We start from the raw sequence: 72,089 nt of genomic DNA on the forward strand, positions 1-72,089 counted from the left end.
AGAGCACTCACTCGGGAAGAAGACTAAAGTAGACCACGAAAGCTCGAACAAGCAAGGAACCTGGGACGCGAGCTGAAGAGCCTGGACCCGAACTGAAACTTAAGCGCGAGCTCAAGAGGTACAGTAGCAAGGACGCCCCCCCCCCCGCTATTTATATCCACAGCGGCCGGAAAGCGACGGCCCAGATCGAAGCCAACCCAATGGCCCACAGCCGCGCTAAACCACACGTCTTCCGAAGCCGACCAGCGCACGTCTTTTCGAAACTGACGAGGCGTCGCGCACGTCCTGTCAGAGAACGGGGCGTCAGCACGCATCTTCTCGAAACTGATAGGGTGTCAGCGCATGTCTCCTCGCAATAAAAGCATCTGCAGCACGACTCTCGAATGGCTACCATCACGTCTCCCAAACGCGCGCCCTTTTTTGAAAATCAAATTAAAGCGAGCGCCCTCAGTACGGACCAAAACCCTCCTGCTACCTTACGAACTCCCCGCACCAAGACAGGACCCTTGTCGCAGGGAGTGGGGGGCAATTGATGAAGGGAAATTTGGCCCGACCTTGCAATCACCCGACACGTGGCAAAAGCAAGCAACTCGGGGCAGTAGAGCGCCCAAAACGAGCACCGAAAGTAACGAAGTCCAAGCTCACTACTGAGCCCGAACTCCACCAGACCGGATTCTCTACTAGGAGCCCAAGCTCCCTACCAAGAGTCTGAGCTCCCTATTAAGAACCCGAGCTCCCTACTGAGAACCCGAGCTCCCTACAAGGAGCCCGAACTATCTCAGGTCCTAAGCCTCACAAAGCTGTGACCCGAGCTGGCCCATGGCAGCTCGGAACACTCCCCAAACCGAACTCAAGACATCTCGCTCGCCAATCTAGCACTTCACTTCCGAAACACCAGACTGACCAAACGTACCTGACACCAAGGACATCCGTATCCAAGGGTGGCGCACCTGACTGATTTGGGATCTGACGCCTGACAGCCGCACTTCAAACGGCCTCCTGCTACCGCCACCTGCCACCATCGTTACCAGCTGCAGAGACGGCTCCAACAAAAGGAGCAGTGGCAGTTCTGTCCGGCCAGAGGAAATGACATCCGAACTGGCAGGAGCTCAGAAATAATCATGCCCGATCTAACAGAAGCCTGGAAGTGAGTGCGCGAGGTGGTTATAAAAGGCTCCTACCCCCCAAGAACAAGGTATGCTAACTTTTGCGCTATCTGGCTTATCTTGCCTTTGAAAGACTCTAACTTGAGCTTCGGAGCCCTTACGACGGGTCCTCCCCGGAGCTTCTTCACTCCTTCCGTTTCAGGTCCCCTGCCACTCAGTTCAGAGGCAAGATCGTTGACAGCTAAGATCGGTCGGATTGTGCATCACCATCCACCACCCATACAACAATACTATTAGGGGTAGCCATGAGCCAAGCTCTTTATGAGTTATTTGAGCTTGGCTCGTGAAAAGATCGGCTTAGCTTGGTTTCAATCGAGCTTTGAGCAGAGTTCGAGCCCAATTTATAGACTTGTTTATTAATCAAGTCGAGCTCGAGCCTAATAGAGCTCGACTCGTGAGGCTCGCGAGCCGACTCGAATAGCTACACATAATAACAATAATAATAATAATAATAATAATAATAATAATAATAATAATAATAATAATAATATTATTATTATTATTATTATTATTATTATTATTATTATTATAGAAAATAATATATAACAAAAATATTATACATAATATTTTTATTTTTATATATAATAATAACTAATTATTATAATTCTTAATTTTTTTAAATATTAAATAAAAATATTTTTTATATATAATTTTTTATTTTTATAAAACATTTTTCTCAAGTTGAGCTCGAACCGAGCCGAGCTAGAGCTTACGAGCGTTTGACTCGAGCTGAGCTTAAGTTCAAGGTTCTAGCTTGAACCAAGCTTGAGCTAGAGCTCGAGACTTGTACTACCTTGGCGAGTATTCGACTCGGCTCAACTCGAATCCACCCCTAACCACCATCAAAAACACATCTAGAACCGCCACTCTCTGTTGATATTTTTCTTGATCTTCATGAGAGCTTTAATGGCATGTTCTTGAAAGACTAAGCAACCATTCTGAGAGGAAAAGGGTGTGATGGCATTACCCTTCTCTATGTCAAAAATAACTCATCATCGATGCTGATGAAGTCAGGAGCGGGTCTCACCAAAACTAGAAAGAATGGTTGTTCTTCTTGGATGATACGACCTTCGATGACACTAGAGTTTCATTGCTTTTTGAGAAAGGAGAAATGATGTCGAGGGAGGAGAAAACATTCTTCTCCGTCAAGGATTTTCACTGACGAGTGAAGCTCCTTGAGCACCTACTCTTGGCCACCACAAGTCTGGATTTGAAGCTTGAGATTTTTTTTATCATTTAGGTTGATGAATATATAATCATAGAACCTAGATTTAAAAGCTTGAATGGTGATGTTCTATTTGTTTCTTCTCTATGTTACTCTTCTTCCTTGCCCTTCTATATTTGGCATCAGCTAGATGAACTTCTCAATCTAAAAAAAAATGAAATAAGAAATTATGGTATGGAGTTCATGGTTCTCTGCTTTTTTATTTCCTAAATAAATCTTTTTTTCTCTTTCTCTTGGAGTCTAAATCCACTGCATGAAATTCCCATAAATAAATTTTAGGTCTAAATTATTTTTCACAGGTTATATTCCACTGGATGGTTTTTTCTTGAAGCTCAAGATCTCCACCCGGTCACCTCTTCAAGTTGCTTCCTTCCATAATATTTTCACAGGTTTGGTGTTGTGTAATGTGTAGGGATGGGTGAGAGGGAGGAGAAGAGAAAGATAGGGAACGAGAAAAGAGAAAGGAGCGGGAAGGTTAATTAATTGAATTCATATTTTTTTGGAGTACAATGCTGTTAGGTCTAGACTCGTCCATTGGTAATGTAAGAGGGAAGGAAAGTGATGTGTTCGGTTTTAATTGGATGGGACAGAAAACTGTCCTAGGGGACAAACGATGTGAACTCTACACATTCAATTAGGGGGCTGCCCTAATATACGTACAAGGCTCCATTTGGAAGGAGTAGAAATATAAATATGTAGAGTGTAAAACTTATATTTTGTATAGATTTGTATTGTACATATTTGTATTTGTACTCCTCCCAAACTGAGCCCAAGTTTCAAAAATCACCTTTAATTAGCTTAAATACTTTATGCTTTGCTCACCAGCTCATTGCTTCATTGCACGAGTTTTTGATTCGCTACCTGGGAACTCACTCAAACCATTTCCAGCTCTACAGGAAAAACCCTCTCTCATCTTAATTGTTTCTAATAAAATTCATTTAGGTCTTAATTGTTTCTAATAAAATTCATTATAGCTCTCGCCAATAAGACTATTCTCTCTCTCTCCACTAGTCAATGTTTGTAAAATCTTCCTTTGTTCCATTAAATGTAATAAGATTGTTCAAGCAGAGTTTTTTTTTTCTGTTTTTATTTTTTTCTACCCCTTACTAATATACTCTTTTGGCATAAATTCCATTAAAAAAAGTTTTTAATGTTCAATAAGGTAGGCAGAACGGATGGTCCATTATAAATTGAATGATTAATTTATGGTACAGAACAATATAAGTATTTTTTTCTTATTATAATTATTAATTATGATAATCAAATAATAACTATTAAAATTAATAATTTATATTTTATTTTGCCTATTGATTTTACTTCCTATTATGATGTTATGACTCCATGCTAAACATCACAAAAATGGTTTGACTTTTGGCATAACAGTGATTTAGACACATCACAGGTGATTTAATTTGTTATGGCAATACCACAAATGATTTAATTTGATATGGTCACATCACATCTTACATCTTCTATTATGTGCATGGGGTATTGATGCAAACATGAAAGAAGACTTTATTATTGGGTTAGGGCTTCAAATGGATGATAATAGACCCCGATTTGAATGGTTGATATTCAAGATTTAGGATTTTATTTATACGTAAGTGGCATCATATTTTTTAATAAAAAGTATTAAAAGAGTGGTTATTTCTGCCATGTCTTGACTCCGCCCTGATTCATTGACAACCCTACTTGTAGATGCATTGATGTTTGATGAAAATAAATGAAAGAATTGAATTCAGGTCCGGTCCCAATGGCCATTGCAACCATTACACACAGTTGTTGCAGCCAGATGTTCTTGATGTACAATTGTAATGGTTATTGGGACAATGTGTTTGGGACCAAATTTGAACTCAATAGAGACTAGACTTGTTGCTAGCAAAAAACTGAGCTGGGTTATCCTCCCAACAAAACCCATTCCAACACATTCTAATATAAGAGCATCTCCCTTGCTCTCCATTGCAAGATGTTCCCGATGTATGGCTGCAATGACTATTGCACTATATCTTGGAAACATCTCACATACTTATAAGTTATTATTCGCAGGAGATATTTCCAATGCACTGTGCATGTGAGGCGCCCCTGTATTACGAGCAGGTCCCATTCCCTCCGATAGTCGGATTCAGTCCCACAACTACTCACAGCTACAATTGGCTGTGAGTACGGTGTGATCACCTGCCAACAAAATAAGTTCCAACAACCTACCAATCACATCTGACACCGCACATCTTGCTATAAACATATCCGCTTTACCGACCACGTAACCTACCATCAACGTTCCTCGGTTCCCTGATTCCCTCCCCCGACCTCTCCCCTGTATGCGTGTGTTAGTGCGCGGTACGTAGTTAATTATGGATCATCACTCAGGCCGTCGCTTTGCCGTGCCCCACAAGAAGCTCTCCCTAGATATCAAGGTAATCGTTCTTTTCCCACGTTATTTTCTTTTGTGAAGTCAAATATGCGTTACGGCAGAAACTTGTTCATGGGTGATCGTAATTGAGTTTGTGTGATAACTAAGGTGGTGCGTGAAAATTATCAAACACACTTGTGTCCACAACCTGTTTGTTATAATGCTCAGGCTCGTTTCCTTTTGGTTGGACACCTTGTAAAGCTGGATTTGCTTCCTCTGAGTTGCTGAAGAGATTTGCTATTTTTAACCAAAAAAAAAGTTTTAACTTATTACTTAGCCGTCAACAAACTTCAGTTATGATATTTCTCAAATGAAGTATAGATGGTCCTGCATCAAACTGTTGACTGTGCGCCAAAGGATTCTATGCTTTTTCTGTATTTGGAGATTAGATGGGTGAAAATGTTCTTTGTTAGTTGAAGGCGACTCGCTTACCAAAAAAAAAAGATACAATATGGGTTGGACATAATAATACTGGCGGGGCTCGACTTAATAAATAGTGGTGCTAGGTACCACCGATTTGGATATTCTAGGCCAAATAGGAGAAGTGTGGCGAGTTCTTGGTCTATGTGATTTGAAAGTGTCGGACTCCAATGGCCAATCGGAATATTGAATATCTTCCTTTTACAGTTCCCAGTATTTTTTCCCAAAATGACAATGATTACTAAATCCTTTGTGCAGTTTCGGGGAGTAAGTCGTTCCAGCTACCAGATCACAGAATTCATCTCTATGTGTAACATTACCATGTTCCATGTGTCAAACCGCGCAATTCTTATTGTGCTTGTTTAATCTGGTTCCAGTTTTCTAGGGGACAATAGGGCAGGCTGGTTTTGATTAAAATTTTAGCGCCACTGAGCCACCTTTTTGGTACTAATAGAGGCTTTATGCCTTTATCCATGCTGAAAACCCCAACCAAAATCCAGGAAAACCATTGCAGCTAGTCCACAGGACTATTTATTACCATTTGTGAAGGGGTCAACTTAACCTTGGTGTCATTAAAGTCGACACTAGCTAAGCTAAATTATATCAGAGAGTCAGAAACATCTGGACATGGCAATATCTTTTTGCAGGCCCATGCTCGTAAAAGTGGCCCTGGTAGGTTAAGTACTTCTTTAATGTCATATCTGCAGCAAAAATGTTGCTTTTGGAAAGGGACCTTTATCATCTGATTTAAGCATTTCTTTTCCTATGCTTCTAAACCAATTATAGTCCATTGCCCAAATTGTTCTTGACTTTTTTGAAAAATTAAAACATCTCTTTTGAGCAGATTGCCATGCCCCTAGACTCCTCTAGGTCGTGTTTAGTACTTGTGTAGCACTTCTCTACTCCACAAGTCAACCTTTTTCACTTAGAGCGCACTCCTCGCTCTAGGACCAAGTCGCTCACCAACTTAGTCGAACAGACTTAAGCACTTAGATACAAAGCACACACAAGCAAGATGTTAGAAAAGCTCAAAGGAACTCTTTGTATTACTCAAGTGAGGGAATACAACACTTGGTTGTTTGGTGAATGCAAATGAGGGATGGGGTCCCCTTTTATAGGCACTTTCACCTCCTTATAAGAATTCTATAGACTATGAATGTTCTAGACATGCTAGTCCATCTTCTAGACTTATCTTGGTACCCTTATGTACAAGAATGCTCTAGAGCAAGTCTAGAATAATGTACAAGTACCTACAAGCTTCAATGATATTCTTGGGTCTTTTAGAATGCTCACTGGAATCTCCTTGAACTCTCTTGAAGTTTCTTGGGGCTTCTAAAAGATTTTAGAGTATTTCATAGACCTTTTCTGTCAGCCCTCATCATTGTGGGGGTTGGGTCTCATAGATCCGGCCTTGTCACCTTGTGACAAGATGCTCTGCATGTTGCATAGCTTATAGGATGCACCATAAATGTATAGTTTTTGAACTGCCTATTCAAGGTTGCCCAAATTCCAAGAATGTAGAATGTTTAGATTAATTATCAAGTACACTGTGGATTCATATCATTGTATTATATTCTTGTGCATCATGTATGTAATGCCTATTTCTGAACTAAAGCCTATTTGAGGACTTGGTGTGCATGTGCCCTGTTTTGGTTTTTTTCTTCATTTATCCATTAGAAGTTGTCTTTGCCGCATCCTGGCTTCTAGGCATTTCTTTCTTTCTTTTTTAATTTTTATTTCAAAATTTCAATAAAAGGAAGGGTTACTTGATTTGGTAACCTTCAAATATTGTAAAAAAAAATTCTAGTCAGGATTTCTGTTTCTGTGCAGGGAACCAAAACAGATTTGATAATATGCAGCTACGATGATTACTTTCTTGTGAGTTCTAAGTGCCCATTCATCTTGACAGGAGATACCTTTATAGACATTTCTAATATTTTAGAACACTTTCTCAGGTTATGGTGACTCAGATAGGAAGTATGGGAACGATACTGCATGCCAAGTATGCACATTTTTCTTTTATAGTTTGTATTGATGCCCCTTTTATGCTTTATGGATTTAGTTTGGACTTTCAAGACTTATTTCTGGAATTTGGTTTGGTTATGTTTTCTATTTTTCTGATAGGAGGATTTTAGTTGCGGTAACAATCTTAAAGAATCTTTCCATTGTAGAACTTTACCTACCAAATATGTTGCTTATACCAAGCCCATTAGTCATCGGATTTGGAGATTTAGGAGAAGGGTGTTCTTCTTTTGGAAGTGAATGCCCTAGCCTCTTTGACAAAGCAAGCAAGTCTTCATGGCTCATTAAGGAGCTTTCCATCCATTCAATGTTAATCCGAGAATCCCCTTATACCAACCTGCCAAGGCCCAGATTTCCCATCTTTCTAATCTACTTATTATTGTTATTTGTTTTGTATCTTTTTTTCTTTTGGCAAATTATTTATTTTCTATGTGAGAGGCAGACCTTATGTACTCTCATTCTTCTCAAAAAAAAATGTACTCTCATACTTACAAGGGAAAGAAACAACAGCAACCAAAAGGAGATTTCTATTTTCTATATTTTGGAAATGGTACTGATAAAGTGTGGAAAGACATTCTTTTTTTTAGTAAGGAAGTGTGGGAAGACACTGGTGCTGAAGCAGAATGTGCATGCGGAGAAACACTTGACCTTGACATTGTTATCTTGAATATGGATTGAGCTGAGATTGTAGAACATGTAGTTTTTATGCTTTAGGGACATATGCCATTGCTATATAGATAGAGAAAAAAACTATTAAGGAGTTCTTTAGTCCTCTTTAGTCCTGCAAAGGTAGTGGCTAATTTGGAACTGTCTTGTATAACTAAATTACATCAGATAATCTCTATTGTCTGCACTTTCTATTGGTTCAATGAGGTTTCGCATGATGATTTGAAGGGCTTTTGTCATACTAGATGATAAGTTTAAAGCATGCAGAGTCTGCTAATCACAGTCCTTGTATTATTTAACTTATCAGTTAAATTGTTTCTTGTCTCAAACATTCTAGCATGTAAGACACCAAATTTGAAGTTTATGAGATACTTTGTCACATGCATTGTGTGAGCCTTCTATATGGTGGGTCAGCTGAGAAATCAAAGGTGAAAACAAGTTCAATAAGATTTGCATTACTTACCATCTTTGAACTTATAGATTACGAAAAAAAGGAATAAAAGTGGAAAGAAGGGAAAAAAAATAAACCAAATAAAGATAGGGAGCCAAGCCAAATGAAAAACATGAAGCCCCATGGCCAATAAAAAATAAAAATAAAAGAAGCCCCATGGTTGCATCTTACACAAAAAATACAGTGTTTCAACCAGTCCATGCTAGCACCACTTCCACCCAATCTAGCAGGAACCAAAGGAAACCCACCCCAAAAATCTGCTATGCAGACAGAACATACAAAAAAAACCAAAACGACCCAACGATCTCCTGGAATTAAAAACCAACTAGGCAACTCATGAACAGAGGTTTGAACAGCTCCTCTCCTCCCTGCCTTCCCTACTGCCTTGTGCCCCCTTACCTTTTTTCTTAAATACAGGAGCTTCTTGGTCAATCTCTCTTTTGTCTCTTTTATTATGATGCCTTGTAAACTCATTTGCTTGATTGTCACCTTCCATAAAAATTTATTATTAGTATTGTTACTTGTTTTTGTTTACTAGTATCAACTACCTTATTAATAGAAATTCAATCCTGCACTTTCATTTTGCCGAATATGCCTAATCTTATTCAATACTGAAACCCATTCCCTAGTTGGAAATGAGTGTGCTAGGAGAGAATGGTCATATTTTTGAAGCAAGAGCATCATAATTTGAATTCGTTATTAAGAATGTGCTCTTTCTCATTAATTCAGTGGCTTTGATACCGAAAAAATTAAACAAGCCTCTCTCACTGTTCTTTGTAGAAACCCTGTAGACATCCTACAGTGCCCCCTCCATCACTATTATCTGATTAGTGGCCCAGACATCATATTAGACTTGATGGCAGAAAACAAGCTAACCCAGGTCTGGCTGCAAATAGGAGTACTATTCTCTGATTAAGACAGATGCCATTTGTGCTTTCAGCAGTCCTATTGGATATGTGTACACTAGTAAAGCTGAGGTATCCCTCCTCATGGGTTAGGATAGCCAAAAGAATACAACTTCTACTATTGATAGTCCATTGTGATTTGGCTTATACTATAATGTGGGTCAATAGTGCTGGCATGGGCCCTTGAAATTGGAAGATGGCTTGAGTGAGATCAGAAACATCATCCATACTCTTCCATCATCCGTTTATTTAATTGGTAATCTATTGATGGTTACAAAAAGATGATGTGCAAGATGGACATCAAACAAAAAGGCAGGAACCCATTGCAAAGCTGTACAAGCATAGATGTTCAAATTTTCTATTATAATGAAATCTTGCTATACATTGTATCCTTGTTAACCCCTGATCTAGCTAAATCATACACCATGTGATTCAGCTCCCCAGGAATCCATCTCCAAATAGTGGAGACAGAAGATCAAAAGCAATGTGATCTCATTAAGTGAGACAATCTTCATGACTCTCCTGCAAAGCCTTTGCCTCATCAATGGTAACATCTACTTCTCCAATTGACTAATATTCTAATGCCAAAAAGTAACATGGGAACCTCTACTTCTCCTAATCCTAAGACCAAAAAGTGCTTTTGACTTTCTGTAACCTCATACATGGTTGTGTCTACTTCTCTAATTGGTCAACCATGTAACCATGCTGGCTGACCTTCCTTGTTGGTAACATGTCCAGCTATCCCGGTGACTTAAAAGGCGCACCTGAGGCATGCCTAGGCGCACAGGTGAGGAGCATTTTAGGGTAGGCGCCTCGCCCAGGTCCTAGATGCAGCACTTTCAAAAGGCGCACACCCGGTGCGCCTAGGCATGCGCCTGATGCGCCTTGCGCCTTGGCCCAGGCATGCACCTTTTGAAAATTGCCACGCCCCTCGAGGCAAACCCAAACAAATCCATGTTAGGGTCTTAAATTCTTAATTCTCACACAAAAATAATGATTTTATAATTTTATTTGCCTTTTAAGAAGATATTTTATTAAGATGAATGAATGAACAACATTAGCAAATAGGGGATTCTCAGACCCTAATATGGACTTGTTTGGGTTTGCCTCGAGGGGTGTGGCACAAAGACGACTCCTAGAATTAGGAATGTAATATGTTTTACACCACATTAGCTACTTGAAGTAATGCAATTGAAGAAAAAAAGAGATTGTGGGCTTTACATGCTTGAAAATGTTTTATATGTTTGATTTTATTTTTAAATTTTCATTTGAATATGCTTTACATGTTATGTTTATGTATTTTAATTTTAGTTAATAGGTTTTTTAAAACCATTAATTTTAAAAATTAAGTTTATATTTCTTATTAATATTATGTTTAATATTTTTGCATTTTTTTGAATTTTTTGGCTTTTTTTAGCTTTTTTTTTGTATTTTTGTGCCTTGCTTTAAAAAGGTGCATGCCTTGCCTTGCGCCTCTCGCCTCAGGCGCAAATTGGCCCTTGCACCTTGCGCTTTTAAAACACTGAGCTATCCCCTGTTGAACCATAGTTGCCCAAGGAGCTGCCACCGAACCTCAGTTTGGTTTCTTTACTGAATGGTGATCTTGGACTGTAATTTCCTCTTTCTTGCCAGCCAATCCTTATCCTTGATTCCTAAGAGCTGATGCATTAGCAGAAGTTAACAACGGTGTGAGAAGAACTTATTTGCATAGTGACAACTCTAACTAGAGTTTTTTCCCGAGTCTCAGGGATAAGGATTAGAAGTGTACCTGTAGGCACATATAGATTTATTCCTTTCAGCTGATACAATTTTTCGGTCACTTCAGCATAAAAGGAGATCATTACCAGAATGTGCTCCCTCCACCTCTTCACATATGGTCTGTTGATCCTCTTCCACCCTGCCCATCTCTTGTTTGAAGCCAATATAACCTTGGCACTCTGCCTCCTTCAATGACTGAAATCATCCCCATAGTGAAAACATTCCACACAAGAGGTAGGGGGGGCTAGATCCAGCATCACTTCTAGAATGTGGCTAAAAAAACCCATTGCCCAATGTTGGTCCCAGCCATCTGGGGTCTTGGGAGGGGTGGACTGGACAAGGACCTAACGTAGCTTATCCATTACAAGTAATGGTCCCTACCCCCACAATGTAGCTAGCTTATCCAGAGAATTTGCAGTAGCAACCAACATCTATGTTTTCTTTAGCTGCAATTATGCACTCACTGTCCTTGTAATTGTCTGACCTGAACCTCCATTGCGCCAAAACACTTCACTGTACCAATGAATCTTTGTTATTCATTTTGAGAGCAAAATGATTGCTACTAATACCTGATTTACTGATTTCTTTTTTTTTTTTTTTTTGATCCAATGATTTACCGATATCTTATGTGTTGAAATTCTGTTATTCTTTATGGTTGGACTTTTTAAAGTTATCTCCATTTCATTCATTTATTTATTTAAAGATTTTATTATCAGGAAGGAAGAGGGGGTTTCCATTCATCCAACCTTTGCTGTGTCTGTAATATTTGGTAAACGAGATGAGGTAAGCTAGCACCCCCTCCTTTTCTCATTCATTCATTTGGCAAAGATCATGATATCTTTTAAACTGCAATTCTCAGCCAATGCTAATGGCATGTGCACGTCAGCTGATTGAACATATAAGGTATGTTTTAGCTTTGGCTAAGTTGATATTTTTCTGTCTTGCTCAGCAGGAAGGCTCAACTTTAAGATATTTTAGTACTTGAAATTCTATAGAGTTCTAGAATGTTGAGGTGCATGTCCTCGTACACATAAATGCATATGTTGTTTTCTTACATCTTATAGTAGCAGAAAACAAGGAACAAAAAGATTTTTAAGTGTTCAATACAGCAAGTTTCCCTGAAACTATTTTCTTCTAATGAGTTTATCGTTGTGCCTCACGTGGCCTTTTACATTTGCAGCAACTCTGGTTCTTCAAAGCCATTGGTGCTTTCTCTTGGACTCAAAGACCACTCCCTGGTATTGTTGAAAAATACATGGATATTTGCCATCAAGTTTAAACAACAAAGAGAAGTTTTAAGCAAAATGAGCTTGCTTTTTATGCAGGAGACACTGAAGGGAGTTGCTTCTGCTTTGATTGAGAATCGTCTCTGGTGATTCAATGTTACCATTCTTTTCGTGTGACATGCAAATCAACCCACTGGGATATTCTCCTTCAAGCTTTGGTATACATTTTAATGTTCTGTGATCACCATTAGCAGCAGCAGTAGCATCTTATCATCTCTCTTATCATACTATGGATGTTTTTATTTGAGGCTATAAACCAATTCTACTACCAACATCAGGACTCAGCATCTCATTCATGATTGTCATTAAATCAATACTGGTTTTTGGACCAAATAGCTTGTACATCACATTAGCCTACCAGGAAGAAATGTGGGAGGCGGGGGTAGGGATGGGGGTAAAGAGGGAATATTATATTTTACTTTTAGTCTTGCGGAACAGGCAATTATTAGTTTTGTCTTGCCATACTCCAGGATATTGTATTGATTTACTTGTAGCTGAGGCAATGTCTGCATCCTCAGTTGTCAAATAGATTTGGATCATTATAAGTTTATAACCTGTCTAGTTGTAACGTTCTTTTGGATGGTCAAGGATGATTACAGCTTCCTTGATCAATCGGGAAATTCACTATTTTGTTAGATGTTGATTTTCTGCTCAGGGCGGTTTCTAAGTTCCGCCGCGTCAAATTGAATAATGAAAACTGGATCATGGTTTTGTGAAATTTAGATTTAGTGGTACCACATAAAGTCTGATGGTGGTTGATCCAGGAAAAGTTTACTCATTTCATTGGGTATTTTATTCCGCTGAAAGAAACCAGGAAAATAAATAAGTTTTTTACATCACGAGGTTTCCGGTTTGTTTTGGCTGCATTTGGAAGCGATATAAAACGTCATCAATGTAAAAGTTTATGCCGGTTCGGTGTCAGTGTTTGGATGGTGTAAATCAAGATTGATGTAAAACTCCATTCTGGTTTAGATTTGCCATTGTTTAGGTGGAGTGGAGTTTTATGTGGATGTAAAACCTAATCAAAAGTAAAGTTTTAAATTGATTATGGATGTATAAGCTCAACACTTTTTTTCACGCTTTTTGAAGCTCAACGGTAACTTTTTTTTACGATTCGGTGTAAAACCTCATCGATGCACTTTTAAAGTGATGATGTTTTACATCAGTTCCAAATGCAGCCTTTCTTATACTCCATTTGTTTGGAGGAAACGAATTAAAAAGATATATAGTGAACATAATTGTTAAAACATTTGCTTTTAGTCCACAAAATTGATCTCTGAAACCCCCATTTGTCAGAGGAAACTTTGCTCCAACCATAACTCTCACAACTCTGATTTGGATGAATGTGGAACATCTCTCTTCGGGTATTAGTTACAAGGTTCAAAATATCAGTATGATACGGCTAAAAAATGGTTTATTGTTTTGGATTTTTATGGGGTCAGCATGTGGCACAGTTGGAAGATTATAATGTGTAATTGCACCTGTGCCGGTCTATATTAGTTGATAGTATTGATGAGTATTGACAGATACCCTTTCCATATCAACTAGGAAAACTAAAAAAAAAAAGTAATGATTCAAATTATATTTATTAAATGTATTTAGATTCGTATTGGTTCCTAATTGTATGTATTTATCTGTGTATATCTTGATTTTTTCATTATTATCTCACATATTTATACCTTATTTATGGTCATTTAAGCATTAAATTTGGTCCCATCGAGGCATTTGTTGGACTTGTATAGGTTTTCCTAGTGCGTTCATGTATATTCTAATTATTCCATCATACCCAATTATTTCTTAAGTTTATCTTGAATCTTGATATGTGTCCTAAAATGGTCTTTCTAATATTCTTTGCAAAATTGATACTTTGAACTTTTGACTATTCATCCAAAAAATTTTGTGCAATTAAATTTTATGAATAAAAAGTATGATGAAGTATTGAACTAAATAAATTTGATACTGATTTACTAAAACAACAGAAGAATCTTGTACATGGCAATATGGTTGTGAATTGGGAACCCAGAATGATTTCACACGTTCTTACCACCATTAATTCACAGGGCAAATTTCAGCCCAAAATACTTCCTACCAGCTTATAATGAATGCCTCCTTGGGGTTACTTGCCACAGCCAAAATTTTAGTCTGTTTATAATCTCTCTCTCTCTCATACTTCAAAGTTTTTATTTTATTTTTATTATTTTTTTGGGTACAACTGTAGGTTGGGCTACGCAAAGCGAGATAAACTTAAGAAATAATTGGTAGATTGGTCGTTCACATTTGTTTTTTATTTTTATTATTTTTTTTCTCTCTCTCACCCATTCACCCAAGCACAATTGGTAGATTGGTCGTTCACATTTGTTTTCTAAAGCTACTACCCCTTTCAAAAATCATTCAGACTACAGTCGTCGATATGTTGAGAAGATAATCGCGGACCGGTTGTTATTGGTTTGGTTAATCCTAGCCAATACATCCCAACAAGCAAGTCCTCAGCCACGCCACTTATTAGCAGTTACCCCAACTGGACAAACACGGTCTTAAATTTGATGTTCTTATCCACGACAACACAACCACCACCATAGAACCTGTCACTGAATGGTCGAATCGAATACAGACACATTTAATGGCCTGTCTGTGCTTCTCTAGTTAAATAATATATTGGTAATTTTGGTCATCAGTCCTCAGAACGTGTCTGTCTGTTGAGTTGGTACTTGGTACCTTGGGCTGTTAATGGATCGGTCAGCCCGACAGACCGGAATCAATCCAATTATATGTATGTTCTGCTTCTGCATTACGTGTCCTTATTGTAATTGGGTTGGATCAGTTTTGGACCCAATTGAAATCAGTCCCCCACAAGATAGTTTCCCACAATGTCTCACAGCATATCCCTGGCTTGTATTAGGAATATCTCTCGATGATGCTTCATCATTTCTAGTATTACCACTGGGAGATGTTCCTAATATATAGCAGGAATATACTGTGGGACGTTGTGAGAAATTATCTTGTGGGGGGCTGATTTGAACTCTTGTGGATCTTTTGGTTTATTCTGAAATCTGAATTAATTAAGGCTCAATTTGGAAGGAATACAAATGCAAATATGTACAGTACAAATATATACAGAATAATATAAAATATAATGTTTTGCATTTTACATATTTATATTTATACTCTTTCCAAATTGAGCCTAAGCTCAGACCCTCAGTCTAATGTTTTCTTTGTTCTTTCACCATAGAAAGATACATACTTTTCTCATGATACGCTTGTAATTTGACAGCACCATTTGTACTTGGCACTTTGGCTCTGGTATGGGTGACCGGGTGAGCATTAGGTGCGAATGGTCCGGGTCTAGGGTACTGTTTGTCCTAAGGAGAGTTGCTTTGGATCTTTGTGGGCAAGTAATTGTCCAAGTTGATTTTGAGCTATAAAATATATATATATATATATATATATATATATATATATATATATATATATAATTGTCCAAGTTGTTTTGTGGATGAGTTTAGATCTGCCAATAACACATATTTCAACATCTTATCAACATGATCTAACACTGCAGATTTTATTATGATCCATCATAAAAATGAGGCCCACTATGTATGAAATGTGTGGTGTCAGATCATGTTCAGTAGAGTATTGGAATATATTAGGAGTTTGTGACTCTTGATTGATAAGTGGCATAGGCAAGAGGAAAAGTTGTGAGTTGCGAGAGTTAGGTGGCAGTTCACAAGAGTTCCAGTTGTTTGCTCTAGTATCTAGTTTTAGAGTCTAGATCTCCTGCCCACAAGAATTCTGTCCACGTCTGCCCACATAAAATTGCAGCCACAAGACGGGTAGGAGATCTGGAGTCTTAGTTTTTTCCTCTTTTAATTGGATCTGGATGTATAGGAGTACCAAATGCCCCAAAATCGGATTTGATCCACACAAGACCGTGCTTTTACCGTTCATACAGTCCTTTGTCGGTCTTACATTGAGAATCTCTCTCCACATGAAAAAAAAAAAAAAACATACAAATATGGAGATATTCTCTGTAAAAGGCTGGAATGGTATGAGTAGGGGTGTCAATTGGATTGGATTTAGTCCAATCTGATCCAGTCTAATGTGAATCCATTATAGATGGACCAGGTCCAATCCAATCCAATGAATGTTTTGGACCAATTTGGATCGGTTCAATTCAACGTCTGAACCATCCAATCTGTTCAAATTCATTTTGATTTAAATTGGTTTCAACCCAAACCTGGTCCATTCATACATATATTCTTATCTTATATCAATGGACCAGATATTGGCTTAATCCAACCCAATCTGATATAAATTTGTTATGGACAGACCAGGGCCAATCCAATCTAATAAATATTTTGGACCGGATTAGTCCAATTCAATATGTCTTATTGGTCCGTCTAATCCATCCAAATTAATTTTGGACCGGATGGGGTCCAATCCAAAAGCGGTCCATTGACACCCTTAGGTGTGAGAATGGTCTTATTAACACTGAATCCAAATTCTCTTCCTTCCGTCCCAGAAAATTAGCGCTTCTAACTCAGTAACTCATGCTCAGCGCAGGCCAAAAAGACAGTTATAATAAGCAATACAGCATTGATGTTGACTGGCATTCTGTACATGCCAATATATTATAAACCAGAACTAGAAGGTGGGCTATCAGATCGATGATCTGGAGGCGGTGAACTATTATTGGACCATATTTCATTCTTTCTTAGATTTAAGAAAGAGTGGAATTCCATGATGTACATATGCTTTAAAATGAAGTTTCAAAAGAAAAACCACCTGTGTGTGTATTTTTTGAGTGAGGAAGGGGTGGATGTTTGATTTGAAGGAGGAGATCTATAGAGAGAGAGAGAGAGAGAGAGGGAGAGGTAGGTGATGATTTTAAGAAAATGATTTTTCATTTCATTTGTCTATTTGCAGCTATAATGACTATTCAAAAAAGTGTAATAGAAACAAGAAATTAAATATGGGGTAGGAGATTCAACATGATTTCAATGCGCATTTATGATCAGCATGTTTATTAAGAGCACAAAATATTAAATGTTATAGATCCCTCTTTGGAATTCAATTCAACGATTCAAAAAAAGGAAAAGGAAGAAAAGAAAAGTAAAGGAGGGAATGAAGACGTATCTGACTTAAGATAAAGCTCCTGGATGATTCTCTCTCATCAGATTTTGTTTTCAACGTCTTAAAAGTGCAGTCATATTTTGGGCAGTATGCAAACAATTAGTTATTGTGGAATTTCAGAAAACCATTTAGGGCCGGGGTGTCCTACAACATGAATATGAATTATTTTTCTTGTTTCTGGTTCTAAAAACAAATCAAAACGATCCTGTTTGAAATCTGATTATTTCTTAAAACAAAAATACAAGAAACATGTCCTTGGTTGTGTATATATTTTTTGTTTTCAAAACTGAAATTAAAAATATGTTCTTGAATCTAATTTTAAAAACATATTTCCATTTAATTATTTAACATTATGTTATATAAATCATATATAATTTCTATACTATAAAATTTGTTTTTGTTTTAAAAACCAATAATTTGTTGGATCAAAACAAAATTAATTTATTTTTCACTTTGAAAACAAAATTAAAACAGTTTAATAACGTGTTTTTGCTTTTTCGCTGATGTGAAAAATTCCAAAAACAAATGAAAACAGAAACATTCATGTTTTAGAATGCACCCTTAATTAAAGGCTTTTATTTTTGTGAAGGCTAAGGAATGATTTGGATGGAATGGATTATATTGGTTTTGGTTATGTGACTTTGTCCCAGTTAATAAATGGATCGGTTCTACATCTACTTGTTTAAATTGATTATTTTCTTAATGATATGTAAAGTTTCCCAGTTATTTTAAATTGATTATTTTCTTAATAATATATAATGTCTAATTGATATATTTGATAAATAATATCTGAGGTATTTTAGTTAAAAGCACTCCATTTATTAAAATATAAATAATTTACTATTTTGCTTTCATTTTTATTAAGAGTCAAAATTTTAAAGTATTATTTATATAAATAATTATAACTGTCATTATACCCCATTCAGGATGGTTCTAGGTATATGATTTTGTCCCAATTAATAAAAGTTCAGGTCTAGGACACCCTGACACAACTCATTAACAAATTGTGATCTGTTCCTTATACTGATCTCACAGTCACATCCACCCTATATTAAAAAATATCTCTCCACAAATAATAAATACAAGTATGAGAGATGTTCCCAATGTACAGCTAATACAGACTGTAAGGTCAGTGTGAGGCGCATTTGAGCAGATCCGAACTCCCCGTGAACAGCCGCCCTTCTTTCCGATTCCAAACTCAGGAATAACTAAAGAGAATGAGGTAAGGACAGGTTGGCCGAGCTAGCAGGAAGGATTCACAGGAGGCCCACTCCTGGAACATTTGAAGCAGTTGCACTCTATTATAGCTTTTGTATAACTTTATTGGTTCCATCACATCGTGGGAGAGGTGTCACTTCATCATTCAATATAATTAAGAGATCATTAGCTTTTTAATTATTTCCCAGAATCTAACGTTAATTCAATTGCCATTCATTCATGTTGACAATACCAATTACTTTTGAATTGTTCTTGCTTCTTTTGGCAAGACAATCAACAGCTCACCTGGAGTCTTCTTCTAACAGAATTTTATGCGCGCAGCTTCATTTGTGTTGCCAAAGTTAATTGTTTTCTATGGTAACAGTGAATTTGTAATTTGGTTCAGTTTTCAGGTGTTGATAAGAAATTAAGAATACATCTTTTATTAAAAAGTAGGGAAATTTATATTTTTTTTCCAATCATTTTTGCATATAATAAAAGCAGCAAAATTTCCTTCGAATAAAAAGTGACACTTAAAATTGATTTATATAAAATAGGCCGATTCCAGCCTTGAAATTTATGCTTGCATCCATCATGTACAACCAAACAAGGCACTGTAATTAAGTTTCTGAGTATAAACCCATCCATCATGCCAATTAATTAAAGCTGGTTTTAGATTCTAGCTTCTATTTAAACAAAATTTACATTCATTCAGTCGATATATTCACTTTTTGCACACTTTAGTCTCTTACCGAACTCTGGCCTAAAAGTTACTCACTAATATTAATTGTTCAAAATGTCAACACTCTTTTGTCATATCTTTTCAATGATGTCTGCCAACCATAGAATTGAATTTTGTTCGCAACTTCGCATGGCACTGTAATCCTAATCAGAAGGAATTTACTACTTTTTTCCGACCTTCCTGTAGATTTATCGAAACATTAGAGACCAAAGCTTAATTTCACTTCATATATGAATCAGGATCTCCTGTACACGAAAATTCTGTCTACATTTACTCACATAACATTATACACGGAGAGATATTTCATATATTGGCAGCAGATCCGAAGTGAATGAATACAATAGCAGCTTCACTACGGTTTCAGCCGTGGTGGAGTTCAGTTGATACTTGATTGTATTTGTATCCCAACACGAGCCATGCTGCAGTCAGACAGTCAGTCAGTTACGTAGCAATTTTGAGTTTTGCCGTGCGGCAATGGCAAAGCAATTTGTATACTCGTTTGTCTTTTCATATCGTTATTGTTAATTTTTGGTAGTAACACCACGTAATATTGGTGAGAGTAGACCTCCCGAATTTTTCGACTAATTTAACAAAGGCCCAATCTGGTTTTGCCATTTCATCTTTCCACGTGGCTAAACACCCCTTATTGCTACAATTCAGATAGAGGATAATTAAGTCATAAAGGACAAAATGAAGGAAAAGAAACAAAGTTGCTCCACGGACTGTGTTTGCTAAAGTCAACACGTCATCAAGAAGGTCTTTTGACTCTTTTCATATACTTCACGCGTTATCTATTATGCTATCTATATAAGCAAGCCTTCTTTTAAAATTATTATCAAAAGTTTTAGGTTATTATCAAAGCCCAAAAGCTTATGTGTGTGTGTGTAAACTGGTCATCTCTCCTAAAACTATATTAATTGGATGATTAAGACTCGGTCACATGTTATAGTATCAACCGCGCGGGCCAAAAATCAGCTTAAAATATCATCCAAAATGTGAGTTTTTTTTTTTTTACCTAAATGCTTAGATATATAATAATAGTAAAAAGAAACAGGAATCAAATGGTTGTCTGATCATGCTAATGATTTTTGATATAAGCTCTCTAATTTTGAACGGCGTGGAACCCCACATTATGGTGGTTGGTGGATGACCGGATCCCGATCGATCCTCCAAATCTTTGCTATACAGTAAGTCATCGGGGCCATACTGCAACTAATTGTCTTATCTCCTCATACCTCAGTCATATCCATGTCTTACCATACGGCGAGTTTGATTCCTATATATCGAAAAAAAAAAGAAACTATGAATGCAGTAAGGCATGTGAGCTAGATAATACGACAATTAAGATATTTTCCGTGGCACCAAATCAAATACATATTATAACCATAAACACTTGTTCAAATTCCTAAACATTTGTCTTAAGAATATATTAAAATAGCTGAAAAAATTAAGTCTAGTCTTAGCCTCCCTCAGAAGTATATTTCTTGCAATTATGGCTTTCCTGCCAGCAAATAATGTACTTTGCTTGAGAGATAATACTGTAAATTATATATAATAAGTTTATTTACGCCTTTCATTGACCCCATTCTTTGGGACAATAGGACTGCTATACCATGTGGCTTGACTTTGGGACAATAGGACTGCTAGCTGAATTGCTCTGCAACCGACCTTTAATACCCTCTTTCATTTCTTCTTCTTCTTTTCCAATCTCAAAATGAAAGAACAGGTGAGGTGAGATTGATAAGTGAAGAGATTCCAGCAATAAATTATGCAGAAAATTAAAAAATGGAACTTTGGCACATTTGTTAGATCCTCTCTAAAGATTTTTTACTGCATCAGCTCTAGACACTTACAAATTAAGTTTAAGAAATGTTCATCCTTCCAATCGCATTTATGGAGTCGGCCTTGCAAAATGATCATTCTTTAAAACTATTCTATTTTGATTATATCCTAGTTAGCTTTAACACAAACAAGGGCAATTTCTCTTGGTTTTTAGAATGACATGTACTAACTCCATTACCTTGAGAGGTAAGACACCGTGCGTTTCCACAAACAAATGTAATTGTCAACAAAGTCTAATCTCTATCTTGCGTCGCAAAACTTCTGTTGCATATTCGTCCAGTATGTCATCAGCTTCATAAGCCCCATCTCTCAAATTCATCAACCAATCCTTCACGTTCTCATTCTTCACTTGCATTGTCTCAGCCTCTTTAACTACAATTTGAATCTTCTCCAATATGTTTTGAAGCTTTCTTAGCTCTGCCTTGAAACCCCATGCTAGATTGATCTCATCGGCAACCAAGGAAAGCAACTTATCGATGATCCCCTCAGTGACAACAGTAGCCACAGCTTCGGCCATCTTAATTTCTAATTAATTATAATCTTCAAAAAATTAATTAATTGAAACCACCACTCCCCACCACTATAGTCTGTTTGCAACAAATGTAATGATCAATTAATCGCTTATTTGGTTGAATTGGGATCACCTGCCAACAACATCTGACACCGCACATCTTGCCATAAACCATGTATGAGATGTACGATGTCTGATGATGTTGGTAGGGTGTTGGAACTTATTCTTTTGGCTTTATTTGGTTGCCAGTTGAAATTAAGTAATATCGTTGTTGTTTTATTTCACATTTTACAACACACAACTTTCAACATTTCCGGTGGCTTTATACCATTTAGCTAATAGAATATTAGAATAAACGTCACTTTAAGGGGGTGTGATTTGGGCATAACACAATCCATTTTGACAAAAGAGGCTGATCCATTAGAGTTTTTTTTTTTCTTTTTTTGTAAGGGTCATTTATTAAAACTTGATGCAGTACGAGATTTAGACCAATTGAGTAAACATTTATAAAGTTGGTTTTGGAAGACCTATCTTAGCACATATAAGAGGAAAGTAATATTTGATATGGGAAACTATGTTTGGGCCATTTTAATAAAGCAACATCTACCAGTTGGACAATGTGAAAAGCTGACACAAAAAAATATTGGACTATACAAGATAGTTGAAGTCATCAATGAGAATGCTTATAGACAAAAGCTACCTAACCATATACGTATCCATGATGTTGTCAATGTCAAACACTTGGTACCATATGTTGGCAATCGATCAGATGATGATTTGAATCCAGTGACAGATTCTCCCCAACCTGGGGAGATGATGCAGTACAAGAGAAGGTTGATAAGTTCTATGAAAGTTTGGACCATTCCAATATACATAAGAAACAAATATTTATCGAGATAGCATCGTCATAGGATATCTATCTTAGTTCATTTTTACCAAGTTGGTGTCATCACAGAGTTTTTATCTTAGTTCATTTTTACCAAGTTAGCATTATTTCGAATTTATATTCAATTAGAACTTTCCCTTTGAAGGGTTTTAGTAGGATTCTATTTTGTAGTATTTTTTTAGATTAGCATTTTATTTTAATATGATTATATTATGGAGTGTTTTTAAATTAGGAATATGAGCCATAAGGGTGTATGCCAAAATAAAGAGTAGTTAAGGAAAGGGTGAGATAGTTTTTAATATTGAATTTTCTCTTAATTATTCAGTGAAGAATTATTTTTCTTGGTAGTTCGACTTCTGCTTTTTATTTTTTGAAGCTTTTCTCAACGTGTTTCATTTCTGTACTACGCCAAAAACCTACCTGTAGTTTGTTTTTAGATAAAAACACCCATATAATTTGCAACCTATTTACCTAATTGACCTTCCATTAAGAAAGGTTTGTGTTGCCATTTGAAAATGGTCAAATTGCCATCATGGTTTTGAAAACTGGATCAGATCGGATGGTCGAAGCAGTTGACTTGAGAAATTGGTCATGGCTTTGAGTCTAGCTTTGGACCAAAAAACTGTTTGATCAGGGCTTAGATCGGATGGTTGAACCGATTGGCCCAAGAATCGCTTCAGGTCCAATTTTGGACCCAAAAACCATTTGATTGGGGCTCAGATCAGATGGTTGATGGTTGGACCATTTGATCGATGAACCAATGGTCAAAGCGGTTCCATTTTCGTTCTGATTTTCAAAACCATGGTGGCCATCTAAACTAAGTGGAAAATGCTATGGTTGTTTATTCCAAAAATACTACTTCATATAAAAGACTTTTAGAAAGAAAACCCTAGCTTCCCCACAACAAAACTTGATTGGACAAAACTTTGAGTGTGTGATTGAAGAAGAGGTGTTAATCATGGTTATTTTTTACTTCATGTGATCCATGCTTGTAAGCTATAATTTAGCTTGCATCAGTTAGAATTGTAATTTCATAATGATGTATTTTCTTCATCTTTTTGTTATCTTATTGATGTGGTAAGAGCATTTGCATGTATTTTATTAGGGGCAAAAATGATGTTTTTATTTTTATTTTATTTTTATTAAATTTTATTGATATTATGAAATTGTTATTTTCAATTTATATTTAACATAAGGTTGATTAAGAAAATAAGTTGATAACAGTAAGGGAGTGTTTTACTAATAGATTTTAATAAATATGTGATACTATAGGGGTATATTAAAACTTTTAATAAATAGCCTGTTTTTAATAGAGTATGGATTCAGTCCTTAGTCCTTACAGAACAGAGCTGTTGTCACACTGTGTTCACAGCGTTTTAGAGTTATTCATTGAGAAAATCTCTGTATTTGTATATTTTTATTAATGAAGAGATATTCTCAATGCAGAACTACAAGTGGATGTAAATACAGTGTAAAGAAAGAGGACTGAATCCAAATTCTTCTTAACAACACTACCACATTAAAATAAGATATATATTTTTTAATCCACGGGGCTATAGTCATAGCCCCGCACATTAATTAATTAACAAGAAAATTGAAGGTATAATAATGTTCATGACGTTCGAATACGAGTCAAAGGATTATGTTATTGCAAGTTTGCAACCTACGAGTCCTTCCTTGCTTTGCTGGGTAATTTACATCCGTTTGGCTTTTGCCACGCTAGTAGCTGTCCCACTTTTTAGTTTGAACACGACAGCAACCAAGTTGTTTGTTTGGCAAAGACCAAAGATAAGAAGAAATTATTATCATCATTATAGAAAAATGCAAGAATCTTTGCTCCAAAAGGCGATAAAAGCCTTGGACCCTGTTGTTTGTTTGATAAAGTAGCGATTATTTGATCATAACGCTCTCATTTTAGTAACTACCAACTAGTGAGAGCCTTTAGCTCTATGCCTCTATCGATATTGTGGCTGTCCAAGTCCAACGTTAGCTCACTCTCTAACAGTAACAGCAAGCAAAGAGACTCGAAGATTTTCTATTTTTCAAGTCAAAGGAGTGACAAACACGTACAACATGATTAATCCAGGCTGTCCTAAACAGAAGAAGAGATTGTCTGATTCACCAGCTTCCAGCCCATTTTCTGAATTCCTAATCAGAGAGTGCCGGAATCTGCTCCTCACAGGGCGCCTTACAACGACCTCACAGGCACATACCCTGCATTGAGAATGTGCCTCCGAGGTCAGTGTGAGGCGCCATGTGTGAAGAGCAGATCCCGTCTCAATCAATCAGAAATCTCTCCCTGGGCTGTGGGTTTTCCAGATTTCTTTCAGGCTTCAAAGTTCGAAGTCGTGTATCTTTACGACGTTCACTCATAAATAATGCCATTTGTCCACTGTCAAGTAAAAAAATCTAGGTGGACCGTTTGGAAAACATTTCTCTAGGACGTCTGCCTACAAAAGTTTGCTTTTTCTCATTCTAATATATAAATCTTATTTCTAAAAGGAAAAAGCTTGGTTTTTTTTCAAATACTCCATAATGTTTTTCTTTTTTTAATTATTATTATTATTATTAGTGGATTTGATCCCGCGCCACCTTTGGAGGGACGCGGGACGCCGAGTGACGATTTCGACTACTGGGTCGTCTCGTCCCTCGTCGTCGCCACTCGGCTGTTTCCGAATTCGCAATGCGCGCCCCATTGACGCTTACAGCACATCCCAACCCTATGTTGTGAACATCTCCTCCATCTTCCAATGATAAATACGGGAGATATTCTCAATAATGTGTATGTGCTGCGCCTGTGGGCGCGCTCTGTAGAGCGCCAATGGAAACTTGCAGTTTTCATGTTTAAGATGGTAGCGTAGTAACGTACATTATCAGCGCCATAAAAAATAGTAATTTTGGTTTTGACACCAAAAACTATGGTAATTAGTTCAATTTTATATTTTTTCGGTCAGAAATCGGCATAATTGAATTGTATATGGAATTTTTTAGTAAATATATAGAAATTGGATAAATTCTGGAAAAATTGTTTCCTTATTTCGTATTTTTATTTTGGTAAATAGAAATTATTTTCCATTTTGCGCAATAAACTTTTAAGTCTCAAAATCTGAAATCAATCGGCGCCGGCGGGGCCCACTACCGTCTTCTCTCTGCATCTCTACGCTCTTTACATATCTCTCCCTATATTTTTGCGATTCCTGTTTTCTCTCTTCTTTCCTTTTCTTTCTGAATATTTTCCTCTGCAACTGAAACAGAGAGATTGAAAGTCGAAGAGGTTTCGGTTCCTTTTAGTGTTGAAAATTGAAATAGTCGATCCTACAGGACACTGTTAAAGCCTGCTCGTGAGGTGAGATTCTTGTGTCGTCGTCGCCCGTGACGGACTGGTCGAAGAAGATCAGAAGCACCGAAGGCATTCTTTTTCAAGAGTAATTTAGCTCTCTCGTCGCCAAACGTGCTGAATAAGGAATTAACTTCCCTCTGGTTGACAAACCCTAGGTTTGTATTGGCTTTGAAAACACCTTCTCATCAGGGACTTAATTGATCCATTTTCGTTTTTCTCTATATAATCAGGATCTTGAATCCGTGTGTTGAGTGTTTTCTATCCAGAACCTTCATTTATGGGAAAGTTTGGTCTTTTCATTCTTGTTAGCCGCATTGTCGTCTTGCCGGGAATAGTTTTATTCTTCAATTGTTTTAATAATTGAATATTTAAATTGATGTGCTATTCAAATTCTTATTATTCGGAAATGAATTGAAATGGAATGTTTATCGTTATATTGAAAGCTGAAGTTTTGAGCAATTTTGCAAGGAGTAGCCTTTTCGTTTTGACCGTTGCTAAAATCCATGCTATTTTAGAAGACTATACCCGCAAATTTTGGGGATCTTTCTTCTCTGTTGTCCCAATAATGATTTCGGTAGCTTGAGAGCTATGTTGGATACTATTTACATGTCTCTGCGATGTCTGTCCTGGTTTGAGTTTTGTGATTCAGCCTAGAATTCTTCAGAACAGGGTGGTAATTTATGCGAATTCCTTACATTGTTGAAGAATTATGCTTTCATGTTAAGAGCTGCCAAAGGTTTTTCCTTATACTTCTAGTGCATTCATGATACTATTTTAGGGAACACCTTGTTTGTTGATATTTTAGGTGATATTTATAAGTAGAACTTTGAATTTTAATTTCTCAGTCAGGATAAAATTTTAAGCCAGTTAAGAATGACTACCGTTCAAGTTTGGAGTGGTAGTTGAATGTTTTGATTTAGTTTTTTCATCTGAACTAGCCAAGTAGATATCATTATCAAGCGATCAAGGAAATTTACTGACGAGAAATAATAGATAAGATACACCCTATTTCTGCCCCATTTTTTCTGTGCATGCACTATACATTTTTCATTTCTAACAAGGTTAAATCTTGATTGAAGGACACCGGAATGATGGGAGGAGAGTTTATTTATTTTATGATTCCATTTTTTCGTGTGTGTGTGCTTTAACTTGCCTTTTCCTTTTGGAGGGCAGGGTTCTTCTCTTGTTTTATCTAGCTCACTCACCTGTTGGTGTTTTACATGGGACATGGCTAGGCTCCAGTTGGAGGCTAGTTGGAGCTAAATGTAGACAGCACCACAAATTACTAGGAGACTTTTTTCTGTAGGGATGCTTTGGAGATCCTGGTGCAATGCTAGAGTTCTCATCTAGGTGAAGTGGTCACTTGCACTAATTTGATTTCTATAATGCCTTTCTGCATTGTGACTGGTGAGATACTCATGGAGGTGTTTAATTCAAACCTGGTCAGTTCCAGATTTATTTATTTTTTATTTTTTTATGGGGGGCTGGTGGAATCTCTGAGTCTGCAACAAACAATATTAGATGGAGCAGATTGATTGTTAATTTGTAAGCTCACCTAGCCCACAAAGTTTTTTATCTAGAGAAAGAAAATTTTAGTCTCCTTTCAAGTATCAAATTAAGGAAAGTTCAAACTAGTAACACCAATGCAAGTGCTAATAATTGACCTCCTTAGATGGAGACCTTTTATTTAATTAATAATAAAGTAGTAACATCTTATATTTAGTATGGAAACCCAAGATTCCAGAAATATATTAGAAGTGCTATTCAATAAAACCCAGTCCATTATGCAAAAGCAAAACCATGGATCTTTTATCAGGGTTGCTAGATTGTACACCAAAGTGTCTGATCTAAGATAAGTTGAAGTGTCCTTTTTATGTTTGAGCAACAAGATAGTTGTTAAACACAAGATGACAAGAGTTAGATGTCCAGCTGACATACTCTATATTGCATCACATCATTCGACTATTTTTTTTTTTTGTATTGATCATGAAGTGCAGAAACCATAAAAAGAAGAGTTCCTATTTCTTGTGAGTGTATTGTTATGTCATCATTATCATCCATGCCTTATCCCAATTATATTATTAGTGCTTAAATAATTTCATATTACTTCTGCCTATGTCCTTCTTGTCTACCCCTAGCTCTTCTAGCCCCTTCCACTTGTAACAAATCACTTCTTCTAGCTGGAGCTGTTGGTGGTCTTCTATGCACATGACCAAACCATCTTAGCCTACTCTCTCTCATTTTATCACTTATTGGAGTTTCTTCTAGGCTTTTATGGATGGCTTCATTCCTGATCCTATCCTTTCTAATTTTCCACTCATCCATCTTAGCATTCACATTTCTGCCATACTCATTTCTTGAGTGTGTTTCTATGTATATTAAATATTTTCCTAAAATACTAGTACAACTTTAGTGATTTCTTATTATCCCATTGATTCAAAAATTTTAAATTACTTCACCACATTTCGTGACACTTATTTGATATATGTGGACTGAAATGCATATGAGTGTTGGGAGGTAGGACAACCCTGATAAAGTCAAAATTGGCTAACTTACCAGTGTATTTCCTATCTACCTTTAGGATACCAGTGAAAGTAGCAAACCAGCTAGAGAAGATCATGAGGGACTTCCTTTGGGAACCAGGAGACACCAAAAGAGACCACCTAGTGAAGTGGGAGGTGGTTTCTAGAAGTAGAGATGAAGGGGGACTAAGAATAGGAAATCTTAGGCTAAGAAATACAGCATTATTGGGGAAATGGTTGTGGAGATTGCCTTTGAAACAGGATAGACTTTGGCATAGAGTGATTATTAGCATTCATGGATTGGCAGACAATGGTTGGGATGCAGGAGTCGACCCAGGGGCTTCCTGGTGCTCTCCCTGGAAATCTATTCATGGTATTTTACCTTCATTCCTTCCTTATGTCAAATTTGATGCTTGTGCAGGAAATAAGGTCTTATTTTGGGAAGATGCTTGGGTTGGAGACACTCCCCTTAATGAAAGGTTCCCTTTTATTTATTCACTCTCTGAAAATAAAAGAAAAGTGATCTCTTCGGTCTTTACTGATAACTCTTGGGACTTGGATTTGAGGAGAGGCCTAAGGGAGTCGGAAATGACAATGGTGGATGAATTAATTAAACTTCTAGGGTCAACTTACCTAGATCAATCTTGTGTGGATAGTAGAATTTGGAAACCTTCCTCTTCTGATGTGTTCACTTGCTCTTCCTTTTTTGATATCCTCATTCAATCATCAAACCCTATAAGGAGCTCCTTCAAAGGAGATTTGGTGTCAGCCTGTACCCCCAAAAGTTCAGGCTTTTTGTTGGGAGGTGGTTATCCAAAAAATCAGTACTTAAGATTTGTTGCAAAGAAAAAGGCCAAATGTTTGCCAATCACCCCATGTTTGTAGCCTCTGCTTGGGATCTGGTGAGACGATCACACACCTATTGATTTCTTGTCCATTTGTATGCTTTATTTGGACTTGGTTCTCTTCTATCTTTGGTTGTAGGTGGACACCTCTCCCAGATGTGGCAAGCCTTTTTGACCCAAGCTTTTTCAGGCAACTGAAGGGGCGTGGAAGATTAATGTGGAGAGCCACAAGAGCAGCTATCTTATGGTCAATTTGGGAAGAAAGGAATAATAGAATCTTTAAAGGCGTGGAGAAGTCCAAGGAGGCAATTGTAGAAAGGATAATTATTATGACTATCCATTGATTGAAAACTTTGGATTTGTTTAAAGACTTCTCAGCTGAAGACATTTACAGAAATTGGGGAGTGGTGGCTTCTACAACTTCCATGAAACCTATTGTGCAGGAATTGTGGTCCCCACCAACACAACAAAGAGTGAAATTGAATTTTGATGGGAGTTCAAGAGGTAACCCGGGCTCTTCTGGAATAGGAGGAGTTTTCAGAGATGAAAATGGCAGAATTGTGGCTTTGTTTTCAGGTCCAATAGGAGTGGGGGACTCATTGAGAGCGGAGGTGATGGCCTTGCTTCAAGGTGTAAGATATGCAAAACAGTTGGGGTTACACCAAATTGAGATTGAGGGAGACTCTAAATTGTTGATCGAGTGGCTGCAATCTGGTAAGTTGGGATTCTGGATTTATAGACAGTCCACAAGGAAAATCCACAATACAACAAGGGAGATCGGTGCATGCTTCAAATGGACAAGGAGATCAGCTAATGGTTTAGCTGACACATTGGCTAAACAAGGGACTGTGAGGGAGAGTCTGTTCTGGGCAGTTTTGTAAGAAAGATAACTGGGGCTCAACACCTACTTAGGGGTTGACAGCTGTACTTAAATCTGGAAAGTTATTTTAAAGTTATTTAATGAAGTTACTGTTTCCAATAAGAAAAGCATATGCTTGTAGATAGGTGTTGCCTAGGCATTGATTGGATGGCCAACCAGGCTTTTTGGAGGCCTGCTGCCTAGGCAATCAACTAAGCGAGTGGTATGGATATAAACATTGTCAAGTATGTGCCTAATCCATTTTTGGGTTATATGTCCCCCTATGCTTTTTTCCCCTTTTTGCCACCACGTATGTTCCCTATGTTTTGGTAATTGATACAAGTGTGCCTCACCCATCTTGGGTCAATACAAGTGTATATACACCTAAAAAAGTTAGGGTTCTTAATCCTTTGGAGGTGTTCATTACTTTAAACTAGGGAGGTTATATCTTTATGCATTTGTTTTGAAAGTTAGGTGTACTATAGTTGTCATTTGGTAATTTAGTAATTTAGTTTACAGCTGAATAGCTTATAATTAAAATGCAATTACATAATAGTAATGTATAATTGTATAGAAGTCCGAAAGTGCATGGTTCAAAAACTTACCAGTTGCTCAGAAGGTCAATCTTTGGAATTAGAACTTATAACGGGGTCTCAAAAAACAAGTAATTTCTGCTGGGCCTTTATCCTTTTTTTAGGTTCACTAGGGTTCTTATTGGTTGGAACTTCTAGTTATCTTGGTAGGAATCTGATATCCTGATTTCCGTCTTTGCAAATCATTTTTTTCCACAGGGAATCGTGATGTCTTTCTATGGGATCGCAGGTCTGTTCATTAGCTCCTATTTGTGGTGCACAATTTTGTGGAGTGTAGGTAGTGGTTATGATCGATTTGATAGAAAAGAAGGAATAATGTGTATTTTTCGTCGGGGATTTCCTGGAAAAAATCGTCGTATCATCCTTCGATTCCTTATGAGAGATATCCAGTCGATCAGAATAGAAGTTAAAAGAGGGTATTTATCCTCATCATGTCCTTTATATGGAAACCAGAGGCCAGGGAGCCATTCCCTTAACTTGTACTGATGAAAATTTACCTTCGTTATAGATCTTACATTGAAAACCAGGGACCTTGGCTTTGTGGATGTTGGATATTTCTCAATGTAGCGATTTCGTCTGTGCAATGTAGTCTGTTAAAGGAATTGCATTATTGACTTGTTCAAACTTGGGAGAAATGGGACATTAAGTGCTAATCCCAGTAACATGCGTGTGAAGTGAAGTGCAAAGTGTATTTATTTATTCTTGGAAACTCCAATAAGGACTTCCTTCATGTCATTGTCCAAATAAGTTCATTTGAGAGCTTCCAGAAAATGGTGACCATGTCCTGATAGTTTATTATAGTACTTTAAAATTATTATCCAGGTTATCAGAAAAAATAAAATGTCCAGTAAGCATTTAACTTATTTGAAAAGAAGTCACTAGGAAAGAATTGAGATGTTTAAAAAGAAAAGATAGGACTTTTTAGGGCACCTCAAAACTGTTTTAAATGTCCTTCTCCAGATACAGGAACTTGTTTAGTTGATTGGGCATTGGTGCCTAGGGATATCCCACATTTAGGAGGAGAAATTTTGTTTATAATTTGATGCCTTTTTCTTGGTGGACTCTCTTGGTGTGTGTGTGTGTGTGTCATGTATGTATAAAATTTAAGTTGTTGATCAGAAAGAAGACTTTTATTTATTTATCTTTTTTGAGAAGAGGAAACTTGTATCATTCATTAAGATCAAGAAGAGGGTGAATGTACAGGCAGAGCACAAAACAAAAGACCACCCAAAAAAGTTTCTCTATATAAAAAAGCCTTATCCACCCCTGATTTAGCCAAGAAATCAGCTTTGGAATTCTGTTCCCTTGGTATCCATCTAAAATACAAGACAAGGAAGAAGATAAGTCCTGTATCTCATTAAGAAGATGAGCCAGCCTTCAAGGGCCCTTCTCATTGTGGACTTGCCCAACCAACAGCATTCCTAGAGTCCCCCTCAACAACAACAGATCTGACTTGGATCAATTTAGCAATTCTCAAGCCAGTCAGCAGAGCCCTGACATAGTAACATCAGCTTCGGATGCATCAGCAGAGACAGCTGGCCCACTATAAGCCCAAATAATGATGCCAACTGTCAGAAAAACTCAGTGCTTCAGATCTGTTTTAAGTATCAATCCTGACCAGTTATTGTTTTACTTTGACAAGTCAGACTGTTATCTTGTGCATTCACCTTACGTGTTTTTTTTTTTTTAAATTGTTGTCATCATCCAGATATGACCAATTTGCTCCGGTCTTCATCAGTTGAGAAAGCATTTCTACTTTTGGACAGATTTAGAAGTGAACCTTTTTCTTTAATAGATAATGCGATTACATTATTGAACATATGATGAAGATTAGAAAATGAAGTTATCTGAGTGGTTCAACGTGGTCTCTGATATCTATGTGGAAATTGCTTAATGGACCATTTTTGTAATAGTCATTTCCAATAATTTTTAATGAAGCCAAATTTGAACATTCTGTCTACATTTTTCTTATTAGTTAGTATTTATTACATGCTTGTTTCTGCTTATGGTGCTTTCCCTAAGCAAACATCTTTTTATGTATATTCATGTCAGTGTGCATGGTGGACACTGCTTTACTCAAAAAGATGGATGAAATGGATGAAAGTTAAAAAATGAAAAATCACTTGGAAAGAATACCAACTGAAATATGCTATTAGTCAACACTACTGATTGATGCCTAGGTGCGTAGGTAAGGCGCATTTCATGGCCTGTGTCCTGCCTAGCCCCAGGCACAGTCCCTTTAGTAAGGCCAGCGCAGGGTGTGCCTTGCACCTTAGCCCAGGCGCACACCTTTATTAATATTGTTCATTCCATTCTTCTTAATAAAAGGCATTTTTTAAAGGTAAGGAATTGAAACTAAATTATAAAATTGGTTTTTAAGTAGGAAATTCTTCTTAATAAAAGGCATTTTTTAAAGGTAAGGAATTGAAACTAAATTATAAAATTGGTTTTTAAGTAGGAATTAAGAATTTAAGACCCTAGCATGGACTTATTTGGGCTTGCCTGAAGGGGCTTGGTAAAATGTGGCTCCTAGAATTATAGTAACGCAATTGGGAAAGAAATAAAGAGATTGGAAATTTCACGTTCTTGAATTGTTCAATGGTTGAATATGTTTTATTTTATATGCATGTTTAATTTTATTTTTATGTTTTTACTTTGCATATGTTTTATATGTTAAGTTTATGTGTTCTAATTTGAGCTAATAAGCTTTTTAAACCATTTATTTTGAAATTAGGTATGCATTTTTTAAATTCTTAATACTTGTAATATTTTTCATTTTTTTTTTGCATTTTTGTACCTTTTTTGAATTTTTTTTTTAAACTTTGGCACATCATATCTAAAAGGCATGCACTTCGCCTTGCACCTTGCACCTCAGGTGCAAAAAGCCCCTTTTACTTGTGCTTTTAAAACACTGATCAGCACACAGTCAGCACATTAGAAAAATTAGAAAAAGAACAGAAAGAATAATCAAAGCTATAAAAGAGAACCAAGAAAACATTATTACCACTATGCAACAAATGTATGTTTTAGTTGGTGTTTGATGTGGATGTGTATACGTAAATATGTATGCCATCCTTTGGTTTGAATTTGGAAATTCATCCATAATTGGATTCTTTAACGTCCCCATTTGGAAATTGGTTGGATAATTGGATTTATGTTTATGCAAATTTTGCAGTTGCTAGGGTTTTGGTCATTGCCACCTAGATGGGGAAAATATAAAGCCTATTGAAAATGATATAAAACTGTAGCTCAGAATCAAGCTTTCTTCTACTTTAACTAATTCATCCGGGTCAATTGATATTTTGCATTTGCTTTGGTAGATTAATGTTAGACATGAACTGTTATATATGATGTGTGTTTCTTAAAAGGTCATTTGCTTGTGCCTCCCTTTCCTGTTGGTACCTTTGATTATGGAATCAGCAGAACATGCTTTACTTAATTTTGTTCTGGACTCAAGCTACTATTTCTTTGATGTCTTATATGTTCTCTGTGTCATCCTGAGGTACCTTTCTTCGTTTTTTTTGTGCCTCTTTAGCTAGGTTATCAAAGTTTATTTATTTATTTTTTATTTGAAGTTGTATAATCTTGGTGCATGATTTTGCAGATGACACTGGAGAAGGCTATATTTCTCCCCTTACACACATATCCTCACTATCTATACAGAACTCTATTTTGACATTACTTAGGAGGGATTATGTTTCTTCTGGCGCTTGCCTGGGATCTTGGTAATCTAACTGAAAATTTTCTTTTCTTTTTCAGATAGCATGATGGAAAGATGCTGAGTTTTTTCATCTGCTAGAAATATTATGGTTTTCTAAAATTATGTAAGCTATTGCTTTCAAATGGTTTTGTACAAGAGGAGAATATTTGGATAGCATGAAATTATTAGATTTGCATATAAATTTGATTTTGAATAAAGGGGATTGTTAGCAGTTTGGAAGAAACCCCATATTAATTTTGTTGTTACTTAGTTATGTTATTTTTGTTTTCTTAAACTTCCAGGAGTACAAAGGGTTTAAATGATGTGCTATGAGAAAGAACCATGGAACATATACCGGAGAAGAGATTTCCAGTCAATTCAAATGATTACAAGTTGTATGAGGAAGTTGGTGAAGGAGTCAGTGCCACAGTTTACCGTGCTTTATGCATTCCCTTTAATGAGATAGTTGCTATCAAGGTTCTTGACCTTGAAAAGTGCAATAGTGATTTGGTATGTGTCCTTTGTCTCCTTATTAATTTGAGGTCATATTTAATTATATTTTTGTGGAGTTTTCTTAATATTATATGTAACAGTACATGTAGTTGTGTTGTGTCACTAGCCAATTAACTTTTTTCCCATCCTGGGCAAGGTTCAAAGTATCGGTACTAAAAACTCACTGCTCAATGTTTTATTAGTTTTTTTTTTTTTTTCAGAATTTGATTTTTGGAGATGTTTTTTAAGTGCTTTTTTATTGAAATAAATGGGGGTCCTGAACCACCTGTAAATAGGTGTATCGAGACCAAAAGATACGATACGATATGCCCGATACGGGGTGTATCGTATCGATACTTTGAACCTTGATCCTGGGTGCCTGTTCTTCAAATAATTATCTGTTGATTTATTTCAATGCTGCCATGATCCAAACAGTCTCTTCCCTTAATAAATGTTGCACCAATACAGACATGGACATTGGAACCCAATAATGTCTTGAGTATGTGACCAAATGAGATAAAAAACTGGTACACTCCTAGATATGTCCATAAAATAGACCATTAAAAAGTCTCTCTCTCTCTCTTGCTATATATATATATATACTCAATTGCTGTGAGTATCCAGTTCCCCGCACTGAAATAGCCAATAGGCTTCTACCGGGTTCATGTTTCCTAGTGGGAGATGAATTATGTCTCCATGATATTGACAGGCCGAGCATTACCAGGTCAGGCTTGCCAGATGCCTTTCCACAATCATTGACAGCCGTCTTGTGCTTGGAGTACATTTTCCTTCTATCCTTTCGACAGACCATGTGCATTCCTACTCCACTCAGAATGGGTACTGGAGAAGAGTTGGGTTGGCACCCCTAGCTCTATTCTAGCTTCCTTTTAGTACAAGAGTGGGATTGTAACATCGTATACCCATAGGAAAAGTCATATGTATAAAAAGTTCTCCGTGTTATCTCCAAAAATTCTATAGGACGAGATTCTATTGCTTATTCATAGAAATTTATTTATGTCGAAGCAAGGAGAAAAGGAAAATGATATGTAGAAATATCCCTCAAAATTCATGGTGTTGGAATCCATTATGTTTCTGGCACGAACACTTCGTATATATTGGAGTCTTAGAGAGGCCCTCAATAAACTGAATGTGTAGTTTATCCAGAACGAGATTTATTTTTAGAATATTTCATGACTTTTCTTGACCAAATGAGAAAGGTCAAAATATTTCCTCAAGTCTTGTAGAAGAGAATGCATTTTAGGCATGTTAAAGCTTGGGTGTTTGACCTAACAACTGAGTCTTTGTTGACAGGTTGAATATAAAATCTTTCTTTACCATCACTATAAATGCATGAGAGTTGGCTAACCTGTTACTTATGGCCTCTTTTGTATTCTTTTGTGATCTATACAGGACAGTATTCGCCGGGAGGTGCAGACAATGAGCTTGATTGACCACCCTAATGTATTAAGGGCATATTGCTCTTTCACAGCTGACCGCAGTCTCTGGGTTGTAATGCCTTACATGTCTGGGGGATCTTGCCTTCACATCATGAAGTCTGCTTTTCCAGAGGGTTTTGAAGAGCCAGTTATTGCTACGTTATTGCGTGAGGTTCTAAAAGCTCTTGTTTATCTCCATGCCCATGGGCTCATCCATAGAGATGTTAAGGCAAGTCTTATTATTTTGTGGTCCTGTAGGTTGCTACAGTTCATCCACTCAAGAATAAAACTATTTAATTGCATGCTTGTTTTTGCTAGAATTTCAATTTTCTATGAGCAGAAACCATGAGATATGTATCCCCATAGCTTTGAACTCTGATTGGAAGCATTTTCAAGTATTTTAGTCATCTTATCCATATTAGAAATGATGAAATATATATATATATATTTTCATTTTGGGGATTTCAACTCTTTATTAATCCCATATATGTCCTGAATGGTATTGAAAAGGTATGATACCTAGAACACTTATAAGTTATTTTTTTTATCTGAAAAAGAAATTATTTTATTAGATTTAAAGAAAGCTGTAGCAGTACAAAGGATGTCACCCCCAAGAGCTTATCAAGTTACAGTTACAAAGAAATCCCAAAAAGGCTAATAAGTTTCCAGCATCCCAAAATACATCAGATTGCAATTTAGCTCAAAAGCCATCTCTGGCAGTTCCTTGCTTGCCAATGCATCTGCCATTCCATTTGCCGACCTTCTTATCCACCCAAAAGTGGATTTGAATCTCTTTGCCAAGGTGTCGATCTCTCTGAAAGCATGCCTGTATTTCCATGGAGCTGATCTGATATTCTTGGACCAAGATATGACTGAGAATCTCCTTCCACTTCCAATTCCCTTTACTCCAAATTGTACAGCAAGCCTTAATCCATGTAAGAGAGCCATCACTTCAGCTTGTACTGAATCTCCAAAGCCAAGTGGTCCTTAAAATAATGCCACCACCACTCCTTCGTGGTTTCTAATAACACCTCCTATTCCTGCCCTTCCTGGATAACCCAATGAACTACCATCAAAGTTAAGCTGCAGTTTGTTAGAAGATGGAGGTTTCCGAACCATTCTTGCACTTTCTGTAGGTCTAACTGTTTGTGCCACTTCAGCCCAGGATCTTATTATGTCATTTGTTGAGAATTCTCAAAAGAGATCCAAAGTTTTTACCCAATGTGCTGTTCTTACTGTTACGGCTTCAAACAGTTCCTCCTTTGATTTGCTCTTCTCATTAAAGATTCTCTGATTTCTTTCTTCCTATACAGTCCAGATCAGCGCTGCTCTTGCTGTCTTTCACATAACTCTTTCTCTCTTCTTCTGTTGCCTTAAGAAACTGGAATTGAATAGGCCTACTGCATCCTGTGGAGGATCCCATCTTCAACCAAAGAAAGAACAAATGTATTTCCATATACAAGACACAAAGGGCTGGTAACAAGTAAATGAGGAAGGGTCTCTGATTGGTTAAATTTATAAGTTATAACCAATCAACCAGTATTCATCTAAATTCATATAGGTTTCTGATTGGTTAAAATTTTCAGGTATCATACCATTTTGGTACCACAGAAACCGCCATATATATTATATCACTAATAGATCATGCATTCTTTTTGTGTGTCCTTGTTCTCTTAATTGAGCTTGTTCTTCTCTGGTTGGTTATTAACATTTTACAGTGAATACCATATTTGTTTCTTTTGTTGTGCCTATTTAGAAATTTGAAGGAGCTTGCAAGGTCAGCTCCGGTGGTAGTGCCTTCTTTTCATACTTGGGCTCCTCCTAGCGGATTTATCAAGTTGAATTTTGATGGGAGCTGTATTGGGAATCCAGGGCATTTGGGTGTTGGGGGAGTACTAAGGAATGAGGAAGGAAACATAATTGCTCTTTTTTCTGGTCCAATAGGAGTGGGTGACTCTCTTTGGGCTGAGATCATGGCAGCCTTGGAAGGTGTACAAAGAGCCAAGGATTTGGTCATTACTAAACTGGTTATAGGACACTCCAAGTTGGTGGTGGGCTGGCCAAAGAAAGAGATAACTGGATTTTGGAACTATAGCAATGAAAAGAGGAAATTCAAGTGGATAGCAAAGGATATTGAAATTAAGCTGAATTGGATTAAAAGAAGTGCTAACTCTTTTGCTGATGGGTTAACTAAGCAAGCAGTGAATAGGGATGCTTTGTTTTGGGCTAATATGTAACTTGGTTTTTGTTTTTTTTTTGGTTGGGGAGTTAAGAGAGTTTATCTCCCCCTCTCCTTTATATTTGTTAGAATGTTAGAGTTATGTTCGGCTGATAAGAGTTCTTATTAGACCATTCTTATGTTTAATTTATCTTGTAACTGGGCTTGTGTTAATGGGCCTAATCCTGTTTAATGATTTAAGTCATCTGGGTGTCCCATCACTAATCAGGGGCATCCCAGTAATTTCTTGTACCTTGTACTATATTCATCTATAAATAAAGGACTGGTCGACTGGCTAGTACAGTTCGACATTCTCTTCAGTTCTGTGGTTCTCTTCTCTTCCTTGCTACTTCGAGTATAGCTCTTCAGATTACATGGTATCAGAGCATTAGCTCCTTCCTGGTTTCAGTAGGCGCATTCTCTTCTCTTGCTGTCTTTTCATCTTCTCTCTTCCTTTTCTGGGTTGCTGCAGTGAAGACCTAGGAGTGTAAGAGAGTAAAGCAAGTTCGAACCTAGGGTTTCTCTTGGTTGTAGGACTCAAGGGAAGTAAGACCCAGAAGTTATCTCTTCCTCTAGAGATAACAGGCCTGTTACAAGGTCCTCAAACCTGGAAAACCCTAATCTGCACAGCTTGCAGATTACCTCTCGTGAGTATAACTTCAGAGAGTGGTCTGTCTCAGCAGTGCTGTTCATTACCTCTCGTGAGTTCACAGGCTATTTGGATGGAGACAAGAAACAACCAGAAATTGGCAGTTCTGAATACACCGTGTGGCGCAAGGAAAATGCCACACATGTCTTGGTTGTTGGCCTCTATGACTCCTAGGGTGGCCAGAACTGTTCATCATTTCCCCACAGCTGCTAAAATTTGGGAGAAAATATCTAAGACATATGGCCAGAAAAAGAACAATGCTAGAATCTACAGGCTGAACCAAGACATTGCAGCCCTACGGCAAGGAGACATGTCCGTGGCAACCTACTTTGCAACACTGGAAGGCCTCTGGGAAGAGCTTGACCACCATTTGATTTTGGATTGGGATGTTAATGATAAGGGGAGGCATGATAAGCAGATTGAGGAGGGCAGCCTTCAAGTTTCTGGCGGGTCTTGACCCTGTATATGAAGGTATAAGGTCACAAATTCTAGGGAGAGATGAATTACTTGAGCTTCACCATGTCTACTACCTGGTGAGGAATGAAGAAGTAAGGAGAAAGGAGATGTAAGTTGACTACCAGACACAGTCAACAGAACTACCTGGAGAACATTCAGCCTTAGTCTCCACTAAGGGGAATAGATTTTCAGACAAGAAGTCCCTCAAGTGTACACATTGTGGTGGTGAGAAACACACAAAGGAGAAATGTTGGGTCTTGTACCCTCATCTGAAGCCAGTTGCTCTGAGAAAGGACAAAAGGCAACATAAGGGCCACACAGCAAGTGGGAATCTTGCCACCAACAACAGTAGTGACAACTCACAGAGTATTCAGACAGTGTCATCTTCCACCGCAAGGCAGGCTGCCGACTCCTCTGGACCAAGTACTTCGGGCTTCACAGCTAGTGAGGTAGAGGTTCTCAGCCGGGCATTAGCCCGTCTGAAGAACAATTCTTTAGCTTCCACCTCTCTTGCCAAATCAGGTACAGCCTCTGCATTTAGTGCATCTAGTTCCATTAATTCTACCTCTTGGGTGATTGATTCCGGAGCCACTGACCATATGACACATATGTCCTCCTTATTCTCTACATATCATTTGTTGTCTGGCCAGGATAAGATGAGAGTAGTTGATGGGTCCCTCTCTACCATCTCTGGAAAGGGGATGGTTGACCTAAGCAAGGATCTCTCTCTTAAATCAGTCCTACACGTTCCTAGTCTTACCTCAAATCTGTTGTCTGTTTCAAAGCTTACGAAAAACTTGAACTGCAGTATAACTTTCTTTCCTTCTCATTGTGTCTTCCATGACAGATTGACGAGGAGAACGATTGGGAGTGGTCATGAGTATGGGGGCCTCTACTATTTTGATGAAGATGTCAGCTCAGCCTTGCAAGCTTCTACTACTAGTCCGGAAAGTGTGGAGTCAATAGCTAGGCTGCACTTGTGGCATGCTAGGCTAGGTCATTTGTCCTTTTCTTCCTTAGCAATGTTGTTTCCCGAATTATGTAAGGGCATTCCGAGTCAGAGTTTAATTTGTGATGTGTGTCAAATGTCAAAACAATGTAGATCAATGTATCCAATTTCTAGTAATGAAATTCAAGCCCCTTTTGATTTGGTTCATTCTGATGTTTGGGGTCCTTCACCCATTGTTTCCATTGATGGCTTTCGTTACTTTATCAGTTTTATTGACCATTATTCTCGGTGCACTTGGATTTATCTGTTGAAAGGACGTGAAGAAGTTCCCCGGATAACTATGATGTTTTGCAAGATGGTTGAAACACAATTTGATAAAAAGATCAAGCAATTCCGTTCAGACAATGCAGCTGAATACTTTGAAAGATCCCTGAACTCATTCATGGAAGATGCAGGCATGTTACATCAATCATCATGTGCTTACACCCCTCAGCAAAATGGAGTCGCTAAGCGCAAGAACAGGCATCTATTGGAGACAGCTCGAGCCCTTCTTTTCCAGCACAATGTGCCCAAGCAATATTGGTCTCAAGCTGTTCTCACTGCATCATACCTGATAAATCGGATGCCATCTAAGGTATTGGGTATGAAAACCCCTTTCTCTGTTTTGTCCCCCACTCTTCCAGAATTTCCTCTTCCCCCGCGGGTTTTTGGTTGTACATGCTTCATACATGTGAAGGATCCAAAGAAGACCAAACTGGATCCTAAGGCTACAAAGGGAATATTTTTGGGGTACTCTCCTACGCAGAAGAGGTATAAGTGTTATGATCCTGTCTCCAAGAAAAAATGTCACCAGGGATGTAGTCTTTTTTGAGTCTCAACCCTATTTCCAGTCTTCTCAGAATCCTCTTCAGGGGGAGAGTAGTGGGTTGGAAGAGGATTCTCATTCTCCCTTCTTTTTTGTTCCCATTTCATCACCTTCCACTACTACTAGCTGTAACATTCCGGGTCAACCTAGTGAGACTTCCACTGTGCCAATTGCTTCTCCAGATTCGGCTGATGCTTCTGAAGGTTCCAGTAAACAAGAGAAAGAGATACTTACATACAGTAGAAGGAAGAAGGCCCCTCAACCTCATGATTGCAACCAGTTGAACTCAGATCAATCTGTCTCTGCAATCCAAGGTAATTCTGACTCACTCAATTCAGATTTGGATCTTCCTATTGCTCTCCGTAAGCCTGTTCGTTCTTGTACCACTCGGCATCCCATAGCCGATTATGTTTCTTACTCACACTTATCCCCTGCCTATCATTCCTTTGTGTCTGCTCTTTCCTCTGTATGTGTCCCTTCCAGGTATTCAGAGGCGGCATCTGATCCAAGGTGGAAAGAAGCCATGAATGAGGAGATGAAAGCCCTAATGAAAGCAAGGACATGGGAATTGGTGGACCTGCCAGAGGGGAAAAGCACTGTTGGGTGCAAGTGGGTATTCACAGTAAAGCACAGGGAAGATGGGTCAATTGAGAGGTACAAGGCCAGACTTGTGGCAAAGGGATTTACACAAAAGGAAGGAATTGACTACAAGGAAACCTTTGCCCCAGTAGCAAAGCTCAACACAATCAGAGTTCTACTGTCACTAGCAGCAAAATTCTCTTGGGAACTTCATCAGCTGGATGTGAAGAATGCCTTCCTAAATGGTGATCTTCATGAAGAGGTATTCATGTAACCCCCACCTGGATATGATGTTGGAAAGAAGGTATGTAAACTAAGGAAAGCATTATATGGTTTGAAGCAATCTCCCCGGGCATGGTTTGAGAGATTTTGTTTGGCCATGAAGAAAGTAGGGTACACTCGGAGTAGTGCAGATCATACATTGTTTACAAGGAGACAGGATGACAAACTTACAGCACTCATTGTGTATGTGGATGATATGGTGATTACTGGAAATGATGTGAAAGAGATGAAGAGACTGAAGGAGTTCTTAGCTTCAGAATTTGAGATCAAAGACCTGAGAAATCTGAGATACTTTCTTGGAATTGAAGTTGCTAGATCAAGAGAAGGAATCTACATATGTCAAAGAAAGTATGTGCTAGATCTCCTAGAGGAAACATGCATGATGGGGTGCAGGCCAGCAGACACTCCAATAGAACCAAGCCATGGATTACAAGAATCAATGGGTGAGGAATACTGTGATAAGGAAAGGTACCAAAAGTTGGTAGGAAAACTGATATACTTATCCCTTACTCGGCCAGACATTGCCTATGCAGTGCATGTTGTCAGTCAATTCATGCACTCACCAAAGACCCCTCATATGAGAGCAGTGGAAAGAATCCTCAGATACTTGAAGACTTGCCCAGGGAAAGGAATTCTATTCAGAAAAAAACAGCAGACTTGAAATTGAAACCTACACTGATGCGGATTGGGCTGGATCTGTTGGAGACAGAAAATCAACCTCAGGTTACTGTACATTCTTGGGAGGAAACCTAGTCACATGGCGCAGTAAGAAGCAGAATGTTGTGGCTAGATCAAGTGCAGAAGCAGAATACCGGGCTATGGCACACGGGGTTGCTGAACTCTTATGGCTCAGGACTCTCCTTAATGAGCTTGGTATCAAGACTAAGGGTCCTCTCAAGCTGTATTGTGATAATAAAGCTGCTATCAACATTGCCAACAATCCTGTGCAGCATGACAGGACAAAACATATTGAAATTGATCGACACTTTGTCAGAGAGAGAATTATTTCAGCAGAACTCTGTGTGCCTTATACTCCATCAGAGATGCAGATTGCAGATGTATTAACTAAAGGGCTGGCATCAACGAAGTTCAGGGACATACTTGGCAAGCTAAACATGATTGATATCCATGCTTAGCTTGAGGGGGAGTGTTAGAATGTTAGAGTTATGTTCGGCTGATAAGAGTTCTTATTAGCCCATTCTTATGTTTAACTTATCTTGTAACTGGGCTTGTGTTAATGGGCCTAATCCTGTTTAATGATTTAAGTCATCTGGGTGTCCCATCACTAATCAGGGGCATCCCAGTAATTTCTTGTACCTTGTACTATATTCATCTATAAATAAAGGACTGGTCGACTGGCTAGTACAGTTCGACATTCTCTTCAGTTCTGTGGTTCTCTTCTCTTCCTTGCTACTTCGAGTATAGCTCTTCAGATTACAATATTTAATCTCCATTTTTCTTATCAAAGTTATTCGTTATTGATCAAACAAAATTTAAAAATATGGTAACAAATAGTTCTAACATGCATGCAATGAAAAGAAGATTAGCTATTTATAATGTGTACCAAATTGCATTTTTTTCAGTAATGCTCTCTTTTTCCCCGAGTTTTGTATGCTATTCCTTGCTTTCTTAGTTGACAACTTTGTGTTGAACTCTCTTGCAGGCTGGCAATATCTTAATTGATTCCAATGGAGCAGTCAAGCTAGGAGATTTTGGAGTATCAGCATGCATGTTTGACACTGGTGATAGACAGCGTTCAAGAAATACTTTTGTTGGAACCCCATGCTGGTGCTTTGTTGGATCTCTTTAGTTTGCTCTGTTTTGGTTATTGAATTCCTATTTTTGGTTTCAAATTGGTAAATTACATGACTTTGAAACTTTGTTTTGAATCTAAACATTCTATTTGTATGTCTTTTGTAGGATGGCTCCTGAAGTTATGCAACAATTGCATGGATATGATTTTAAGTGAGTGTTGACATGTCAACTTAATATTGTATAACCTTTTATTGTTTTAATATAGGGCATTTTAAGATTATTTTTTTGTAAAACAGAGCAGATATTTGGTCATTTGGGATAACTGCACTTGAGCTTGCTCATGGTCATGCCCCATTTTCCAAGTATCCACCAATGAAGGTGACTAAATCGAATCTCAAGAAACGATATTAATTCAGTTTAATGTAAATATTATCCGCTGGTTATACAAAAAAGTTCTGTTCTTGCTGCATTGTCTTCCTCTTGGTGCAGGTTTTGTTGATGACCTTACAAAATGCGCCACCAGGTCTTGACTATGAAAGAGACAAGAAATTTTCAAAGGTATATGATATTTTGTAATGACTTGATAGCCAACTATTTATGGGTATTGTTTTGAAAGTTGTGTTTTTTGTAGTCTTTTAAGGAGATGGTAGCAACATGCCTGGTGAAAGATCCTAAGAAGCGTCCTACACCAGAAAAGCTTTTGAAGCACAGTTTCTTCAAACATGCACGTTCAAATGATTATCTATCTCGGACCATTCTTGATGGACTTTCTCCTCTTGGTGATCGTTTTAGGATGCTGAAGGTGTGTATTTTTTTTATGATGTAAGGTGTAAAGTTCATACCACTTTCCATGTTTTTTGTAATGACAGTTTGTAAGTTCTATCAGGAGTTATGACCTCCTTTTCGTTTAATCTTTTAATCAATTTGTTATGTTATCTTCATTTCAGGCAAAAGAGGCTGATTTCCTAGCTCAGAACAAGGTTATGTATGGAGATAAAGAACAGTTGTCACAGGTAAATTTCATAATGCTTTCTTTTACCACTTTTGTTTTATGATTGGTAACAAAGAAGATTTCAGTAGTCATTAACATGGAAGTGTATGTATTGTATTTCTGTAGTAGGAAACCTAAATTTCTCAATGAAACCAGTTGATAATATACCATGTTCTGCTCCTTGATGCAAACCATGAATCTAAATCTATAAGTGAGCTGGTAGCACAGCATTTAAGAAGAAGCTTGCTGGATGGATAAAAATTCTAACCAGTGTTTTAAAAGGCGTCGGAGGTGTACATCTGGATGCATGCCTCCAAGCGTGTTGCCCCCAAAATGCCCTGAGGCATATGCCTCATATGCCTTTTCCAGGAGGTGTGCTAGAGGCGTATGCCTCATGCGCCTGATGCACACCTCATACACAAAGACAAAAAAAATGAAAAAAGAAAAGAATGGGAAGGGAAATAAAAAGAAAGAGAAGAAAAAGAGAAAAGAAAAGAAAAGAAAAGAAAAGAAAAGAGAAGGGAAGGAAAGAGAAGGGGAAAGAAAGTGGGCTGGGGGCTTCACCCCCTAGACCCCCAACCCCTTTTCAATACAGCTCAATTTGGTTTTTTTTTGCTATGCATCTTCGTCCTTCTTAATATAAAAGATTTTTATTAGAAATAAAGAAAAATGTAATCCTCGTTCCTCTTCTTCCTCCCCCCCCCCCTCCCCTCTTTCTTCCTCCTCATCCCCCTCCTCTTAAGGAGGCTTATACCTCTTACGTTCTAAACTACGTCTCACGCCTCTAGGTGGTGGAATGCCTCATGTCACGCCTCTGCATTTTAAAACATTGGTCCTAACAAAGTGCAGCGCCTTAGTGAGTAGTGACCTATCTAACCTACCAGTATACTATTTTCCTCTTTTCTCCATGCCTTTCAGTGGCATTGGATAGACTTTCTACAAGCTGGGTGAAGTGACAAGAAATTTCCGATTTGATGGATGGGGCCAAATATGCACTTCTAGGGAAGTGGCATTTATGCCAAATGAATTTAGCCCTTCTAAGAAAAGGCTATAGATTTGGGAATGTAGAAGAGCCTTTGTGAAGAAGGGCAATTCTAATTAAGTAGAGGTGCATGGAGAAGGGTCAGACTTCTGCCATCTCCATTATATGGGTCTAGCACTTGGAAGAGAATCCTTAATCACACTCATGATCTATTGTGATGAATGTCCATTGCCAGGCAAATACAGGTGTATGGGATAAACATTGGAGAGCCTCCCTCCATCATGTATGGGTCTGGCACTTTTTTTTTATCAATAATGGCTGTGGACAGAACAGAATGGAAAAAGGGGATTCAATGTAGCCAACTTCATATAGCTGGGACAAGGCTTAGATGATGATATTTTATTGAGTATGAACAAAAGGATTGTGTGTGGACATTAATGTGCCAAAGACCCTGGTGCAGAACATGGATATGGTGGCTTTTGTTAAGTTGTTCAGGCAGCATGGTCTTAGGAATAGTTGTAAAAGGTGTTGTTGCCTATGCACCCATGGTTGGACCACCTGAATGCCTTAATTTATAGCAGCAATGGTGCCAATTTAGGAGATATCACAAGGTGGTTGCCTTATTAATTATTATAATATCATTGATATAGCTAATGTGTGTGTTAATACATACATACATATATATATATATACATATATATATATATATATGACAAAGAGGAAGAAGTGTATGTATAAGTTAATTGTTCAAAAAAAGCATATTTCAGAGGAATGAAGTTCTCAGGTTAAAGTAATGATTGCTGAAGTATAACTTGTACTTTTTGACTCTTCTTTTGATGTATTGCCTATTTTTCTATGTACATGAGTCATGGTGTAAGACCAAAGGGTAATGATTTATAAGGTGTGCTTAGGCACACAAGTTAGGTGCACTTTATCTGGAACTTAGTGCAGCAGCATTAAAAGATGAGCACATTTTGTTCTCTTTTTTTTTTATTGTAGATTCTTATGTTTTTACACCTTTGTAATGGGTTTTCAACTTCTGAATTATCTTTTATTGCTGTTTGTACAATAGTAATGCTCTATTAACTTTTAAAATAAAACAATTCCTACAATGCTGGAAGGGTATGATATTGGAAAAACTTTGACCAATCAGAATCCCCCTGGTGAATTTTGATGAATGCCACTTCTATGACACCAGTTGACTAGTTATGAGTTATTTAGCTATCAGACCTTTTTGGTAATATAGTCAGACCCCAAAAATAAAGGATTTTTAAGTACCTGAAGCCTTGGTTCTTCCAAATTGGATCTCAAATTGCGAAGTATCCACTAAAGATGCAACAATAATGCACCTAATATCTGATTTCTAGTCCTAAAATAGAATGAACTCAACTGAAATCATAAAACCAACCATTCTATATATGGGCAAAAAAAGTATGTCCTTGCTGCTGCACAAACCCTAGCATGGGTTTGTTTCAAGGGGCTTTTGTGGAGGTGGAGGGCCAATCTCCTAGGATTAATAACACACGCTACTTACTCAAGTGGGCTGGCAGATGTTCTCACAAAACAGGGAGTGGACAGATCCACTCTATTTTGGGCGATGTTGTAATTTGTAATAGTAAAAAGGGGGCATGGTAATTAGGGTGGCCAATCTGGTTTTTGCTGTATTTGGGCTACTATGTAGCAAATATTTGTTAACTTTTTTCAATCATTAATAAATAACTCATTTTGCTGATAAAAATAAAATACTAATACAAGCTACTTAAAGTAATGCAACTAGGAGATAAAGATACATTGAAAGTTTCTCATGCTTGAATTGTTGGAGTCAAGATTTCCTGCAAGAAAAATCTCTGCACATACAGCATCCAGCCACACGTTGGGAATATCTCCTGTACATATATGTTAAATTCATAGGGAGATGTTCCCACTGTGTGGCTGGATGCCTGTGTTTGCAGAGTTTGTGCATAGTTTTTGCTTGCAGGAGATCCCATTGCGAATCATTGAGTGTTTAAAGCACTTTGGTACAATCCATGTTTTCACTGTATATGTTTTATATGTCATTTGAGCCAATAATCTTTTGAATCATTTAATTTCTTTGAAGACTCGGGTTTGCCTTTTATGTATAACTAGTTTTTTACTTCTTTTTTTTTTGTAAATTTGTGTGCTTCGAAAAGGCATGCATCTCATCTTGCACTTCCTTTAGCCTTCATCCTTCTCCATTCCTTTTTGGTTTTCACTTTTGGTTGACACGATATAGAAAACTTAATTTTAGGGCACTAGATGTGCTTGTTGGAAATTGCAATCGGCTAGGAATGCACTTCTTTTAGCCTTCATCCTTCTCCATACCTTTTTGGTTTTCACTTTTGGTTGACATGATATTGAAAACTTAATTTTAGGGCACTTTTCAAAATTAAAACGAAGAATTCTTTCTGTACATAAAATGAATTGTATTAGTCAACTTATATTTCTCGTAGAAGTATTTACTGACTAAATCTTTTTTGGTGTTGCAGCGAGAGTATATACGGGGAATCAGTGCATGGAACTTCAATCTAGAGGATTTAAAAGCTCAGGCTGCTCTTGTAAATAGATCCCTGTTTATTTTTGTCCTTGACCTTTATTTCATAATTTTTCTGTTGGTGGATAATAACAAATTCAGGGTTCTTTTTACCCTGTCATTAATGATGGCTCTGTCTGCAGATTCAGGATGATGGAGTTCCAAGTGAAGAAGATCAAGACATGAATAGCAAATTAAATGGATGTAATGTTGATTTAGTACCAGAGCAGTCCCCTGAAAGGGTTAACAATTCTAATGTAGCACCTGCAAAGGTATAAAATTAATTTCTAGATAATCTTTTATTACCTTGATTCATTGCTTTGTTGTAATTTTAAACTTATTTTCAGCAAAAATTTGGATCCTCTTGGATATTTTAACATGTGCCTTGTTTGTTTCAGGATGCAGTCAATGATTTTAAGGACATGGAGGATTCCCTTGCTTCATTTCCTATTCGTCCTCTTCAGGCATTAAAGTATGTCCAGTTATTGTTGTAGTTATAATAGGTGTTTTATTATTAATTAATTATCATGGTATTGTCATTAGTTAGGAAGTGGATTTAGCAAAATACCCCTGCAATGAGTTATGCCTGTAATGATCGAGGATGCAGTCTTTATGAGCCTTTGCTTGGCTATCAATCACTTTTGCTGTTTATCAGTGCTTCTTGTGTTGGTATTATGCTCATAACTGGCTCATTCCAGTGGATTCTTGGTCTGGCCAAATTGCTTATGAGCTGACCAAGTGAACCTTCTTTTTTTTTGGGGGGGGGGGCTTTAAGTTGCTGTTTCTACACCAATATTTATTAATTTCTTGTCTGTCCATCTATTTACCTCAATCAGAGGTTATTTTGATGTTTGTGAGGATGATATCAATACAAGCAGCCCAAACTCAAAAGATGCTGTTCAGTTGGATTCTGATCAACAGTGGCAACTACAGTCAGCAGCAAGGCCAGAAGACCCTGAAACTCGACAGGATGATGGTGAGAATTTGGAAAGAAGTAGCTCTATATCCAGATATGTCATACTTGGACAAAAATTCTTGAGTGGTTCACTTCTACCAGAGAATGGTTTTTCCCCGTCTAGAAAAGTTAATGGTGATGGGGACAGGTAAAATTAGTACTTTGGAGTCTCACTTGGGCGTGAATGTTATTGATATCTTCTATTAAACATTAGCTCTAATGGCTAACATGTTTGGTTCTCATTTGAAGGATATATGTTTTAATCTTTGTTGGTTTGGTTCATGCAGTAAGCCTCTAGTTGCATAATTGCAAGGGCCATGTCAATTAATTCTTGCAAGTTGCATCAGTAATGTAGTTGACTAAACGTAGTGATTGTACAACTTTGACTGGAAAGTTGCATCAGTAATGTAGTTGACTAAACATAGTGATTATACAACTTTGACTGGAAAGTTGCATCAGTAATGTAGTTGACTAAACGTAGTGATTATACAACTTTGACTGGAAAGTTGTAACAATATTTAAGGAAAGCAAAATAAATATACATATACATGAGACAGATCAAAATGAGTACCAGTGAGGGAACCATACTTAAAGAATCAAACCCCAACTTTATTGTTAATAAATGAAAAACATTATTAATAAAAATATAGCAAAGGTACAAAAGAAGGATACAATGCTCTATATAGCTTTCGTGTGCATTCCACAAATGGATATCATTTGGTATGAATTATACAGAAGGTATCTACAACAAATCAACCCATTTTGATCATGGTATCTCTTTAGAGACTTTTGAAATCTTTCAACACCAGGAAATCTATGTGCAAATTAATATCTGCAACAATTATATTGGTTGGGTGTGAGCATTCATCAGAGATTCTGTGGTCCGTCTCCTTGCCAGATGCCAACCTAAAACAAATAGTGAGAGGTAGTACAAACCATGTAATATGGCCCTTGTTACTGACAGAGGCCTGCCATAAACAACCACGTGGGATGCTCAGTAGGGGCCCAATCCCATTAAATAGTGACAAGGAAAAGCACTGCATGTTTCTGTCATGTAATGTGGAAGTAAATTATCCCCATACTCTGAATTGTTATAGTGAACACATTTGCATCTATCTGATATCCTCAATTGAGAATTTCCAAGAGCTACAAATTATGCAAATGCTTCTGCCTTAGAGGAAGTGGATCTCCAAAAATTATTATGATCAAATGATGAATCTGTTATTCCATGAATCAACAAATTGCACAACCTAACTGAAATCCACCTATAGAATGCTCTCATGTCTTTAGTTCCTATCACAATGTGAACGTCCTTCCAAAGAACTTAGAAGGGTAACATACTCTTTACAGGAGATTACCTTTCCAGACCTCATCTGTGGAAGACGAAGACATGCCACCTGAATAGAGTCTACACAGGAGAACTACCTTTAAACCATACCCTGCTGCTGTAGAGCTGTCAATGGGTCAGCCCAGGTCCTGAACTGATAAGAAGACTATGTACACCCAGTCTCAAACCATACCCTGTAGGATCTATAATACCCAGGCCTAGAGCCGAGCCAATTATTAATCAAGCATAATCAGGTATGACTGGATAAAACCTGATATAATTACCTGTAATATAATTATTTAAACTTAATTTTTATAATCTAACCTTAAAAAAGACAGTAAGCAGTTAACCTGTTTAAATGCCAATAAAAACATATATATTAATGTTATGAACATAACCACGGGGAATTATTGTTAACCTGTTTATCAACCGAAGACCAAAACTGACACCAAAACTGAAAAAAAGTGCCTCAATAGTCAATACCCTTCTCTTTAACAAGGAGAGGCAACTACACCAACATACATGATTAGGACAAACCTGAAAGGGAAACACCAGAACAGCCAAACCCAGTCAATGCATTATGCGCCACAGAAAATGGCCAAATACTCCAACCTCCACCTTAACAAATAAATCTCCTAGGCTTGAAACTCCTTAGGATTTTCTAGAAAATATCCTTAGCTTCAGCCTTTTCTTTCTCTTCTAGACTAGGAGATCATACAAGCTCCTTCCATGTAATGATTGCATTCAAGTTCCTACCTCTAAGTTGTGTTTTGAGTCATTTGACACAGGATTCACATTTTCAACCCAATTCACCTCCTCCACTAAATCCAGTTGTTTGAATGCATCTCCATCTGCTGAGGAGTGAGGACTCATCTGAGACATCTGGTTCCAGTATTTTTGTGCTTCTATAATAAAAAAAATTATTTTTTTATTGTACTTGCAGTAAGCAATTCTCATTGTTATTTCTGTTTTCTTGTGTTTGTTTTGGGAACCCAAAAATCCTAGGTTCTGATGTACAGCTGTTCGATATCTTGAAATTTCAGAAGACATGCTAAGTGGGTAATGATCATGTTCTTTGCTCATAACCTTTTGGGCCCATAGGATCACCCATGACCCAACTGTGGGGTGGAGGACAGCATATTTTTTTGTTCTTTCTGGATAAAATCATGTCTGTGGAGGATTAAGTGTTGATTGATGTATTCGTCATGTGATATGGTTATAAGGTTGCGTCAGGTGATGTGCATTGCAGCCAAATTGCCAAGCTCAATAAGAGCATGCTAATAAAATTCAAGGTGATTTCTTATTTTTTTATCCGAGTTACCTTGAATTGAAGTTGAGGAGAGTCCTCTTTCATAGTATATTAGGGGAGCTAGATGTGAGGTTTAGTATGATTTGCATGTTACATATCCATTCTATCATCTAAAGATTTTACAGTGGACTTATAAATTTTCTAGTGAGCAGTCACCACCCTTTGATACCTGAACTGTAGGGGGAGCTTTGGATCTCTGCAGAATCTTTAGAAGGAAAAAGGATTTGTTATGGGTTACTGCTGCACATGAAGCATTAGATAAGAAACCAGAATAGAAACAGTTGGCAGGATCTTGGTACCTCTTGGGAAGCAAATTCAGGGAGTGGTGGAGTTGACAGGTCTATTTTGTTATGGGGAAAGCAACAACACAATTAATTGATGCAATGATGCTTGAACATGGATTTTGCTGTGGTGATCTATTACCTGTTGTATGCCAATTTTGTTCCCATCTGTTAGAACTAATGAATTTCCTCTAGTTGTGTTGAAAACCACAAAAAAAAAACACAAAAAAAAGGAGAATCAGGAAGTGGTAAACTGGAAATCCTTGGCAAAGTATATCAGCATGTCAAAAGTTCTTGTGCCTCTACATAAGCAATTACTTTGTTGTATTGCAAACCACCTTGATCTGCCACACTAACATCTCTCTTTTCTCAAAACTGTGAATAGTATGATTTGTTGACATACATAAAGATTATACGTTGGTTGGTAGTCATAATTGCTTTCACCATTACCATGTAATGAGATGGAGAATTTCACAGTGATACAATTGTAATTTGAGGGTCTTGAAACATTTTGAAGGGAATTTACACAACAAAAATATCAACCTGAGCGGAACTACAGTGGTCCATTGTCATATTGTCACAAGAAGGATATGAATAATATTACATCTGGTATGTTCAATGATATATTCTTTCATTAATAAAATTTAAGTTATTTATCAAAAAATGATATATTCTTTCATATTCATATATCTTATTTTGTTGAGTTCAAAGATGATATTTGACATTTTCTAAGTGTATTTTATTTTAATTATTTATGTCCCATGACACATTCGGGTGGTCTTGCATCTATGTAAATAGTGGAAGATGCATCAGAAGGAACAGTTGTCCAGCGGAAGGGGCGCTTCAAAGTCACACAAGCAGATCTCAGCCCCAAGGTATACTGGGATGACATCCCTTCCACCTCACAAATAAAATAAGAAAATCTCTCCTGTTAAAAAGATACGAAGTGGTTATTATAGGAGTATGATCAGCAAATGTAGAATGATGAACAAACTATTCATTGAAACATGGATCATTTAAAATACTCCACCACTGCCTCTGAAGCGAAAGTACTAGATGCCACTGGATTTCTGAAAAATAGAGTATCAAGAGTAATAGTGTCTAAAATTCTGATATAAGAATAATAAGGTTCTGCTTTTTCAAAGGCTAGTATGAGATTAGAAGGGAACAGTTTCTAGTGGAAACTGCTTATCAATTTTTAATAATAACTACCTTCTATTACATAATCACTGGAGAAGTATGAATGCACTTGTCTAATTTCATTATTGATTCTGTGAGTCTGGACTTGGTAGTTGTTTTAGTAATTCAAGTTCTTTCTCCATATGAAAGACCTTTTGCATATTAAAGAAACAAATGTACAGGTTTGTGTTCTAATCTGCATTTATTTGAAATGGGCATCTCCAAGGTTGAATTATGTGGATAATTTGGTAAAATCAACCTTTTAGATTTTGACACCCAGTATCAATATCCTTGTAGCATGGCTTAATTTCCCTGTATGTTTCGATGTCTACAATTTATCTTTTCTTTCCCTGCTAAAAATCCTAATTGGTCATAACCTTGCTATGTATGTGTGACCATTGACACGGTAATAATAAAAACTGAATTGATCATTCTTTTTCTTTCAGGCAGTTGCTTTGTAACCACTTCTGACTTTGTTTTTCATTCAGGCTACTCCTGCAAAATGCTTGGCCAACCAAGTTTCTGGAGGTTCAACTATTCCTACTTCTACCATTCCAGCTGCATTAGTTCTTCCATCATTGCAATATATATTGCAACAAAATTCAATGCAAAGGGTGTGTACTAATAAACCCATTCCATTGTTGTTTGACTAATCTACATTTCATCATCTTCTTTTTGGTAATGTTGGCAGGAACAAATAATTAAATTGATTAAATGTGTGGAGCAAACCTCTGGTAATTCCTGTATAACTTGCATTTCTGTTATTATGTCCTCTCGTTTCATTCCTTATTCCACAATATCATTGCTTTTTTTTTAATGTTTTTTGTACTGTGCAGGACATCACACTGAATTTGCTGATTCAGGTACAAGTGACCTGTCACAGGTAGCTTCCCTTCTAGTCTGACCATTATATTGTTCTTACTTCTTAGTTTGATAAAGTGGGCATTGCTTCAGTATTGCTGTTTTCTTACATGTCCTATGGTGCTGACGCATCTCTAACCCTGAATGGTTGTAAGTTAAGCACAAGATTGTGGTTTTGGCAAATAGTGCCTATGAGTCGGGTCCTATGCTAATCTTGGGCATGTAATTTCCACTTTTAAGTCGAATAAATATTTAAATGTAATAACATTAAATATAAATATTAGTTATACTAGAACTTATTTTTTAATTAATCATCACCCATCATGCCTTACCCAACCATACGGGGTCAGCTACGTGAATCCTGTTTCGGCAATCTGTTCTATTTAAAGCCATATCCACTGTTAAATTATTATTGCTTAAACCATTTCTTACTACTACCCATATCCTTGGTCTACCTAATCACTTGTTCTAACTGGCGCAGTCGGTGGTCTTCTATGCACATGCCCAAACTATCTTCATTACTCTCTTTTTATGTAGTTAAATAATTTATTCGCATGGATGTTTAACAGATATGTTTGAATCTGACTGATCAGAAGGAGAACAAGACAGGGAGTTGGAAGAAATTGAATTCTGAAAATTGGAAAATCTGTATTTGCTCAAAGTATATGCAACAGCTTAGTAGTTAAATGTCTTGTGTCCATCTAAAATGTGGAAAGTATATTCTGATTCTGATAAACTAAATCAGCCGTAATTCATGCATTTTTTTTCTTTCCACCTTTTCTTTTCTCTCTTTTTTTTTTTTGGTTTTTCTTGCTCTCAATGAAAAGAAAATGAAGATCAAGTTGGAAAATGACTTGAATAATTGGGTATTTCTTGCCAAAAGATTAATTATCCAGAAATGGAAGTTTAGAGAAAAAGAAATTGTTCATCTTGTTTAGATTACAGTTGGTTTACTAGTACTTGTTTTGATTATCATTTACAATATGCAGGTATCTCCAACTTCTGCCCGGGAAAGAGAATTGCTATCTGAAGTCATTACTCTCCAGCAAAGGTATGAAATGAGGACAGTTTCTAGTTGTAACCTAGTTACCCCGGATATGGCAATGACACAGGTGGACAGTGTCGGATATGTAATTGACACTAAAAGGGCAGCCCAGTGCACGAGGCTCCTGCCAATGCAGGGTCTGGGGAGGGATAGATGTACACAGCCTTTTACTCCTACACATTCAGAGAGGCTGTTTCCAAGATTTTAACCCTGGTCACCAAGGTCGCAATGGAGCAACCCAACCATTGTGCCCAGGCCCACCCTCATATGAAATTGACACTAATAATTGAAATATCCGACATGATGCAGTACCCTTGTACAAGTATCCGGGTATCATACGTTGTAACTTATTTTCTTGATTTTCATCATCCAACTGACATTTTCTTGATGCCAGCATTGGCAACCTTGTTGAAGAGCTGCAGAAACAAAAAGCGGCAAATTCTCAGGTTTGCATCTCCCCTCTTACAAATGTTTGTTTAGGTATGATGAATTAAATATACCTTTTTTTCCGCTTATTGTGTAGCTAGAGAAGCAATTAAATGATTTACATGTCAAGCAAGAAGTGGAGAGGACACGGAAAGAATGAAGAGCGGGTATGAAGTTGCCTAAGTTCTGCAACAATCTCTCCCCCTCCACCAAGAGCTCTTTGGGATCTCCATCAAGCTGCCTTTTTAACCCAAGAATAACGAAAGCATCATCAGTAAACCCGGGCTCTTGTTTGTATTTTTTGTGTACATTATATTGGGGAATTGGGTGCTGCACGCACACCCAGATTTTGAAATGGTGTTCAGAGATCGTTATATATAGTGTCTTGTAATTTAATGATCCAATATTGTATATTATGTTATGGAAACAAGATTCAAAATATCAATATTGCAAAGCATATGAAAGGCAGTTTTAGCATAATCGCGATTCACGTGGGAAAAGCAGTGCTATCTATGCGCGTTTAATGACATAATTTAAGGGTTAGCACGACAAATTTGTTTAAACACTAGAGAATAACTATTGACTTTATCATGTATTAAAATCCATGTATTGGTTAATTGGTATATTTGATGATACAACTTTTGGCCTGTATAATTTCATTTTTATTGGTGCAAAGACACAAGAGTGCTAGTCTTGAATTATTTTTGTTTTAAACTTTACTTTGTCTCGTCCGTTCGTGCATTACATCGTAACACATTACAGGGTGATTATGGGGCCACAGCATCTGTTGCCTATACCAATGTGGGAATCTGGTTTTGACCAATCACAAGTAAACACTCCAGTGTGCCAGTGTGTTATGTACACATGGGAGCCGTGCACAGCAAGGTTCACATGACAGCAAGATACTCGTTAGGTCCATTGACCTTACCATGGAGAATCTAACTGGTTGGTCTGCCCTGTTAGGCGTTAAACATGAGCACAATGACTGGATGGTCCTCTGCCAAGTAACCTAGTGGCTCAATGCGTCGGATCTAGTTCAGGAGTCTACCAGTCCCAAGCCAACTCAACGATGCATGCATGGACCAACTTGCATTCGCAATGTAAATTTTTGTCGGTTTGATCCTCCACCTTACAAGATGGGATCTGCATGTGTAAGCCAATCAAGAGTGAACGCATCAGTTATCCGTACAAAGTACCAATTGTATGGTGTACTAAACTACTAACCTATTTATTCTTGATTAGGCTATGCAACTGAGGAGATAAGTCAATGTAACCTTTTTTATCGTTGTGTTAATTCAATAATTCATGACAAGGAAACAATTGAGGAGGATGTTGTCATTAAAATTAGAGCTGGATGAGCAAAATTGAGGAGTGCATCCAGCCTTGTATAATAGTCAAATACCACTTCGATCGGTTGGAAGTAAAATTTTATAAAATAGTTGTAAAGCCAACAATACTGCATGGAGCAGTTTTGGGTGGAAAAAGACTCGAAAAGATGAGGTAAAAAATGAAATCATTCCAAGGAATCTAAGAGTAGCTCTAGTAGATGATAAAATGAGGAAAGTAGATTAAGAATGATTTGGCCACATACATAAAAGACTTTTTACAAGAACTGTGGACAGTTGAAAGGTCTAGAACTAGAAGCAAACCAAAAAGGATATGGGTTAGAGTCATAAAAAATGAATTAACCACTCATAATTTAACAATGGATATAATATCTAATAGAATGAAATGGAAAAATAGGATTCATGCAATCAACACCTTGTAGTTAAGATAAAGACTTAAAATAATGATGATTATTGGCTTACACAGTCCATGTGTGTGTGTAAGGGTGTAAATTGGGCCGGATTAAGTTGGGTTGAGGTGAACTCTAACTGAGTTGTTGAACCCCTAACCCATCCCTAAGACTTCAGGTTGGTTGGATTCAGCTTAGTCTCAGGTTGGTCCGATTTCTCTATTTCTTTTTGCCAAATGTACTTATTTCCTAGACTCTGAGTGTTCATGTTAATTCAATATTAGCATTATTATGTATAAAGTATGCATATACATAAATGCATAAATACTTATAATGAAAAATACATAAATATGTAGATACATACATTTATGGATGCATAGCTACATATACATAAGTACTTGCATACATCAATAAGTATTTAAATAATATTTATACATGTAAATATAAAGTTATAAAGTTAAGTCAGGTTTAGGTTGGTTGGGCTATCAAGACCTCAATCCAATGTAAAGTTGAATTCATATTTTTCAACCCCAACCCAACCCTTCTTTTTTGAACTAATTGGCCCAAATTGCAACCCTATGTGTAGAATCAGATTAGCAATATTGAATAGGCAAATGCTAGCCTACGAGAGCATTGACCATCCTATATCATAAGAGAATGAACTGTTGCCACACAACGCCCTTGTATTGGCATTTATTTCACTTTATGACCCTTAATACTTTATGATCATAGCAAACATGAAATGAGAGGTTAAAGTGTTTTTATACTATATAGAATAAGCAATACTCTGAATCACCAGTATAACCCTATTATTTTACAAAAAGAATATAACCCGATGCTAGCAAAACTATCATTATTGTTTATTTGATTAAAGTATTGAAATATTCTATAAGCCACATAACAACTTGTCTTTTCAAGTGGTTGACATGAGTAGCTAAAGCCAATACCGGATGAAGCAGTATTGGAGGTGAAGAAATAGTTAGTAAGCCACGAGTGTGGGGTTCCAAACCACACTCAGGCTCTAGTGTGTGTGGGTTCATACCCACACCTAATTATATTTTAATTTCCTTTTAAGTTGGGCCGGCTGGCATATTATGTGTTTGTTTTATTAGGACTAGGATTTTATGTTTTATTGGGAATAGGATTTTATGGTTTTCATCAACCGAACCCCTTTCTTCTCCTCTCTTCTCTCTTCTCTCTTCTCCCCTCTCTCTCTCTCTCTCTCCCTCTCTCTCTCTTCAAATCTAGTTCTCTTCTTCTTCTTTTCTTGTAAGAGAGAAGTCCACTAATTTTTCAAGTTGGTATCAGAGCATTTGGTGAGAAAAACTAGGGTTCTCATGTAAGCCTGATCTGGTCGGCTACATGAAAATCCATTAGATCAAGATCTTTACAGCAGCTGCTTGGTTCTTGGAGGTTACTGGAGTACTGAAAACTGCCCAAGAAAGATTCTTGGAGAATGATTCGGTGACCAGGAAGAATCAGAGATCAATTTCAACCAAGATAGGGTTTCAAACCAAGAGGACGATCAGAATTCTGAGAAAGAGTTTGGGCTTGATCAAGGATAAAGTTTCAAACCAGAGAGGTCAATCAGAGTTCTTGTTGCTGAGAAAGGTACAACCTTTAAGGTAACTTGATAGAAGTTATCAAGATTTCTTTATGATCAACTTTCTTTTCTGAAAAAGGTGCAACCTTTAAAGGTTATTTGATCATAGATAATTGTCTTTTAGCAGCAAAAATTATGGATTGTTGAAAACTTTTTCCTTCTTAGAGTATTGTGATCTACTTAGTATGGAAAAAATTGGAAGTGAAGTGAAAACTCAAGGGGAAGATTTTGGGACTGGTAATATGACAGAAAATTCGTTCCAGATCACCACTGTTAGGTTTGATGGAACAAATTACTTGGAATGGGCCCAATCAGCAATGATGGCCATTAGGGGCAGAGCGAAATTAGGGTATGTAACTGGAGACACAAAAGAACCAGCCAAGGAAGATATATATCATCCAAGATGGGTTCAAGATAACTACTTGGTGATGACCTGGCTATGCAACTCTATATAGCCCCACATTAGTCGAAACTATCTTTGGGCAAAAACAGCCAAAGAGATTTGGGGCAGCATGAAGAAGACTTATTCCCAACCCCTCAATATTGCAAGAGCTTATGAGCTGAAAAACCTCAAGCAAGGAGAGAAACCAGTTTCAGTATATTTTGCTACTCTAAAATCCCTTTGGCATGAAATTGATCACTTGGAAACTATTGAATGGGAAAGCCAGAAGGATGCAGCAACATATAGAAAACTGATTGAAACAAATAGGGTTTTTGAGTTCTTATCCGGTCTAAACTCAGATTTTGATATTACAAGACAACAACTTATCACTAGGGAGAGTGTGACTCTATCTCAAGCCAACTCATTAGTCCACAGTGAAGAGAGTATGAAGAAGGTATGCTATCTTTTCAGCTTACATAAGCAGTCTTAGCAGCAACAAAATTCAAGGCTAGAGGAGAAAAGGAAAAGGAAGTGAAGAAGGAAGACAAAAGAGATATTTTTTGTGATCATTGCAAGAAGCCCAAACACATTAGAGACACCTGTTGGAAGTTGCATTCTCATCTAATGCCAGCCTGACTTAGAAACAAGAAGGGATGTGCAAATACAACAACTAATACATCATCTTCCACATCCTTGGATGCCTTAGCAGCTGCTCGGGCTGCACTAACACAACTAGAGAAAGAAGCTGGTATTTCTGGATCTACATCTCAGTCTTCAACTACTACACTTGCTTAGCCTACTTCAGCCCTTGCTCATACAGGTACAAGAGCTACTGCATGTCATGCTTCTGTCCTAGGTAATACTAGACCTTTTTGGGTAATAGATTTAGGTGTTTCAAACCATATGATCAGCTTATCTACTTTATTTAACACCTATTATTTATCCTCTGGAGAAACAAAGTTTCTTTTGCTGATGGCTCCCTTGTACCAATTTCTGACAATGGAGACATCAGATTGTCTGATGCCATCACCCTATCCTCAGTTTTGCATGTTTCAAAGCTTAGTGCTAACTTACTTTTAGTTAATAGTATTATTAAAAATCAAAACTGTTCAATAACTTCTTTCCTTGATTGGTGTGTTTTTTAGGATCTGGAAATGAAAAAAGTGATTGGGATTGGCCGTGAGATGAATGGAGTCTACCTACTTGAACAATCACAAGGGGAGCAGAGTAAATTAGGAAATTTGTTTGTTTCTTAGTCCTATAGTAAGATTATGCTTTGGCACAACCGCTTAGGTCATTTATTTTTTGGGTCTTTAAAGAATCTTTTTCCAAACTTATTTGAGTCAGTAGAAGTGTCTAGTTTAAAGTGTGAAAACTGTGAGCTTGTAAAATATAGTAGATCTTCTTATCCTTTGAGTAATAAAAGAAGCAACATTTCTTTTGAAATTGTATATACCAATGTTTTGGGGCCATATCATATTTCCACAATGGGAGGGTATAGATATTTCTTATTATTTGTTGATGATTATACCTATTTTTCATAGGTCTACCTTATGCACTCTCGAGATGAGGTCCCTTCTCTGACCCAGGCTTCCCATCAGATGGTCCTAACCTAATTTGAAACCAAGATCAAAATTCTTAGATTTGATAATGCCAAGGAATACTTTGCAAAACCCTTGGCATCCTATCTCCTTGATCATAGGGTCATTCATTAGAGCACCTGTCCTCGTACACCTCAGCAAAATGGGGTTGATGAGAGAAAAAACAGACATATCTTAGAGGTAGCCAGAAGCATCATGCTCAACTCTAATGTTCTCATACGCTTCTGGGGGGATGCAATCCGTACAGCCGTATACCTTATTATCAGGGTTCCTTTGCGGGTTCTAAACATGCAAACATCGTTCAGTCTTCTGTATCCAAATAAGGACCTATTCACTATTCCCCTCAAAACTTTTGGGTGTACTTGTTTTGTTCAAATCCTTGGACCTCATCACTCCAAATTTGATCACAAAGCTACTAAATGTATTTTCCTTGGGTATGCACAAAATCAAAAAGGATATTGCTGTTACGAGCCTGTTTCAAGGAAGCATTTTGTGTCAATGGATGTCACCTTTTTTTAGGATATGCCCTACTATTATAAGGCCTCTCTTCAAGGGGAGAGTAGTGAGGAAGGGATTTCAGTTTCAGCCCTAAAGTTCCTTTACCTATCCAATTACTGAGGGAGAGAGTTGTGAAGAGGGTTGTCAAAAATGCAGAGTTAAGAGTGTATTACAGAATGTGGTAGAGGCAGGTTGATTCTCGTACTCAATAGCAATCCAGGCCAATCCGAACATCTTCTACAACCCCAGATCCATATACTACTACTACTCCCACTGTTACAAATGCTTAGCCTCCACTGTCAGATGACCTTGATCTTCCAATTGCTATTCATAAAGGGAAGCACCGTTGCACTTCATCCACTGCCCATTGCATCTCCAAGTTCCTTTCCTATAATTGTCTCTCATAATTCTATAGATCTTACTTGACATCTATTTCTACTATTCTCATACCCAGAAATGTGCAAGAAGCCTTGTTGATACCTGAATGGAAGGAAGCAATGCAAGTAGAGATGGATGTTCTTGTCAAGAGCAACACATGGGAACTACTTAACCAGCCTGAAGGGAAGAAACCTGTTGGATGCAGATGGGTGTCTATTGTGAAATATAATGTTGATGGTACTATAGAGAGGTATAAGGTCAGATTGGTTGCAAAGGGATTTACACAAACTTATGGCATAGACTATACAGAAACCTTTGCACCTATTGCAAAAATGAACACTATCGGAGTTCTTCTATCCGTTGCTGCAAACTTCTCATGGCTACTATTTCAGCTGGATGTTAAGGATGTCTTCCTCAACGGAGACTTGCAAGATGAAGTATACATGGAGTTACCCCTGGCTTTTATAGTATAGAAGCAAGAAAGAAAGTTTGCCTTTTGAAGAAGGCCTTGTACGGGGTGAAACAATCTCCGAGAGCTTGGTTTGATAGGTTTATACTGGCTTTGGACAAATTCAGATACATACAGGCTCAGTCAGATCACACTCTCTTCTTTAAGAAGACAGGCCATTCCCTGACTCTACTTGCAATCTATGTAGATGATATTGTGATAACAAGGAGTGACATTAGTGAAATTGAAACCCTTAAACAGCATCTTCACAAGGAATTTGAAGTGAAAGACCTAGGGAAATTACACTACTTCTTAGAAATTGAGGTAGCTCGATCTAAGCATGGCATTTTTATCTCTCAAAGGAAGTATGTTTTGGACTTATTGGAAGAAACTGGAAAGTTAGGAGTGAAACCCTCTGACACTCCTATTGAGCTTAATCATAAAATAAGTACAAAAAGTGGAAAACTCCTTGAGGACAAGGCTATGTACCAAAGGTTGGTTGGGAAACTTCTTTATCTCTGCCTAACTCGGCCAGATATTTCTTATGCTATCAGTGTTGTTAGTCAATACATGCATTCTCCTAGAACCACCCACCTCCTTGCAGTAGAAAGGATTCTTGCCTACTTAAAAAGATGTCCAGGGAGAGGTATACTCTTCAAGAATAATGGTCGTATGAAAGTAGAAGTGTATACAGATGCAGATTGGGCTAAATGTGTTAATGACATGAGGTTTACGGTCTATCTCTGGATATTATGCATTTGTGGGGGGAAACCTTGTTTCTTGGAGAAGCAAGAAACAGAATGTTGTTGCTCACTCCAGTGCAGAAATAGAATACAAATCCATGGCCAATGGTGTTGTAGAAGTGTTATGGCTAAGATCCTTGCTTAATGAACTAGATATTGATTATGAGAAGCCTCTGATGTTGTATTGCGATAATCAAGCTACAATTAATATTGCCCACAACCCAATACAGCATGACAGAACTAAGCATATTGAGGTTAACAGACATTTTATACGAGAACGAGTCGCATCCCAAGAAGTATGCCTTCATTACATTGCCTTAAACATGTAGTTAATTGATCTCTTCACTAAAGCAGTCACAAAAATCAAATTGGAGATAGATTTATGCATGTTGGGCATGACAAATATCTACTCCCAACCTAAAGGGGAGTGAAGAAATAGTTAGTAAGCCACGAGTGTGGGGTTCCATACCAACACTCGGGCTCTAATGTGTGTAGTTCCATACCCACACCTAGTTATGTTTTAATTTCCTTTTAAGTTAGGTCGACTGGCCTTATCCATATTATGTGTTTGTTTGATTAGGACTAGGATTTTCTGTTTTATTAGGAATAGGATTTTATGTTTTTCTTCTATTCTTGTAAGGAACCAAAAGCTATAAATAAAGAAGTGTATGGAGCGGCAGATATCATCAACCGAACCCCTTTCTTCTCCTCTCTCTCTCTCTCTCTCTCTCTTCCCTTCTCTTCAAATCTAGTTCTCTTCTTTTCTTTTAAGACAGAAGTCCACTAGTTTTTCAAGTCGAGGTAACTTACGCGCACATCTACAATAGAAGCCCAACCGGTTGGCTCACTACTTTGCTAACTTGGGCCATCAAAGAAGCATCTCTAACCCTCCAAAAACCTTAGATTTTAGAATTCGGATTTCGTCTTTAACAAAATCCATCCTCACAACCCTTTGAGCATCTCCAACCCTCTAACTGGTTTTGCAAGGATGGAATCCAGATTTCAGATTTCAAATTTGATTTCAGGGTAAAATACAAAAACCTCCCCTAAAGTTTCTGATAATCATAAAAACCTCCCCTATAGTTTCATTTTAGCAAAAACCTCCTCTCTATTTTTGACAAAATCAACAAATACCTCCCTTCCGTCAATGACCAAGACGAAAAACATTAAAGAGATGACCATTTTTTCAAAATTCCTATTTTACCCTTTTTCGAACACTGTTCATCCTCTTCCTCACACGCACAACGGAAGAATGGTAATGCACTCCCCCCTCCAACCTTCCCTCTTCTTTAATTTCCCTCCGATTCTCTTTCTCTCTCCCAACAACGACAGAATGGCGATGCACTGTTCATCTCTGCTTCTCCTCTTGTTTATTAATATTTCTGTCTCTATTGATGAAACTATCTTTACCTTTCATCTCCCCAGATCACGTTGACTTGCAAGGTTGGAACGACCAGAGCAGCACCAAGAATCTGAGCAATCACAACGGCATCAACTATTCGATTCCTTTGTTGATTCATCCCACCATAAACCACAACCAGTAGATACTTTCTCCAATCCTTCACAATCACTTCGCTCGACCTCCGATACTCACCATTGAAATCTAAGCATGGTCGACAACCTCAATAGTGCACCGCCATTCTGTCATTGTGCGTGTGAGGAAGAAGATGAACAATGTTCGAGAAAGGGTAAAATAGGTATTTTGAAAAAATGGTCATCTCTTTAACATTTTCTATCTTGGTCATTGACGGAAGGGAGGTATTTGTTGATTTTGTCAAAAATAGAAGGGAGGTTTTTGCTAAAATGAAACTATAGGAGAGGTTTTTATGATTGTTAGAAACTTTAGGGGAGGTTTTTGTATTTTAACCTTGATTTTATTTCTTCAGCATCAATTGATTTCTTGGGTCGGTCAGATTTCAAAAAGGTCTAGGCCTTTCTGGCCCGGCACGGCCCAAGCCTGCATGGCTTGTAGCCCATTGAGACCAAGCTCATTGCCTCGCCTGGGCGCCCATGGCCTGCCTCATCACGCAACATGGCACAGCTCGCTCTTGCGCGGGTCACAAGCGTCCCGATTTACACATCTAGGTCAGTCCCGAGGGAGTATTAATTTAAGGGGTAATAGCATATAAGGGCAACTTTTGGGGTTTAATATCAATAAAAGTAATATTTAAAAAAAATAAAAAATAGGTTAACTTTTTAAAAATAATATCAATAAAGGGCAAAAGCACAGTTCATCTTCTTGCCATTTGTTCACTAGCGCCGCCACCCGCCACCGCCCATCTCCGCCTCTAGCAACGTTGTCGAAAGTGGCAGCGGCGCTTGGTGGTCAATCCTCTGCCCAATGCCACCGCCGCCGCCTTTGTCTCCACTCACCTCCGGCAACGTTGCTGAAGGCAGAGGTGGTGGCATTGGGCAGAGAAATAACCACCAGCGCCGCCGCTACCACCTCCAGCAACGTTGCCAAAGGCGGAGATGGGCAGAGGCAATGGCGAACGGTAGCACCAACGACGACACTGGTGAACAAACGACAAGAAGATGATGAATAGTATTTTTTCCCTTTATTGATATTATTTTTAAAAAGTTAATCTATTTTTGAAAATATTTTAAAAATATTACTTTTATTAATATTAAACCCCAAAAGTTGCCCTTATATCGCTTTAGTTTCTATCGGCGTACTAGAAAGCGAATACCAGCAGCACATCCGGATTTGGAAATAGCCCACAGGCTACAATGCACCCTGGATTGGTTTCCGGAAATAGCCCCCGGCCCCGAGATGTGACCAAATCAATTTCAAAATTCAATCCTAATCCCTCTCCCATACTGCTGCTGCCCACTGACTGTTCCAGGTCAATTCCAACAAACAAGATCTGATCCCACCAAATCATTGACCATCTCTTTTTGAGTTTTTTCTTTTTCTTTTTTTTTTTTGAAAAAAAAGAACCCACTTCCGAAATAACAACAGCAACCCACATCATCATACGCTGATCCCTTCATCCGATTAGTGCCCTGAGTCCCTGACCCTTCCCGTTTCCATCTCCATGAAAATAAAAAGAATAAAGAAATCGGTTACTGTTAACCAAATACCCTCTTTCTTATTCTTCAGAGACTGAACTAGCTTTCTTTTTTCTCTTTTTTTTACAGAAGGAAAAAACAAAAAAGTTACATGCAAGGTACGGGACACGAATACACATCCCCAACCCAAACAAATGACTGGTTTATTCAGGAATCCGCTGAATTTGTTATCTCCACCTTTATGGTTTTGTTTTTTGGTGCACCACCGTCGGTTGCCTCATCGAACAAGTTCTCTTCATTCTTGATTGATGCAATTCTTTCCTGGATACTCACTCAGCCCGCTTGTTTCTTCTGTACTACTTGGAGCCACTTCTCGGCGAAGAAGCTTTAAGTTGCTGGCAACAAACAATATTCAAATTTCAACCTCCGAAGATATAACAACTAACCCAGTAAATAAAATAATTAAAAGTAGCGAAACCCTATAAAGAGTGGATCATGAAAGTTGAAACAGACAGTTGCAGGCAAATATGGTTAACCATCCTCCACTGACACCTCTAAATCCCCTACAAATTGATTCCCCCCCGGACCGGTTGCCCACACGATGCTATCCACTCAGCTTTCAACATGATTTACAGACGCACATCACATACATGTTTCGTGCTCTTCACTCTTTACCTTTGAGACATCAATCATGTTTAAGATGTGCGGCTGTAGATCATGTTGAGAGCTTGTGCGTAGTGTCCCATGTGTAGCAGATCTAGTATTCCATATGACAAAGGCAACTGGGGACCATGATGGTAAAGATGAGAACCTCATGACATCATATAATGGGCATAATTTACATAACATGAAAACATATGTACGCTTTAGCTGTTTAATGGGCTGTGAAATCAATGATAAGATTTTACACCAGTAATAAGCTCACACCTTTCACACTGGGACCCATTAATTTATTACTGACAATAAACCTCATCATTAATTCTACAGCCTGTTAAACAGTCAAAGCCTTTGGCTAATCCGAATTCGATCAAATCCCGTTGCCGGCGGGGATGGGGTGGGTTATGGATACGGGAGATGGGCTATCCTGTTGTTTAGCCCCGTGGAACTAAAACAGGCTATCTCTGCCTGTAAATTAATAATAACAGAGTATAGAATTTCACCACTGCACATAGCAAAGACATTGTACTAAATTTTCAAGTAGCAATAAAAAAGGCTTTAAATTAGCACCATTGCTTGCTCTCAAATTTCAAATTACAACACAAAACGGACTTCATATAAAAGGAAATAAAGATAACAACGTAAAGAAATTGAATCCACCCCCGACTGGACAACCATACTCCATACAATGGCTTAGAACTCACTTTGTTTTGTTTGTTATTGTAAAGAAATAAAATAAAAACTGAAGATTAGTAAAATCTGAAGCAAAAATAAATTAGAATTTGCAAACTTTTTATTTGAACTTCAGTGTCTTTGCATCAAGTGCAAATGAAATTACACTGAAAACAAATGGAGCCTTGGGCATCTAAGGAAGACAAAAATATTTTATTCTATGGAGAATCTGTACATATGAGAGTGCAACTCTGTAATTCCTAATAATATTCCTAATGTGTTTATTTTCTTCTCTCTATTACATTGTGTAAAAGATATAAGATTCCACTGAGGCATTCATTACATTGGGAATTCTAATCCTCTAGACAGCAAAAAATATTATTAATCTAAGCAAATCCAAGTTAATTGTGCAAGACTTGCACCTAATGGGCACTTCAAAACGATATTAGCTGTGCAAATAATTCTTTGATTTTCACCGCCACAAATAGGCACTTCAAAATGATATTAGCATCTATTTTTTGGGGAGAAAGTGTACCTTCCCCCTGCAAGATTTGATTATTTTAACAAGCAGTTCATCGCCCACGATCTGCCTCACTTTCTGTACAAGTTGTTCCCTGGTAATTTTCTTTTCCTGCACACCCACAATTGACAAGGTATAAGCACCCGATGGAATGATAGAATGACAAACATCTCTATATCCCTTGTATATTCAAATATGAAGGTATCAAAGATTATCTTGGAGGTGCTTACTCTGTAACTATAGTGATATTTCTGTATGACACGAATGGTAGTAGGAGGTAAAAACCTCGCAAGCACAGAGATTAAAGTAGGAAACGGCATCCAAGCTGAGGTGGGTTTTACCACTGGCTGTTGTACCCTATGAAACCCTGAACAGTTGGGAGATAGAAAATAGATGAGTCCAACGTCCTGCAACACAGACTTCTGATTCACATTAATTAAAACCCAAATCTCATTCAAAATGGGAACAGCAGCGCACAAACCGTTTACCTTCCAAGCAAGGAGGAGCACTGAAACTTATAACGTATTCTGGCAAGATGTGAGTATTCATATGTGTACTCCAAATAATATATTTTCTAGGAGCTAACAGATTATCAACCCCAGAATCAAACTCCTCGGAGCTTGGATGAAACTGTTCTGAACCAGAACGGACCTCTTCCATATTTCCCAGGATCACTCGACAAAGCAAGACATGTCGTAGACCATTCTTATTGAGAGTTGATGATAACGCACTGCAAATTATGAAAAAGAAATAAGAAACTATACATAGATGACATTTATTTTATGTGTTGAACTTGCGAAAATGAAAGAGGAATTCATCAAACCCCTAACAAGGGGAGATGTGATTTTTTTTCTCTACTTTAGCATACCTGTCTAAGGAAAAATTCTCAGGAGATAGATAGAGCCCACTTCCGTACAATCCATTGTTCTCAGGCCTTCCAGACTGACCAAAACCATGGGAGATGATCCTATCCACCCCATCCCTAGAAGTGCCATACCAAGCAAATTTAATATTTGGATTCCCGTGGCACTTTTGTGACATTGCCTGCGAGAAAATCCTGAAGGATTGCAATCGAGCTAGCCCTTGGAAACTTGAATAAATGTTCTTGTGTATACTCGTAATTGTTGTAAGACTACGAACGGATCCCATACCCATAAGGAATCTCTGCTTGATGACGCTGTGCTCTTTATCTCCTTCTTCCAATCTGATCAACTCATTTCCACTGAAGAGCCGAAACTCCCGAGTGATGACACCGCAAGTACCACTCTCGGAGTCGGAAACTGATATTTCCCGATCATGGGCAGTCTCTGACACTGAATCTCCAAAATCAATATACTCTGTATGTACACTTGATCCATCTGTTCTCGAATTGTTAGAAACTAAGCCACTACAACTATGATCGTGAGCCATTCCTACGGAAAAAACTTGTAACTGACATTTCTGCTTGTGATTCTCCATAATAGCTGAATGTTAATGAAAAACTGGAGGCACGTAATTGAAGTTAAGGGTTCTCCAAGACACACTCTCGAGTAAAGAGAAAGAGCCTATAGCAACAGCAACCAAAAGCAAATTCGAGCTCCTTAATTGCAGATTCAAGATTGGGATTCGCCAGCAGGACATCCAAATTGCCGAATCGGATTCTCCATCCTAGAAAGTGGTGCCGAAAAATAGAGAATACGAATACAAATCATCCTCAAGTCTAAAGATGCCAGTTCAAACACATGGACAGAAGTAGTACGAATAGCTTCCTCTCTCTCTCTCTCTCTCGTACCTGGAAATTACGAATCAAGATAATTAAAGCGGCCTCTGAGAATCACAGAACAGCATAATCTTTCTCAAATGACAGACAAAGAGATATACACTAAGGCCAAGATAACTAGAAAAGAAAAAAAAAAGTAATGAACGATCTCCCCTAGGTGCTAACAACATTCCAAGTGAGATAATACATAACTTAAATCAAAAGAACAGTTAAAAACCATATAAAAACTAAACAATGTTGAAGAAAGAAGAGGTGATGGAGAACGAACCTCTTTAAGCTTGAACCGAAGAGTGTGATACCGCACCTCCTCTTTTAGGTCGTACTGTGCGTAGTGTAAGAAACAGATGAAGAGAATGGAAACGAAGATTTCTTGGGGTCGAAGACTGATTCGTGTTCAACCAACAAAAAATAACCAACCACAATCGAAGATCGCTTGGAGAAGAGGAAGGAAGGTGAGGAAACGTTTATATACGGGACTACGAAAACCGCCTAAGTTTGATTTTCCTACTTTTGGCGGTGCGGCGCAAACTGATTTCCTTGCCGCCGCATGTTTATTTGGACTTTGGACAGAGAGTGAGAGAAGAAAGTCGGTCGTTCAGAGATTCGCAATTTTTATTGTTTTTACTTTTTACTTTTTACCCTTCTCTATTTCGTCTTCTCCTACGGATAACGGAGTAACGGTTTAAAGGCTGCAAAGCAACACTGCACGAACATTTTGAGTTTTTTCGTAATGTATTTTCACTATTTTTTCTTTTGTTTTCTTTCTTATTTATTAAGACACCCTTATACTTTACCAAAATCATCAAAATGCCCCTTACAGTTTGGGCGTGTTCCACAAACCACGACATGATTGATTTTGATTTTGTTAGTGGCCTAGTGGGAAGGAAAATGGTTGGTTTTGTTTTCGAAAATAAAAACAACTGCCACATACAATTTTGGTGATATAACAGTTGTTTTTGTTTAAAAAATAATAATCAATCACGTTTTTTAACAGCCCCTTTAATTTCATCTGACCTCTTAAAATGATTTTTATTCTAAAAATGCCCATGAGAAATTTCATCTTCTCCATTAGAACACGGCTTAGGCTCTGAAGATGTCAAGGGCCCTTTCCTCCATAAACTTGAACGTGGTTATGGTGAGGATGAAAAGGCCATGACCACAACACACACTCTCTTTATGATAAGTTCATAACGATGATTTTAGATCCTTTTTCATCTAACATCCGAACTTTGAAACATTTTTCAATTGAAAATGTAAAGCAATACAGCTAGGTTTTAAAAACTATACCAGACATGGAATCATTTTGGCTACAGGTTTTTGGGTCGAATGATTCGACCATTCAGTTCAAATGAATGGCCTGTTCTGATTTAAAAAATAAAAAATAGCCAAAAACTATTGTTTAAGTCGACAAATAGACTATTTAGGTCAGCGGGTTGTTGATCAAGTCAACGATTTTTGGCCCATGAGTGGTTTTAGGGTGAAACGAAACTGGTTATTTGGACAATTCTCGGGTCAACTGGTCTGATGTCAGATCCGGTTCAGTTTTCAAAATCATACAATATAGAGACAGAGGAAAATGCTAACCTCAAAATCCGCCTATATTTCTCCTCTCTCCATTCCACTAATCTCTTGTTCCCTCTAAATCTCTCCAACCATACAATTCACTTATTCACTTCTCAATTTTCTTCTTTTAAAATTATCTATTTGAATAGAGAAAATCTATGATATCAAGAAAAATATGGTATTGAAATAACTTTAACCAATCAAAACCTATGGGTGGATTTTGACAAATACCAGGTGATTGGTGAATTTTGACAAATATCGCGTGATTGGCTAATATGTCTATGATACCGGTTGATTGGTCACAAGTTCTTTGGATATCATATTTTTCTGGTACCATAAATTCACGGTTGAACCCATTTGAACAAACCACCAATAATGCCACATGATCCACAACTTGCTTTTGCCACCAAGGGGGTGTTCTTTTTTTGGATTTTGAGAGGGGGGAAGTTGGTCA

The 72,089-nt window shown here is 37.6% G+C and overlaps 3 protein-coding genes across 8 annotated transcripts; 2 read left to right on the top strand and 1 right to left on the bottom strand.

Moving 5' to 3' along the window:
• The first annotated feature begins 4,384 nt into the window (after positions 1–4,384).
• Positions 4,385–12,859, top strand: LOC104593191 (proteasome assembly chaperone-like protein). 2 transcript variants are annotated; one of them, XM_010252944.3, is made up of 7 exons: positions 4,439–4,805; positions 7,052–7,099; positions 7,177–7,223; positions 11,740–11,806; positions 11,883–11,926; positions 12,204–12,261; positions 12,349–12,859. In XM_010252944.3, the coding sequence occupies exons 1-7, from the start codon at positions 4,743–4,745 to the stop codon at positions 12,397–12,399; spliced, it is 378 nt and encodes a 125-aa protein (XP_010251246.1). In that variant the 5' UTR covers positions 4,439–4,742; the 3' UTR covers positions 12,400–12,859. The 2 variants fall into 2 exon arrangements, with proteins under 2 accessions (XP_088755909.1, XP_010251246.1); XM_088899783.1 differs by lacking the exon at positions 11,883–11,926 and having other exon boundaries at positions 4,385–4,805.
• A 12,876-nt stretch (positions 12,860–25,735) lies between these two features.
• On the top strand, positions 25,736–56,544 carry LOC104593193 (serine/threonine-protein kinase BLUS1). 5 transcript variants are annotated; one of them, XR_016084112.1, is made up of 22 exons: positions 25,736–26,112; positions 34,381–34,501; positions 34,779–34,986; positions 36,379–36,633; positions 44,066–44,190; positions 44,323–44,367; positions 44,454–44,535; positions 44,647–44,715; positions 44,789–44,959; positions 45,105–45,170; positions 48,638–48,706; positions 48,825–48,953; positions 49,080–49,153; positions 49,518–49,784; positions 53,071–53,162; positions 53,352–53,428; positions 54,221–54,346; positions 54,424–54,466; positions 54,569–54,595; positions 55,583–55,644; positions 56,033–56,084; positions 56,162–56,544. XR_016084112.1 is itself a non-coding variant. In XM_010252947.3 (22 exons), the coding sequence occupies exons 3-22, from the start codon at positions 34,819–34,821 to the stop codon at positions 56,222–56,224; spliced, it is 2,040 nt and encodes a 679-aa protein (XP_010251249.1). In that variant the 5' UTR covers positions 25,737–26,112; positions 34,381–34,501; positions 34,779–34,818; the 3' UTR covers positions 56,225–56,544. The 5 variants fall into 5 exon arrangements, 4 of the variants coding, with proteins under 4 accessions (XP_010251249.1, XP_010251251.1, XP_010251247.1 ...); XM_010252947.3 differs by having other exon boundaries at positions 25,737–26,112; positions 49,560–49,784; positions 54,569–54,615; XM_010252945.3 differs by having other exon boundaries at positions 25,738–26,112; positions 54,569–54,615.
• Positions 56,545–66,518: 9,974 nt separating this feature from the next.
• LOC104593195 (putative inactive poly [ADP-ribose] polymerase SRO2) lies at positions 66,519–70,507 on the bottom strand. The gene is made up of 6 exons (XM_010252950.3): positions 70,341–70,507; positions 69,182–70,084; positions 68,802–69,043; positions 68,544–68,680; positions 68,329–68,424; positions 66,519–66,859 (listed from the first exon to the last, which is right to left on the bottom strand). Exons 2-6 carry the CDS (start codon positions 69,769–69,771, stop codon positions 66,821–66,823), a joined length of 1,104 nt encoding a protein of 367 aa, XP_010251252.1. The 5' UTR covers positions 69,772–70,084; positions 70,341–70,507; the 3' UTR covers positions 66,519–66,820.
• Positions 70,508–72,089: the final 1,582 nt, after the last annotated feature.

Source organism: Nelumbo nucifera, chromosome 3 (genome assembly GCF_055504915.1).
Source record: "Nelumbo nucifera cultivar China Antique chromosome 3, China Antique-T2T, whole genome shotgun sequence".
Classification (NCBI taxonomy): Eukaryota; Viridiplantae; Streptophyta; class Magnoliopsida; order Proteales; family Nelumbonaceae; genus Nelumbo; species Nelumbo nucifera.

Coding starts and splice junctions, on each gene's coding strand:
- LOC104593191 (XM_010252944.3), top strand. CDS start 4,743: ATGGATCATCACTCAGGCCGTCGCTTTGCCGTGCCCCACAAGAAGCTC. Junction 7,100..7,176: donor GCTACGATGATTACTTTCTT/GTGAGTTCTAAG, acceptor ACACTTTCTCAG/GTTATGGTGACTCAGATAGG. Junction 11,807..11,882: donor TATTTGGTAAACGAGATGAG/GTAAGCTAGCAC, acceptor TGCAATTCTCAG/CCAATGCTAATGGCATGTGC.
- LOC104593193 (XM_010252945.3), top strand. CDS start 34,819: ATGGAACATATACCGGAGAAGAGATTTCCAGTCAATTCAAATGATTAC. Junction 44,960..45,104: donor ATCGTTTTAGGATGCTGAAG/GTGTGTATTTTT, acceptor TCTTCATTTCAG/GCAAAAGAGGCTGATTTCCT. Junction 49,785..53,070: donor GTTAATGGTGATGGGGACAG/GTAAAATTAGTA, acceptor AACATTTTGAAG/GGAATTTACACAACAAAAAT.
- LOC104593195 (XM_010252950.3), bottom strand. CDS start 69,771: ATGGAGAATCACAAGCAGAAATGTCAGTTACAAGTTTTTTCCGTAGGA. Junction 69,044..69,181: donor GAGAATTTTTCCTTAGACAG/GTATGCTAAAGT, acceptor CATAATTTGCAG/TGCGTTATCATCAACTCTCA. Junction 66,860..68,328: donor TCAAATCTTGCAGGGGGAAG/GTACACTTTCTC, acceptor GTTTGTTGCCAG/CAACTTAAAGCTTCTTCGCC.